Here is a 60,948-nt window from a genome sequence, read left to right on the forward strand (position 1 = left end):
CATACTACCCACTGTCATAACTCTTCTCTCCTCTCCCACATATACTGCCCACTGTCATACCCTATGCCCTCCTCGGCCCATACATACTGCTCACTGTTATTACTTCTGCTCTCCTCTCCCACACATACTGCCCACTGTCATATCCTTTTCTCTCCTCTCCCACACACACTGCCCACTGTCATACCCTTTTCTCTCCTCTCCTACATGTACCGCCCACTGTCATACCTTCTTCTCCTCTGTCCAATGCATATTGCCCACTGTCTTGCCCTCTGTCCTCCTCTCCCATACATACTGTCTACTGTCATACCCTCTTCTCTCCTCTCCCATGCATACTGCCCCACTGTCATACCCTCTTCTCTCCTCTCCCACATATACTGCCCACTGTCATACCCAACTCTCTTCTCTCCCACATATACTGCCCACTGTAAACCCTTTTCTCTCCTCTCCCCACATATACAGCCCGCTGCTATACTCTCTTCTCTCCTCCCCCACATATACTGCCCACCGTCATACCCTCTGCCCTCCTCTCCCATACATACTGCTCACTGCTATTCCTTCTGCTCTCCTCTCCTAAACATACTGCCCACTGTAATATACTTTGCTCTCCTCTCTCACATATACTGTACACATCACATCTAAGAATCGGTAAGCTGCAGTATAATGCATGTTTGCATTTGGCTTTAAAGGCTAAGTTCACCTTTTTTTCTAAATTTCGGCTTCCCTGTGAACAAATATACCATTAAAGTACATCTGTTTCAGAAAAGAAAAATCTTTCTCTATATTCTAGGACAGCCCTTACCTCAGCCTCTAGTGTCTGCATCATTACTATCTTGTATCCAACCTGGTATTTTGGACGGGGAAAGTGTTAAAAGGAAGTACTTCAGCAGCTGACCTCAATAACACACCCTGCACCTTCCCTCCTTCTCCTTCTCCAGGAGATTGCTTCCACCCACCTTTGTACTCACATGCAATGCACCATTCTCACTGAATGCACAACCATGGTCTTCCTCTTCTGATTGATCATTTTGTATCTTATCTTCTTGCATAGATCTTTTATTTGGCAGGGTGTGCAGGAGCAGAGCGATCTCATAGCAGCTTATAAGGAGCAGAGCTGTAGTACTGAATACAGGAAAATTACAATCTTATTTAGAACTACCTTTAACTATGTAGTGCAAGGGCCTGCCTGATTGGATACAGAGTGATTGGATACATAGGTGTGTCCTCCTATTATATAAATTTGGTAAATCTAAAGGAGATTGTACAGAAATTGTACAATCAGATTAGATAGTGTATGGCCACTTTTAGACACCTAAAATAAACTAGTTTTGCTTTCAGTGCCATTAATTGTTAACGGCACCCCAAATGCTAGCAAATGCACATTTTGCTAAGTGCAAAAGTGTGCGACAAATGCGTGGCAAAAATGTACACACCGCAACGTGCCAAAATGCCCCATGAGCTATTTTGCTGTGTTTGTCACTCATAGGGCAGTCCATTGTATGCAATAAGCTGCCTTATGCTTGTGCGGGAAAACTGCAACAAAAAGTACGTGCTTACGCTACGCTGTGTGACAGCGGCCGTTTACCACATGAACGCTCCGTTAAATGACAGAGAGATCACTTGTAAACAAGCTGGCATCATGTCCGATTCATCTCTTCCCCTCTCCGTACTGATCGGTACAGTGTGAGCAGAGAGGGTAGAGATCAGGTGCAGCAGCGCTGTAGGCTGGATCTGTAGTGCCCACTGCTCTGATTTGTGACAATTCCAGCCTCATCCATCTATCCATGCTCAGCCATCCTCATTCATACTCAGCCATACTCAGCCATGCTATCCATGCTCAGCCATGCCATCCATACTCAGCCATACTCAGCCATGCCATCCATACTCAGTCATGCTATTCATACTCAGCCATGCCATCCATACTCATCCATACTCAGCCATACTCAGCCATGCTATCCACGGCTCATCCATCCCCATCCACGGCTCATTTATCCCCATCCACGGCTCATCCATCCACATTCATGGCTCAGCTCATCCATTCCTCATCCATGCCACATCAATTCTTATCAGTGCCACATCCATGTCACTACAGTGCCCATCAGTGCCACTACAGTGCCTCACAAAAGTGTAATAGGTAGTCAAATTAGATTTTACATTTATGCCCCTAGAAGACCTGAGGGTGCTCCCTGCATGTTGGGCCTCTGTATGTGGCCAGGCTGTGAAAAGGTCTCACACATGTATCGTTATACTCGGGAGGAGTAGTAGAATGTATTTCAGGGTGTAATTTTTGCTATGTACATGCTATGTGTTAGAAATATTGTATAAATGGACAACTTTGCATAAAAAAATGCATTTTCATTTTCTTTCCTCATTTTCCAAAAATGACATGTTCAAAAGACTCATTATGCCTCATAGAATATACGTTGGGGTGTTTGCTTTCCAAAATAGGGTAATTTTTTGAACATTTCCATTGTCCTGGTGCTCCAGGGCCTTCAAAAGTGCAAGAGGTAGTCAAGAAATTTATATGTGTAATTGATGCTTCTAGAATGCCTGAAGGTGCTACTAGCTTGTTGGGCATCTGTATGTGGCCAGGCTGTGTAAAAGTCTCACACATGTGGTATCGCCATACTCAGGAGGAGTAGAAGAATGTGTTTTGGAGTGTAATTTGTGTTATGCATGTAATAAATTCAAGATTAATCACTGCGCTAACATTAATAAAGCAGCTGGCATAAATTGTATGGTAACAATAAAAAGCATAAAGGATAAATGTATGCAGCGCTAAAAACATAAAATTATAAAGTAAGTGTCATGAACCAAGTGTGACCAGACTGTGTGGACTGCAAAGAGAGAACCAAAACGCATGTAAAGTGTAAATAAATGTTTATTAAGATGAGTGATATATAAGTACACAACACTTCCAATACCAAACAGTGACAATAAACCCACAGTGACATACAAATAATATATACAGTAGCTGGGGAATACCGTAATCAAGAACGTAAGCCAGGCCAAGGTCATACACAGAAGATCAGCAGATAAACAAGGGCAGTTCCAGAATCACAAACTTAAGCAAAGCCAGGGTCATACACAGGGAATCAGCAGATGGGGAAAGGTGAATGGGAATCAGGACCCAAGGCAAGGATGAAAGGGAACTGGAACACAGGAGGGACAGGATCAGGACAGGCTCAGGATAGGGATCAGATACAGGCTCAGGATCGGGTACGGGTACAGGTTCAGGTTCAGGTCACAGGCTAGCAGGTCAGGGAGCAAGGACGAAACCAAGGCAAAAATGTGAGTGCTTGCCGGGTATTTATATGTATGCCTGTGATTAGCTTCAAGTGACACCTGAACGCAGGAGGTGCTGTCTGCTCCACACTGCCGGGAAACCCCCACTGGCGGATATCGGTACTACAGCCCAAGGATCCAACAGTACCACCAACAGGTGAATCCCTCCACTACAGATCCTGAGTGTTGGAAGACACCCGCTGGTGGACACTGGTACTGCGATCCAAGAGACCGACAGCGCCACCAACTGGAGAACCCTTTCCTGACAGTAAGAGTCCATAGTGTTAAAACAAAGTCCTTGTTCAGGGGAACAGCTGGAACCACCCACGGTGTAGCTAGAGACAAAATAAGATGAGCATGAAATTATCCTCCACCGAACATCAACACACCTTACCTCTTACCAAAGAAAATGGACCACTGAGTTACAGGTGGTCAAAAAAGCGTGATATATCCACAGCATCACAGAACCACTTCAATTGGATCATAGATGGCTGGATCTTGTAGTCTCACCAAATGGAAATTCATAGGTACATGTATGAAATACAAAAAGGCAACTCCGCATGGTGTAGTATTTAAAACCAGGGTGACTGTATTTCATAAAAAACAATTACATCACATTAAGTTAGAAAAAAAAGCAGGCATGTCAGAAGCTACAATCTGTCATGGATATCAATTGTTTCCAACCACAAATATGGCCGCGTTCGGCATGCTACAGCATCGTGACGTCAGAGCTCTACCCTACACGGCGTTTCGTCCAATAGGAACGTCATCAGGGGCGTGGTCAGAGCTCGACATATCCTCTTTATAGGAGGGAGGGTGAGATAGAAACGCCCCTTCTCCCTGCACTCCAAGCCTCTCCCTATTTAGCCATTCCTATCCGTGTCTTTAAAATATGTAGATGTAATGAGCTTACCGTTTTGTACTTTAATTTCCAGGTCTAAAAAATGTATAGCAGAAGTGCTGGCCTCAGAAACTCTGTCTCCCTCAGATAATCTTCCTGCAAAGAACAATTCCTCCTCAATCTGAGGAATTGACTCATTGTCTTGACTTGCAGGAGGACTGAGGGAGGCGGAGTTTCTGAAAACTTGCTTCCTCCAGAAGGGATATGCAGTTAATGCTCTTGATCGGATCATAACTGATGTTGCCTCAAGAGATTTAGATGATTTACTAAAGCCTAAAATAAGAGATGAAGTTGAAGAATTTTCTTCTTGCTTTTTGTTTTATACTACCTACTCGAATCAACATTTTTCGATTAAAAAGATTTTTAACAACAACTGGGATGTTCTTAAAAATGATAGCATACTAGGTCATTTGCTCCCGGAACAACCCAGGGTCACCTCTAGAGGTGCACCTCCTCTGAGACTCCAGATAGCCCCAAATGTAATTAGACCTCCAGTAAGACCAAGTTCCTTTGGAGACTTTAAGGGCTACTATCGGTGTAGAAAGTGCGAGGTTTGCCAAAATAATTGCCTTAGGGAGCGAAAGTATCTCTCTTTCAGTTCTACTGTTACTGGTCGAACATATGTTGTGGGATCTTTCATTACCTGTTCGACCAAGAATGTGGTTTATTTGATTACGTGCCCTTGCGACCTACATTATCTGGGTGGCATTATTTGCAAGCTAGGAACCAGCAAGGAGCATTTGGCAAATATTCATTAAGGTTTTTTGAACCATAGTCTATCAAAACATTACACTTTGTGCCATAATAAGAGTTTAAAGGGTACATCCTTAATGGCTATAGATAGGTTTGATCCTCATTAGAGAGGCAGCCACATTAGGAGAGAGATCTCAAAGATGGAGACTTGGTGGATTTTTTGTTTAAAATCTTATAGACCATTTGGCTTAAATATAGAAAGGGATGTTAATGTGTTTATCAACAATAGCGGGATCACTAGATTAACATTCCTCCTTTTCTATATATTTTTAGCAAATTTTTTCATGTTCTTATGTATTTGTATTTTTGATATATTACCTGTTTCCAACCACTAGATGCCAGCATTGCTTCTATTCCACAATCGATCTTTGATTAAGCCGTTTGTGGAATTTTATAAATTTTTTTCTATTTTCTATTTTTTAATTCTACATTTTTGGTTATTTTGATTACTTCCATTGTTTATATTTATCATCTCTGTTTCCAAATTGGCCGGTTCTTTCTCCTTATCCTCTCTCAGAAACCAGATTGGTATATTATTTAATGTTCCTTGTCTGGTCCCCCTAAACATGGCCGTCGTGGGTATGTCTAGTCATGTATGTCTTAGCTGTGGTGTAAACATCCGGTTATGATGTGGTTCCGCTTCCGGCGGATGAAAGAGAGGCTTGGAGTGCAGGGGGAAGGGGCGTTTCTATCTCGCCCTCCCTCCTATATAAAGAGGATATGATGAGCTCTGACCACGGCCCTGGCGACGTTCCTATTGGACGAAACGCCGCGTAGGGTGGAGCTCTGACGTCACGACTCTGTAACGTGCCGACCGTGGCCATCTTTATGGTTGGAAATTTTACTAATATAGATGGGAAGATTGTTAGGCTTAGAGAGAAATTAGTCCTGTTTAAAGATCTGGAGGACTATAAAAAAAAGATCTGATAATCTTAGAAAGCACTTAGAAAAGGAAGAGAGTGAACAGAAAATTAAAAAGAAAAATAAATATGTCCGTGATATGGAAGATTATAAGAACAATAAAGTTTTTAGATGGCATTGTATTGAAAAAGCCAATACCAATGGTAATGTGGGGGCAGCTGTTGTGACCAATGGAGCACCGTGCCTACCACAGAGAACTCTAGGCCTTTCACAGCCCACCACATACTATGGTAGAAATATGGATTCTCCTAGACCCCTGTATGGGCAACCATCCCAAAAAAAACTTTTGAGGTAAGGGAGGCCCCAAAAAAGGTAATAGAGGAGGTGGACATCCTGTATACCATGAACCTGTCAATACTTATAATAGATTTGCGCCTCTCTTCAGAGAAGATGAACATTATGGAGGTAATGACAGGTATATTGTACAACATCACCAACAAGGACCCCCATGTGGCCGGAATAATAATTCCTGGAGCCACCGTGGAAATTTTTTACCAGTGGGCCCCTATACTTATGAGAGGGACAATGGTGGGGGTTAATAAAGGGCAGATCACAATCATATACCTATGCAGTCTACCAACCATTGATCAAATGATAATTTTTTTCCCATGGAGGGAGCAAACCTAAAAAGAAACAGAGCCAAACGAGGGACCAGAGGGGGAGAGGGACAAGGTCTAAAAAGAAGGCGGGTTTAACAGACACTGGGCTATTCAATTTAAGCACAGCCTCCCTTTCTCATGAGGAGAAGGTGGTATTAAACCATGGCCTTAAATTTGTTCCTCCCTGCCCCTTAAACAAGTTTGAAACCTATATGGATATTTATAAGTATAATCACAAACTTAATGTGCAGAGATATATTATCTCTAATCCTATTCATATTAGGCCTTTGGTTCCATCTAAGTTTCAATATACCACCTTGTCAAATGCTTCATTGTTTAACCCTCCGAGCCATTCAGCCCCTTCAGTTGGGGTTTTTAGGGACCTAGTATTAAAGATCTCGATAAACTGACCGTTAAGAAAAAGAGGATCGACACAGTCTTTAAAAGAGGTTTGGATTCTCTCAAACAGAGGAATGACATTACCGTCGGCCCGGCTGATAATATTGTCATTCTTGATAGTGCTGCGTATGTAGAGGAGATGAATAGAATTTTATCTGATAAGGACACATATTTTCCCCCTTGGAAGTAATCCGACTCAGAAATACAAAAAAGAACTTCAGGTGGTAGTGGATGAGGGTTTTAATAAGGGCATTTTGAACAAAAAGGAGAAGTCTTATTTGATCCCGGTTGCACCTCGCATTTCGGTGATCAGGGCCGCCATCAGGGGGGTACAGGCATTACTCCTGTAAGGGGCCCGGGGCCCGGTCCTCCTTCAGCAACACATGAAATTAAACTGTCATGCTCCAGCCAGGCCCGTGCGGCACCCGCTATAGAGAAGGCGAGTGAAGCCTTGCTATAGGGAAGGAGAAGGGAGCTTAGTAGTCTGAGCCACCGCTGCCTTTCATGAGCAGCTACCCCCCCCTTTCACCAGTAAAACCAGGGCCGTCTTTAGCGCAGGGCAAACGGGGCACTTGCCCTGGGCCCAATCTTTGTTGGGGGGCCCGCGCTAGCCGTGAATTGGGGCCCCGATCACAGCTTTGCAGAGCGCACAGAGGACACGGGAGGATGTATTCCTCGCTATCCAGCTGAGAGGGGGCGGGGCCAGGAGCTCCACTGACGCTCTGACCCCGCCCACGTGCAGCCTGTGTACTCGGAAAAGAGCTTCTGTAGTGAGAACCAGTGATCGGAGTGCGAGTGTCAGTGGAGCTTCCGGCCCCGCCCCCTCTATACTGGCTGGTGAATACAGAGGGGCCGGGAGCTCCAATGACACTCCCACTCCGATCACTGGCTCTCAATACAGGCGCTCTATCCCCAGTACACAGGCTGCACGTGGGCGGGGTCAGAGCGTCAGTGGAGCTCCCGGCCCCGCCCCTCTCAGCTGGCTAGCGCGGAATACATCCTCCCGTGTCCTCTGTGCGCTCTGCAAAGCTGTGATCGGGGAGACCATTCACGGGTGATGTGGGCCCCCCAACAAAGCATCATTGGAGCTCCCAGCAGCTTTAGTGAGAGCAGAGAGTGGAAGCCCCGCCCACAGTCCTGAATGTATGTAGTGAGTTTGACTGGCCAGGTATGTCCTTACAACCATAAAATGCCTGAATGTTTAAACCCTGAGCTGTGTTATTTAACTGTAAAGCTGTGCATTGCTGAAAGTTCTCTGACCATCCCCTGTATAATGTCCGCAGCCTCTGATTGTCTCCTGCAGTATGTCCGCAGTCTCTGATTGTCTCCTGCAGTATTTACACAGTCTCTGAGTGTCTCCTGCAGTATGTCCGCAGTCTCTGATTGTCTCCTGCAGTATGTCCGCAGTCTCTGATTGTCTCCTGCAGTATGTCCGCAGTCTCTGATTGTCTCCTGCAGTATGTCCGCAGTCTCTGATTGTCTCCTGCAGTATGTCCGCTGTCTCTGATTGTCTCCTGCAGTATGTCCGCAGTCTCTGATTGTCTCCTGCAGTATGTCCGCAGTCTCTGATTGTCTCCTGCAGTATGTCCGCAGTCTCTGATTGTCTCCTGCAGTATGTCCGCAGTCTCTGATTGTCTCCTGCAGTATGTCCGCAGTCTCTGATTGTCTCCTGCAGTATGTCCGCAGTCTCTGATTGTCTCCTGCAGTATGTCCGCAGTCTCTGATTGTCTCCTGCAGTATTTACACAATCTCTGATTGTCTCCTGCAGTATGTCCGCAGTCTCTGATTGTCTCCTGCAGTATGTCCGCAGTCTCTGATTGTCTCCTGCAGTATGTCCGCAGTCTCTGATTGTCTCCTGCAGTATGTCCGCAGTCTCTGATTGTCTCCTGCAGTATGTCCGCAGTCTCTGATTGTCAGTAAAAAGTATCCCAAACAGGTGGGGAAAAAAGAAAAGCAGGGCTAAATGGAGAAGCAGTGACCAGGTTTGAGTAGAAAAATTAAACAATTTATTGACATGAACACATATTGACAGGTAGCAGGGTAATGACCCAATGCAGTACTGTTATGATAAAAATGACGCCGACCACCTGTGAAGTTGGATCTGCCGCGTCCACAGACAGGGGGAACAAACTGACAAAATACAGAAGTCTCTGATTGTCTCCTGCAGTATGTCCGCAGTCTCTGATTGTCTCCTGCAGTATGTCCGCAGTCTCTGATTGTCTCCTGCAGTATGTCCGCAGTCTCTGATTGTCTCCTGCAATATGTCCTCAGTCTCTGATTGTCTCTGAGTGTCTCCTGCAGCATGTCCGCAGCCTCTGAGTGTCTCCTGCAGTATGTCCGCAGTCTCTGATTGTCTCCTGCAGTATTTACACAGTCTCTGAGTGTCTCCTGCAGTATGTCCGCAGTCTCTGGTAATCTCCTGCAGTATGTCCGCAGTCTCTGATTGTCTCCTGCAGTATGTCCGCAGCCTCTGATTGTCTCCTGCAGTATGTCCACAGTCTCTGGTAATCTCCTGCAGTATGTCCGCAGTCTCTGATTGTCTCCTGCAGTATGTCCGCAGCCTCTGATTGTCTCCCGCAGTATGTCCGCAGTCTCTGAACCTCTCCTGTAGTATGTGTATTAATGTGCTCCTTTACTTGCTCAATTATTTGGGATTGCTCCACTGCTCAGTGAGAGGTAATGATGTGCATGAACCTCTAGCAACCAATCAGCAAACAGTAGTGATCTGCTTTATATCTCTAGCAACCAATCAGTAAGTGCTAATGATGTGCTGTAACCCCTAGCAACCAATTAGTGAGCGCTAATAATGTACATTAACCTCTAGCAACCAATCGGCAAGCAGAAATTATGTGTTGTAACCTCTAGAAACCAGACAGTGAGCGGTAAGGATAGGCTGTAACCTCTGGCAAACAATTGCAATTGCTGCGTGATCTGCTGCAGTAAACTGATTTTGAGTCTACCTGCTATTTTTTGTATGTCTCAGAATGGAGGGGGGGCCCCAAGAAAATGTTTGCCCAGGGCCCAATCAAAATTAAAGACGGCCCTGAGTAAAACAGGCTCTTTTCATCAGCTCAATCCACCCCATGAACACAAACAGCGCTGTGACAAGGGAGAGAGTTGAGCCCCAGAAGATTGACTGCCCCATTGTTGTGCACAGGCAGCAGACTTCAGCCCCCAGCATACACTCTGCTGGGGGGGAGAGAGAGTCAGAAACCCAGGAAGAAGCTGAGGGAGTGATTGCTAAAGGACACAGGAAAAAGAGAGGACTGTGCTGGGGGAAGCCAGAGAGGGAGTCATGCTGTACCATTGTCATCAGAGAGGGAACCACGCTGCTCAGCACCACCAGAGAGGGAGAAAGACTGAGCCACTGCCATGGTACAGACATGCTACACTACTGACCAGAGTCAGCCTGGGCAACCAAGAGTGAGCAAACGTCCAGGCAGAGGGAGCTATGCTGTACCACTGCCATCAGAGAGGGAGCTACGCTGTACCATTGCCATCAGAGAGGGAGCCACGCTGTACTATTGCCATCAGAGAGGGAGCCACGCTGTACCATTGCAATCAAAGAGGGAGCCACGCTGCCCAGCACCACCAGAGAGGGAGAAAGACTGAGCCACTGCAATGGTATAGACATGCTACACTACTGTCCAGAGTCGGCCTGGGCAACCCAGAGTGAGCAAACGTCCAGCCAGATGGATCACTGCTGCAGTTTCGCTGGGTCTGATAAGGGGGCCTGTTGGCCATTATCCAATACTGCTCCTGGGAACTAAGCCATTAGGAATTGCCTAACCTGCTATCCTCTAGGCCTTATTGACTGATGTAACGCACGCCAACGAGCTCCAATGCAGGACTGCCAGGCCGAAAATATGGGGGGGCACACCATGTTTTGCAGCACCAGGTGAAATCAACCCTAGTGACGCCACTGCCCCCTGTGCTTTATATTTGGACTTTATTTAACCACTTGCCGACTGGCTCACACCGATATACGTTGGAAGAATGGCACGGCTGCGCAAAACAACTTATGGGTACAGTGTTCCCTTTAGGAGCCGCTGGAGGCCCGTGCGTGCCCGCGGGACACCGGGGGACCCCATGCGCGTGGCCACCAGGCGCGATCGCCGCCGGTAATGCGCGATCGCGGGCACGAGAGCCAGCACTGGGAACAGTAATCTGTGCATTTTTATAGCACTGTTTGTTGTATAAATGTCAATGGTCCCAAAAAATGTGTCAAAAGTGTCCGATCTGTCAGCCGCAATGTCGCAGGACCGCTAAAAATCGTAGATCGGCGCCATTACTAATAAAAATAATAAAAATGCCATAAATCTTTCCCATAGTTTGCAGACACCATAACTTTTATGCAAACCATTCAATATACGCTTATTGCGATTTTTTTACCAAAAATATGTAGAAGAATATATATTGGCCTAAACTGATGAAAAAATTTGTTTTTTAAAAACATTTTTGAAGATATTTATTAGCGCAAAAAGTAAAAAATATATATATATCTTTTTTAAATTGTTGCTTTTTTTTGTTTATAGCGCAAAAAATAAAAAACGCAGAGGTGATCAAATACCACCAAAAGAAAGCTCTAATTGTGGGAAAAAAAAGGACGCAAATTTTGTTTGGGTAAAGCATCGCCCGGCCGCCCAATTGTCAGTTAAAATGACGCAAATTGTGCTCTCGTCAGGAAGGGGTTAAAATCTTCCGGGGCTGAAGCAGTTAATATCTTTCTCTTTGGATGGGACACCTGAGGCTGCCAAGCTGGCATAATGGAGTTGCATTGTGAAAATGGATGAGGGTGACTGTAGGTGGAGATGAGAGTTACATTGTGGAGAGCCTCTTCACTATGTAACTCTCATCCCCACCCTGAGTCATCCTCATCCATTGTCACAATGCCACTCCATCATCTTCATCCCCACCCATCACTCATCCCTCTCTCCACAATGTTTCCCCATGCACGCCCAGCATCACCCATCCTTCTCCAGGATACTGGCCGTGGATGGGAATAAAGGTATTGTGCTTTAGTCAGTCAAGAGTTGTTATATTGATTGATTCGTGTATCACACCACACCGAAGGACTCAGGGGGATGGCTAGTGCGTGGATACAGTGGGATGGCCAGTGGGCGGGGCCTGGGGCATTGGTGGTCATGCCCCGCGGGACCCAGGCCTAAAGCTGTGTAAGGGTCCCAAAAATTTCTGATGGCTGCCCTGCCGGTGATCTACTATCTCCCAAAATGTCATAAAAACCCTCTAAGCCCACCTGGCTGCCCTATAATTAGCAGAATTGATTCCGTTACTTCTAGGATTGGGAGGTACATAGATAATTTTCTGCAGCCTCTTGTCTCAAAAACTCCATCATATCTCAAAGATAGCACACAGGTCATCAATATTTTGAGGCAAATTACTTGGAAAGAAGGGTATATTATTGCTGCTGCTGACGTGACTCTTTATACACCATTATTTCCCATCGCCAAGGTAGAGAAGCTGTGAAGTGCTTTTTGGAGAGAGATCCGGGCATGCGGATGTTGCAACAACGGTTTCTTCTCCAGCTCCTCGACTTTGCTATGAGCCACAACTACTTTTGGTTCAATGGCTCCTACTATCTGCAAGGTCAGGGAGTGGCGATGGGTGCCAAGTTTGCGCCTAGTATGGCTAACCTTTTTATGGCGAAGTGGGGGGAGGGCTTCATCTATGGTCAACAGAGGACTGAGTTGGTCTTCTGGGGACGATACATTGATGACGTCCTCCTCCTATGAGAGGGAGATCGTGCCTCTTTGGACCTTTTTATTGGTGAGCTTAACACCAACGATCGAGGCATTATTCTCCAACGTGAGGCCAGCATTTCTGCTATACATTTTTTAGACCTGAAAATTAGAGTACAAAACGATAGGCTCATTACATCTACATATTTTAAAGATATGGATAGGAATGGCTACATAGGGACAAACAGTTGCCATCATGAGTCTTGGCTCAGGTCTGCCGTGGGCAATGACTTATATTGACATGGGGTGGGGCCACCTGCTGATGTCATCCAGAGGCCCCACCCCCTGTGACGTCACCACCCGGGCCATACTCAGCATTACATTGGGAGATCACATTAGGAGAAGAACTGAGGGAGAAGAAAGCGACGAAGACCCAGCAAAAGAGGGAGAAGACAGCAGAGATAGAAGATCCGGCAGAAGAGGGAGAAGACAGAGCAGAGAGGAGACGAACCGGATAGGGAGAAGGACCGGCAGAGGGGAAAGACATCAACGAAGGAGGGAGAAGAGCCGGAGAGGGGAAAAGAAATCGGAAGAGACGCCGAAGCTGCCTTAATAAGTACACAAGTTTTTAGTATTTTATTAAGGCAGCTCCGGTGTCTCTTTTCCCTCTTCCAGGGATGTCTTCTTCCCCCTGTTGGTTCTTCTCCCCTCCCCTGCCGGTTCTCCTCCGCTTTCCGGTTCTTCTTCCCTCTCCTGCCGGTTCTCCTCCACTCTCTGGTTCTTCTCCCCTCTTCTGCCGGTTCTCCGCCGCTCTCCGCTGATGTGTTCTAGCCCTCTTTGGTTCTTCTCCATGCGCCCGACCCCTAATTTACATGCAGAGCGCCGGATGCATGGATTCCAATGGGAGACTTTTTTTTAGAAGCACATGATTAGAGCCTGAGCTCTAATTGGTTTAAAAAAAAAAGGGTGGGCAAGGGGGGCCCACACTTGTGGACAATAGCGGGTCCTGGGCCAAGAGGAGAAGTAATCCTATTGGCCGCCGAGGAGGGGGGGAGACGCAGGAGAAGCCGTGCCTCTGTGAAGCCAAGGAAGGAGGAGACACAGAGGCCCGCCACCTGCCACCTGGAGGAAGCCCGCGACCTAGATTGGGCAAGTGGGGGGACCGATCGACCAACCGGGGGGGTTGGCGGCAGACAAATTGCCGCCCTCCCTAAAAAAATATACCACCAACCCCTTTCAGTTTAATGGGACGGAGGGAATCATTTTTGCCACACCATGATGCAAAGCTTTGTGGCTTCCGCATGTATACAACCACAGTTTAACCACTTGACCTCCAGAAGATTTACCCCCTTCATGACCAGGCAATTTTTTGCAACATATTACTTATGTTACTTTATCTGATAATTGTGCAGTCATGCAACGCTGTACTCAAATAAAAAGTATGCACTTTCCCCACAAATAGAGCTTTCTTTTGGTGATATTTGATCACCTCTGCGTTTTTTTTTTTTGCGCTATAAATAAAAAAAGACCGACAATTTTGAAAGAAAAAACAATATTTTTTACTTTCTGCTATAAAACCTATACATTGAAAAAAATCTAATTTTTTCATAAATTTAGAGCAATATGTATTCTGCTACATATTTTTGGTAAAAAATTCCCAATAAGTGTATATTGATCAACGACTTATAGCAGGACTGCGATATTGCGGCAGATATTCTTACACTAACTGACACTTTTTGGGGACCAGTGACACTAATACAGTGATTAGTGCTAACAAATATGCACTATCATGGTACTAATAACACTGGATGAGAAGGGGTTAAACATCTAGGGTGATCAAAGGGTTAACTGTGTGCCTAGCCAGTGTTTATGTGTACAGAGTGTGCTGTTTTTACTAGGGTAAGCCACAGTTTCTAGTCCCTGCTCCGCAGGGACACAAATTCTATTACTTTCCTCCTGTCAGAATTGCGATCTGCCTTGTTTAGATCGCCGTTCTGCCTCTCTGCCAAACGATCAATGGGTGCTGATGGCCATTGGGTACCATGCACCTGCTGATTGGCTTCTGCTATGTGTAATCACAGCGGAAGTGAGCAATCAGCAGGGCGCATGCGTGCCCCATACCCGGAAGTGTCAGATCATGTATATATACGTGACCTGGCGCAAAGGCGCCGCCCTGTAGCAGTAAAACTGCTATAGGGTGGGCCTTAAAGCGGAACTTCAGTCATTTTTTTCATTTTTCCATCTATTAAATCTTCTGCTCTTGTTGTTTTAACTTTGGATAGTAAAACATTTTTTTTTTCTGCCAGTAAATACCTTATACAGCCCATTTGCTGTTTCTTGTCTGGAAAAAAGCCTAGGCTTATGACATCATGCACAGCTCTCTCTCTCACTCTCGTGGGAGTTTGCCAGGAAGGGAGGGGGGATGAGTCATAATGAGAGCTGCAGAGCTGGAGGTGTGCCTCTGTGTAAATCTAGGAAGTGAACGGGCAGCATCTTTAGCTGCCCACAGTTAACATCGTTGCAAGCCAGACTTAGTGGAGGGAGATTCTGCAGCATATTTGGCAAGTACAGAATCATTGTATATATAAAATATAATGCAAAGTGGTTGCAGGGAAGCTTCAGAATGGCAAAGATGTTTTTATTACAAATTATGTGAGCAGACTGCAGTTCCTCTTTAAGTGGTTAAGGGGAAGTGGTTGGGGCAGTAAAAAATGTGGCTCAACCCTCGTGTTTTATCATTCCATAACTGCAAGATTAAACCCAGCATACAAAAATATGACTAGAACCTTTGAAGATGTTGTTTCCCTCAAATTAAGTTCTGCAACTCTATTTCTTATGTAAATTACAACCAACACCCGGTAGCTTATTTTGCTTGCGCCCTAATATACCCCCCTGCGTCATACCTCCCAACATTTTGAGATGGGAATGAGGGACACCTACTAACAAACGTATGTAGGCATAGGACACGCCCCCTGCCACACCCTCTTAAAGGAGAATTAATCCCAAAACAACAAAAGGTTAATCAAATCCACAAGTGCTTTTTTTTACCACTACTATTCCTTTATATTGGCTTTTAAAATGTACAAATGCAGCAATTTAGAAATCGATGAAAGGTTTAGCACTGGGAAACACTTTTTGAAAGATAAAAAGTCCTTTTATATATACGACTATGTAGATCAGACCAAATTGAGGGACAAATGAGGAGGAAAGAGGGACATTGCTCCAAATCAGGGACAGTCCCTCCAAATCAGGGACAGTTGGGAGCTATGCCTGCGTGTTATGTGTGTGTGTATGACTGCGGTATGGACATTAGAGTGTAAGCTCCTTTGAAGATAGGTAACTGATGTGACGAGTCTTTTGAAAATCTCTGGAATTGCTCTTCTCTGTAGAAATAAAAGAAGTCAGCCTCCTTCAGCTGCCTGTCTGGCTTTGGCTGTGTTGTTCTTTGCCTTCCCCACATCCGCAGTCTAGCTTGCAGTGTAAGCAGACCGTCATACAAATAAAACACAGCCCACATCATGTCTGTACACACATCTCACAGATGGCTTTGTTTGGAAAGTTAAAGTGGAATCTCTATGACAGTGTAGCTATCCAGCTTTTCCTTATCTTCCCTTTCCTGGTTTCCCATTGGCTGGCAGTGGTTCTGCCTTGAGCATGTTATTATGTGATCCCTGGAATGTGTCAGTATAACTGAGGTGGAGGGAGATAAGCAGCACTGCTCACATCTCTGCTGTCTACTGCTGGGGCTGCACCCTTAGCCCAGGATGGGGGCCACATCCACCTTGTCTTGGCTGCTGCCCTGTGTCCTGGCTGTCCTGGCGCAGAAAGAAAACGACCAGAAGTCGGTAAGTAAGCAATCTATTTAATAACACGACTGTTTATTATTGATGTTTGCTTTGCTATGTTTTTATGATATCGCTGCACTATATTTTCATTCATATTTTTTTTCTGCTGTTTTTGTCATTTTGTGCTATTTAATTCATTGCTGTTTATTATTAAACAGAACATTGGACTTGCATAGTAAAAGCAGCGTCTAATGTTTAGTAAACCTGATCACTAAAACATACGCAGTCCTAAAACATGCTAATGTCATTTTCAATACAGTAAACCCTTGATTTGAGAGTAACTTGGTTTGAAAGCGTTTTGCAAGACAAGCAACATTTTTAATAAATTTTGACTTGATATACAAGCGATGTCTTGATATACAAGTAGTGTCATGTCCAACTGGGGTATAAAAGAGAAGAGAGGCGCCTCTTAGTGTAGCAATATGGTTACAATTAATGAAGATACAACATTTAGAAACTCACATGGCTGATGATTAAAACAGGCACATCTAAGTATGCAGGCATCTGGGGTAAAGCTGTCCACATAGACCAGGGATATGCAATTAGCAGACTTCCAGCTGTTGCAAAACTACAAGTCCCATCATGCCCCTGCCTCTGGGTATCATGCTTGTGGCTGTCAGTCTTGCTATGCCTCATGGGACTTGTAGTTCTGCAACAGCTGGAAGTCCGCCATTTGCATATCCCTGACATAGACAATCCTCTGCACTGCCATTGACGTTGTCCCTTCCACGCTGCGCTCCACGAGTGATTCAAGCCTCGCTTTCAGATTGCTCTACTGCAGGGTAGTCTTCCCGGTCACGTTTGCAGACAGCTTTACCTGGATGCGCCTCTTTAATCATCAACCATGTGAGTTGCTAAATGTTGTACCTTCATTAACTAGTTACAGACCGAGCCTATTTTTCAGACTTGGTGTGTACAAGTTAAAATAATTTTTTTTTTTGCTAGAAAATTTACTTAGAACCCCCAAAACATTATATATTTATTTATTTTCAGACCCCCCAGAGAATAAAATAGCAGCTGTTGCAATACTTTATGTCACACCGTATTTGCGCAGCGGTCTTACAAGCGCAATTATTTGGGAAAAAAAAACTTTTTGGAATTAAAAAATAAGACAACAGTAAAGTTAGCCCAATTTTTTTTTTTTATATTGTGAAAGATAATGTTACGCCGAGTAAATTGATACCCAACGTGTCACTCTTCAAAATTACACCTGCTTGTGGAATGGCGACAAACTTTGACCCTTAAAATTCTCCATAGGGGATGTTTAAAAAAGTCTACAGCTTACCAGTTTTGAGTTTTGAGGAGGTCTAGTGCTAGAATTATTGCTCTCGCGCTAACGTTCATGGCGATACCTCACATGTGTGGTTTGAACACCATTTTCATATGCAAGCGCCACTTATGTATGCGTTCGCTTTGCGCGCGAGCTCGGCGGTACAGGGAGCTTTAATTTTTTTTTCTTATTTATTCTACTTTTTACTTTTCATTTTTTATTTTTACACTGTCCTGTTAAAAAAAAAATGTGGGTCACTTTTATTCCTATTACAAGGAATGTAAACATTCCTTGTAATAGAAAAAAAGCATGACAGGACCTCTTAAATATGAGATCTGGGGTCAAAAAGACCTCACATCTCACATTTACACTTAAATGCAAAAAAAAAAAAAAAAAAAAAAAGTTAATTTTTTTGCAAAAAATAAAAATTCCCTTTTAAGACAATTGGGCGGAAGTGACGTTTGATGTTGCTTCCGTCATCCAATGGTATGGAGCTGAGCGGGGACCATCTTTCCCTTACTTGGCATCTGGCCTCACATGGGAGAGAGAGAACACCCATGCGATCTGATTTCAGTGCGGGGAAAAAAGTCCCTGCACTTTTTTTTCTGTGAAACTAATGCAAGTTCAGCCATACAACTGTATGACTGAACTCGCATCGCACAGACATCGCATGTGATCAGCACCTGTGGTGCGGGTGCCAATCACATGCGATGTCTGAGATCGCACAAGTGTGAACCTAAGCTAAAGCTGCAAAGAAAAGCAGTGAAAAGCCTGCTCTAAAAAAAATTGCTTCATAAGAGGAAAAACATGCTATACCAGCATTCCTATTATCTGGGTGAAAAGCAACTTTTTTTGTAACCTTTTAACCAGTTCAGCCCCGGAAGGATTTACCCCCTTAATGACCAGGCCATTTTTTACGATATGGCACTGCGTTACTTTAACTGACAATTGCACGGGCATGCGCCGCTGTACCCAAATAAAATTGTTGTCTTCTTTTTCCCACAAATTGAGATTTCTTTTGGTGGTTTTTGATCACCTCTGCGGGTTTTAATTTTTTGCGCTATAAACAAAAGAAGACCGACAATTTTGAATAAAAAACCCAATATTTTTTACTTTTTGCTCTAATAAATATCCCCCCCCCCCCCCCCCCCAAAAAAAAAATGTGAAAAAACTAATTTCTTCATTAATTTAGGCCAATATGTATTCTGCTACATATTTTTGGTAAAAAAATCCCAATAAGCCATATTATTATATTGATTGGTTTGCGCAAAAGTTATAGCGTCTACAAACTATGGGATAGATTTATTGACTTTTAATTTTTTTTTTTGTTTTTAATGGTAATGGCAGCGATCAGCGATTTTTATCGGGACTGCGACATTGTGGCGGACAAATCTGACCCTAAGGGACACTTTTTGGGGACCAGTGACACCAATACAGTGATCAGTGCTAAAAAAAATGCACTGATCACTGTATAAATGAAACTGGCAGGGAAGGGGTTAACATCAGGGGCGATCTCCATGTTCTTCCCTGTCAGAATGGGGATCCACCTTGTTTACATAGGCAGATCCCCATTCTGCCTCTCTGTGAATTGATTGCGGGTGGCCGGCGGACATCTGGTCCGCCAGACACACGCATCGGCATCGGCCCCTCCTCCGCACGCGCCCATGCTATCTATTGCATGAAACAAAGTACAGGTATCTTGTTTCGCGCAATAGAGCCACCCTGCCGCAGTATATATGCGGTGGGCAGTCCTTAAGTGGTTAAAGCCTGTCTCACATAAAATAAGCTATTACAAGCTGGTCTGTTATGTAATTTGAAGAAAAAATCGACACCTGAATTATTATTAATTTATTATTTATTAATACATGCCCAAGAGAAAGATTGTAGCACCAATCTATTCAAGAAAGTTAATAATAAATGTTCAGAAAAAGCCGCCTGAACCTCATTAAGCAATTGTAAGAAAGAAAGCTGCTGTAACCACGCCGCTGAGTAAGCAGCCAGAGTGGAGGGGGCAATGAATTTCCTAAAGAGGAACTGCAGTCTGCTCACGTAATTTATAATAAAAACATCTTTGCCATCCTGAAGCTTCCCTCCAACCACTTTGCATATTATTTACTGTGATTCTGTACTTGCCAAATATGCTTCAGAGATCTCCCTCCACTGAGTCTGGTCAGCATCCATTTTAACTGTGGGCAGCTGAAGCTGCTGCCTTTTCATTTCCTGGGTTTACACAGACACACAGAGGCACACCTCCAGCTCTGCAGCTTTCATTGGCCCTCTTATGACTCATCCCCCCTCCCTTCCTGGCAAACTTTCACGAGAGTGAGAGAGAGAGCTGTGCATGATGTCATAAGCCTAGGCTTAAGAAAGTGGGCTGTAAAGGGTATTTACTGGTAGAAAAAAAAATGTTTTACTATCCAAAGTTAAAACAACACGGGCAGAAGATTTAATAGATGGAAAGATAAAAAAAAATTACTGAAGTTCCACAAATAATATCTAAATTAGTCCCCCGAGATGTGGAGGACATTTGATTCCTTTCTCGTCTGTATCTGGAAATAGCAACCTAAATCCTGATCATCTGCAAGGGAATCTGCAATCACATTCCATTTACCAGATAAATAACGGCTTTAATGCCGCATACACAAGGTTGGACTTGCCAACGTGACAAGCTCCGTCGGCATTTCTGACGGAAACATTTAGAGCATGTTCTCTAAATCCGTCGGAAATGCCGACAGAAAAAGTCTGATGGGGCATACACACGGTCAGATTATCCGACTAAAAACTCCCATCGGACTTTTTCTGTTGGAAATTCCGATTAAAGCTATCACTGCTGACAATGGCAAATAATACCCCTTTATTATCTGTGCTAAAAAGAATTCTTTTGTTTTGAAAATGTTTACCCCAGATTTCTATAGTAACTAAAATAGGAAATAGCTCAAAAAGAACCACATATTTTAAATAACCCTTATAACGCCAGGAAGGATGCCATAGTTTAGCGCACCAATGGGTCTTCTAAATTGCTGAAAAAACCTATTGATCCAGCCGCATCCGTAAACATAAAAATTTGCCATCAGATATGAATTCCTCTTGAAAAAATGATCTACCATAAAATGTATCTAAAAATTGAGACCATACTTTTAAAGCTTAACGTAAATCAGTAGTAATTCTGATATGGGTTGGGGGAGATTTTAACCTGGAATTGGCAAGGTTTCTACAGAAACAGAGAATATGCCACCAACCCGAATTCTAGAAGAAAACGCCAAAAGACCTAAAAGACCTTGCATTTCTTTCAAAGTAACTTTTTTTCTTAAAATAAACATAGATATAATGGTTTTTAAATTATCAATCTTATCATTCAGCAATTTAAACTCCATAGCAGCATTGTCAGTAGTAATGCCAGATACAATTGATGATAGCAGAAATAAAGATCATATACAAGTAAATAGTATCAGTCTGGAGTTCCAATATTATTTAAAATATTGTGACTTAACCTATTTAAGTAAAAATCTAACATCTCACCAAAAATATGTTTTTTGTTGAAAATGAAAAGGTTAAAACTCGGATAGAGTACGTAGTTATAATATTATCTCAAGTAATGGAGAGAAAAAGAAGGGATCTGAACATTAACTCACATAAATCATTTGAATATAATGTAGAAGATATTAAAGATTGGATTTGTTTAGAATCAATAGGTTTGCGCTGTATAATGGAACATTATAACATTTGTATAATGCTATTCAAGGAAATAAAGAAATAAGAAATCCGCTACCAACTTTGTGTATAAAGTAAATTGAAGAAGGAAGAAAAGGATAAGGAGGAAAGATTGAAAAGGTAAAATGAGAGAAGAAAAAAGAAATCAAAATAGTGGGGATCCCCGGGATATCACATGGTGGTAGCTTTACACTATGAACGTATAGAATAGAGGTATGAAGTAGAATTACCAAGGCCTTAGAAGGGAGGTGTCAAAGTTGGGAGGAAAAAAAATGAGTCATCCAAGGACTCATATTTTTTCAAAGTTGTGTACTCTATCATGGAATATGGCTTCTATTTTGGAATGAATCAATGCTAGGTTTATTCTATTTTTAGTTTCAGAAACCATTAAGGATGAGGATTTCCAGGCTTTGGCAATTGTTTGTTTCACGGCTGTGGTTATTTGTAGTAGGAGTTTGAATTGGGTATAAGAAATGATGGTTGGTTTTATGTTTAGAAGTGCAATTGTAGGATCAGGTTTGATAGAGATCTCAAATACTGTTGAGATCATAAGAAAAACATCTTTCCAAAAGTTTATTGAAACCAGGCAGTCCCACCATATGTGAATATGTGATTCTAGTTCACCACAGCCACCAAAACAAAATGGAGAATATTGAGGAGCAAATTTCACGATTCTAACAGGGATCAAATACCAGCGTGTGAGTACTTTATAGTTTGTGGGTACCTGTTTTTTTAACAGGTGCCCGCTCCCCCATTTCTAGTTAGTATGCCGGCACCACAGACCGAAGCCCGGTAAATAAACCCGCCGGGTGAATACATGGCTGGATCCTGGGGCAGGTGAGTGTCCCATTATTAAAAATCAGCAGCTACAGTTTTTGTAGCTGCTAACTTTTAATTTTTGAACTTAAAACAATGTACACACAATCAGAAAATCGGACGAAAAATACCACTTTTAAAGCTATCGTACAATAATCTGATCATTAGTACACAACTTTTGAGGGTCGATCATGACAGTTCATGCAAAATTATCCAGAGGGACAAACACAAATTTTTTTCTCGTACGATACCAGAACAAATGATTTTTGTTTAATCAGTACAGTAGATTAAACAAAGACCAAGACCACACATGTTCGGAAAGGAAAGAATACATTACAATACAATACAACACATTACATTACTTCCGAACTTGTATTATGTCATACGAGAATTTTCGTAACTTTAGTAACCTCTTCATTTTCTATATGAGACTAGAATGCAAAAAAAAAAAGGTACAATATTCTCATTGTATGTACGAGGATTGGACTGCTGCTTTAAAATCATACATAAATCTAGGAATGAATCTAACAAATTTCTACAATTATTAGTGAAAGCTGGGCCTAGAAAAAAGTCATCTAAATAGTGTAAGATAAAAGAAGAACCTGAATGTACAATAACTACCCATTCGATACACATGGAAAATGCCTCGAAATAGGAACACAAAAAAGAGCAACCCATTGGGAGGCATCTATCAAAGAAAAAATAAAAACCCAAGGAGTTAAAAGAGTGGGTTGATAGGCAGAAGCCAAAATGTAGATTGGATATCTGCTTTGGCTAAAAGGACTCTGAAAATTCAAATCTGAATTTTTGTAAGGAGTTGTTAAAGTCACATTATGGCCAATAGTTAAGCACTGCCTCTGGGGAAAGAAAATGATGAATCATTCTAAAGGAATGCTGTTCTTTGGAATGATACCTAACAGGGAAATCTTAAAATATTTGAAAGGTGGTTGAATAAATGGACCAACAACTTTGCCTTCTTGAATTTCTTTAAATATTTTTTCCCTAACTACTTCAAATAGTTAAAACACAGATTTCAAATTATTTATGATTACACAATCAGAACTATTAAAGGGGGGGTTAAAAACCTTCCTTAACCGCTTCCAATCTGGCCAATGCCTATAAACGACTGGGTGGGACAAGTGGCAATCTGGGGGGACATACTTGTATGTCCTCCCAGATCTGCACCTCCTGCGCAACCCCCCAGGGCTCGCATTGGCACGATTGTGTGACCACCAACATATATATAATATTTTTTTTTACACTGTGGTGACATTGTTCCGCTGTAACAATGTACAATGGCTTGCTGCTCTTATATCACTGTATGTCAGTGCTACCAGCCATTATCTCTGATCACTGCCACAGCAGTACAATGTCACTAGACCATTGATGCCAGTCAGTGTCCCTAATCACTGCCGCACCAGTCATTGTCCCCAATCACTGCCACCCATTCACAGTGCCCCTAATCACCACCACCCCACCAAGTGTCCCCAGTCACCTCCACACCAGTCATATTATCTCTGGTCACCACCACACCACTCATATTGTCTCTGATCACTGCCACACCAGTTACAATTTCCCTGATCACTGCCACACCAGTCATATTGTCACTAATCACTGCCAGACCGTTCATATTTTCCCTAATCACTGCCACAAAAGTTTCAGTGTCACCTGATCACCTGTCACCTCACTAGTCTCAGTGTCTCTGATCACCACCACACCAGTTACAGTGTCCCTGATTACCGGCTCACAATTCCCAGCGTCCCTGATCACCACCACAGCAGTCATATTGTCCCTGACCACCGCCACACCTTTTACAATTTTCCTGATCACCTCCACACCAGTCATATTGTCCCTAATCACCACCAAACCAGTTACAGTGTCCCTGATCACTGCCACACCAGTCACATTGTCCTTGATCACTGCCACACCAGTCACATTGTCCTTGATCACTGCCACACCAGTTACCGTGTCCCTGATCACTGCCACACCAGTCCTGGTGAAACAAAACAAATACGAAAGTGCTTAAACCAAAGAGTATATATATATATATATATATATATATATATATATATATATATATAAGAAAAGCTCCTGAGGACGTTGCATTTGTATGATGAAATGCGTTGGTACACTTTGTATAAATGCCTAACATGTTTTGAACTATTGTAAGTGTAATTTCACCTAATTTTAAGCTCCTAATAAACAGTATTTCTCTATGGGAGGCTTCCCTTCTCCTCTTTGATGTTCTATTTTGCCAATACTGGGTGGTTCTTGGAGGACTTTGGAGACAAGTAGAGTTGACGGCCATTAATTACCTGAGGCTACTTACCTGAATAAGTACATGGTTCCTGCAGAACAGGGTTATTGATCGCTAATCACCATCACACCATTCATATTCTCCCTAATCATCACACCAGTTACAGTATCCCTGATCTATGTCATACCAGTCATATTGTCCCTGATCACCACCACAGCAGTTATAGTGTCCCATGATTACCACTAGATATGAGTCTGAATGTAAGTTTGACTCGAACATTGGGAGTTCGCGGAATAGCGAACAATTTGGGGTGTTCGCGGCAAATTCGAAAGCCACGGACCACCCTTTAAAAGTCTGTGGGAGAAATCAAAAGTGCTAATTTTAAAGGCTTATATGCATGGTATTGTCATAAAAAGTGTTTTGGGACCTGGGTCCTGCCCCAGGGGACATGTATCAATGCAAAAAAAAGTTTTAAAAACGTCCGTTTTTCGGGAGCAGTGATTTTAATAATGCTTAAAGTGAAACAATAAAAGTGAAATATTCCTTTAAATTTCATACCTGGGGGGGTGTCTATAGTATGCCTGTAAAGTGGCGCATGTTTCCCATGTTTAGAACAGTCCCTGCACAAAATGACATTGCTAAAGGAAAAAGAGCCACCCGGTTACGTAAGCTGGTGGCCCCGCCCCCCTCTGACGCCCCAGGAAAGCCATAGGAATGTCCCCATGCGTCAGAGGGTCACTCGAGAACGTCACAGTGTGGCCTCGCCCTCAGTTATAAAAGAACTATCAAAGCGAAGTTGCGTCATACGGCGGGAGCGGGTCAGTTGCTTTTTTTTTTCTTTTTCGGTCCGTCGGCGGAGCAAGAGATGAAGATGACTTTGTGGGACATTTTTATTTTTTTATTTTTTAATAAAGGACTTGTCCCAAGCTGTGTTTTTTACCATTTTGACACTTTTTTGTGAAATGGTATGGGTACATTTGTACCCCGTTACCATTTCACACAGGGGGGAGGCCGGGATCTAGGGGTCCCCTTGTTAAAGGGGGCTTCCAAATTCCGATAAGCTCCCCCGCTTGTGGGGATGAGGCCCTTGTCCGCATCAACAGGTTGACAAGGTACTTTGGGGGGCTACCCCAAAGCACCTTCCCCATGTTGAGGGCATGTGGCCTGGTACGGTTCAGGAGGGGAGCACTCTCTCGTCCCCTCTTTTCCTGCGGCCTGCTAGGTTGCGTGCTCGGATAAGGGTCTGGTATGGCTTTTTGGGGGGACCGCCACGCCATTTTTTTTTTATTTTGGCGCGGGGTTCCCCTTAAAATCCATACCAGACTTCAGGTCTGGTATGGATTTTGAGGGGGACCCCCACACCATTTTTTTTTAAACTTTGGCGGGGGGTTCTCCTTAATATCCATACCAGACCTGAAGGGACTGGTAATGGACTGGGGGGATCCCATGCCATTTTTTTCAATTACTTCTTTTATTGCCGGGACCGACAATTCATTATAGCCGCGAGTAGTTTTAACTGCTTACCGACTGCCTCACGCAGATATACTGCGGCAGAAGGGCTCGTACAGGCAAAACCACGTACCTGTACATTGCCCTGCAAGAGGCGGCCAGCGGGTGCGCGCACCCGCGGCAAGCTCCGTGAGGCGGGTCGCGGGTCCCGCGGACTCGATCGCCGTGGGGATACCCGCGATCGCCTCACGGGGAGGAAGAATGGGGAGATGCTGATGTAAACAGCATCTCCCCGTTCTGCCTAGTGACAGTGTCACTCGATCTCTGCTCCCTGTCATCGGAGCAGAGATCAGTGACGTCACACACACAGCCCATCCCCCTGACAGTTAGAAACACGCCCCTAGGACACACTTAACCCCTACACTGCCACCTAGTGGTTAACCCCTTCACTGCCAGTGTCATTTACACAGGAATCAGTGCATTTTTATAGCACTGATTACTGTATAAATGACAGTGATCCCAAAAATGTAGCAAAAATGTCCGATGTGTCCGCCATAATGTCGCAGTCACGATAAAAATCGCTGATCGCCGCCATTTAAAAAAAAAAAAAAATTATTAATAAAAATGCCATAAAACTATCCCCTATTTTGTAAACGCTATAACTTTTGCGCAAACCGATCAATAATCGCTTATTGCGATTTTTTTTACCAAAAATATGTAGAAGAATACGTATCAGCCTAAACTGAGGAAAAAAATTGTTTTTTTTATATATTTTTGGGGGATATTTATTATAGCAAAAAGTAAAAAATAATGCGTTTTTTTTTAAATTGTCGCTCTATTTTTGTTTATAGTGCAAAAAATAAAAACCGCAGAGGCGATCAAATACCACCAAAAGAAAGCTCTATTTGTGGAAAAAAAAGGACATCAATTTTGTTTGGGAGCCACGTCGCACGACCAGGCAATTGTCATTTAAAGCGACGCAGTGCTGAATCGCAAAAAGTGCTCTGGTCAGGAAGGGGTTAAATTCTTCCGGGGCTGAAGTGGTTAAATTACTCTTTTTCCTTTAGAAATGTAATTTTGTGAAGGGACTGTTCTAAACACGGGAAACATGCGCCACTTTACAGGCATACTATAGACATCCCCCAGGTATGAAATTTTAAGGAATATTATCCTTTTAATTGTTTCACTTTAAGCATTATTAAAATCACTGCTCTTGAAAAAACGTCAGTTTTTAAAACTTTTTTTTGCATTGATACATGTCCCCTGGGGCATGACCCGGGTCCCCAAACACTTTTTGACAATAACTTGCATATAAGCCTTTAAAATTAGCACTTTTGATTATTCGTGTTCGTGTCCCATAGACTTTAACGGAGTTCGCGTGTTCGAACAAATTTCTTGCCTGTTCGCATGTTCTGCTGCAAACCGAACCGGCGGGGTGTTCGGCTCATCCCTAATTACCACCAAACCAGTCATATTCTCTCTAATCGCCGACACACCAGTTACAGCGTCCCTGGTCACCACCACAACAGTTGCAGGGTCACTACACCAGTGTTAGTCAGCAACGGTGTCCCTAATGGTCGCCCCACCAGTCCCAGTGTCATCTGACCAGTATAGGTCAGCAGCAGTGTTGCTGATTGCTGCTACACTAGTCCCCAGTGTTACCGGACCAATGCAGCCAGCAACAATGTTCCTGATCACCGCTACACCAGTGCAGTGTTGTCTCTGCCTGCTGCCTTTAATGATCCTGGGCTGTTTTATGACCTCATTTCTGCCTGTTGTCTGCACCGATCCTTTGCCTGTTTGCTGACCATGTCTCTGCCTGAACTGACCCATCTGCACATCCGACTGACTATGTTCCGGTGAGACACCAGTCCTAGCCATCCCCTGCCAGCAAGTACACTACTGGAATTACAGGAACTCTTTTGGTTTTCCTTTCTTCGGCCTCCTGTACTTCCTAGTCAGTGAACATGATATTCCTGGGGGTAGTCATGTGCCAGTAGGCTAGGCTTGCTTGGCTTATAGGAACTGAGATGGCTATAGGTGATGCTACGCTAAGCTATTTTCCTTGACCACTCATTTAGAGGTGACCATTTTAGTACATTACATTTGATACAATTTGTTGATTTGTGTGATTCACAAGATACAATGTCCAGTATATAATCAGCCCAGACAGTGAAAAAGTCTCACACATGTGGTACCTCCATACTCATTTCTGCATTTTCCCACAAATTGTGGCAAAAAAATGAAGTCTTCAAAAGACCCACCATGCCTCTTAAAACCTTGGGATGTTTGCTTTCCAAAAATATGGTCATTTTGTGGGTGTTTTTACTGTCCTGGTGCTCCAGGGCCTCCAAAATGTAATAGGTAGTCAGTAAATTATATGCATAATTTATCCCCCTGGAACATCTGAAGGTGCTCCTTGGATTTTGGGCCTCCTATGCATCTAAGCTGTGAAAAAGTCTCACACATGTGGTATCCCCATACTCAGGAGACATAGCACAACATGTTTTGGGGTGTAATTAGAAGTATGCCTATGCTGTGTGTGAGAAATAACTTGTTAAATTGACAACCTTTTTTTTTTATTTCATTTTCCAAAAAATTGTGAAAAAAAAGGAAAACCTCATCCCCCTCTGACACACCTGGTTGAATATAAATCACTTCAAGCATGTATAAAGACACAGATATAAAATACCCTTTGCCTGGCTGTGGGTTAATACCAGAAAAATAAACACCCGCCGTTTAGTAATAACTGTTAGGGACAGTCCTGACTCTTCAGCCGGCTAAACATTGGGGCCCAGTAACATGCTTTGAGACAGTCAGCAAGGCCTGCAGGCAGTTCTATAGCTATAAGGTAGCTGGTTAGGTAGTTCCTGATGGCTCAGTCTCTAGCGGGGGTACCAAGTAATGGCCACAAGGCCCTCTCATCAGACCTAGAGATACCGCCGCAATGATTTCTCTAGCTGGACATCTGCTCACTTCGGGTTGCCTGGGCGACTTCGGTCTGTAGAGCAGTAAATCTGTATTCTGGAAATGGCTTAGTCTTTCTTTGCACACAGGTCGCAGCTCTTTACTCTGGTTCTTAGCTCAGTAGTAGATGCTTCAGTAGCTCAGTCTCTCTCTGACAACCTGCAACAGATCCTCCTGCTCTCCTGGTCTGTCTCTCTAGAAGGATTTTTCCCGGGAACATCCTGCTCTCTTCTCCTCTCTTTTTCAGGGCTAACAGAGGGCTTTAGTCCATGCTCCATTATTTTCAAAGGACATTGCCTTCAAGGGGACTACATGTCTCATCACCCTCCTCTCCACCTCTCTGATTTGTCCCTTGCCACTGCCAGGAGGAAAGAAACAGATCAGGTGGTGATCCGCTATAGTGGCGTGAGATGGGGAAGAAGAGAGCACACAGACAGTCCAGTTCACTCCCCAGCTGCACCGTTTTCAGTGTTCTGTCTGTGGTGGTGGTGGTGGTGGGGGGGGGGGATTGGGAGGGACACAAGCATGGAGAGTGGGGACAGAGCACTCAGCTACAATTTCTAACTATCAGAAGCCCGCCTTGAACAGTGACATGCTGAAGCAAGTACATATAGACAGAAAGTGGCTTCAAAGAGGCAGCAAGAGATCTGCAGCACTGAGATGCAAAAAAAGGATGGGGGGGGGGGTTAAAAACAGTGTTTTCTAAAATTTAAAATCATATTATCTCCTCAGAGGGGGTTACAAACTGATTTACCTGCTGCAGTTATATTTACTGTAGCTGCAATTTCATTAGAAACCAATACATAATTTTTAGAGGACACTGCAGTACAGGAAAAATAATGTTTCCCCCTGGTGATAATTAAACTGAGAATCACAGTGCTGCAAGACATCAGTGCTGCCTGTTGAAACACGATGCTGCCATTAGTGAAGTCTGAAAGATGATATGGGAAAAGCTGTGAGACAGATTAAACATCATATGTGCTACCCATGCGAAAAATTGACTTGCTTGCAAATGGCTGGAGACTTTGTTGTACAAAGTGAATGCATTTTAGCTGCTTTATAGACTAGATGTACTCCCAGCCAGACAGGAAGAGACACACAGTACAATGACATTTCTGGTTATTGTGGGGCTTTGTGACTCATGGACCAGATCACATTCACTTCCACATACCTCCCAACTTTTTGAGATGGGAACAAGGGACATCTATCAGCAAAATTATGTAGGCTAGGACACACCCCCTGCCACACCCTATTAAAAGAGAATTGTACAAAAAAACAAAATTGGTGAAACCCACAAGTGCTTTTTTAAAACTATTATTCCTTTATATTGGCTTTTAGAATTTACAAATGCAGCCATTTTGAAAGCAGATTAAAAATTTAGTACTGGGAAACACTTTTTGAAAGATAAAAAGTGCATTTTATATACAACTATATAGATCACACCAAAATCAGGGACAAACGAGGAGGAAAGAGGGACAGAGGGACATTGCTCCAAATCAGGGACAGTCCCTCGAAATCAGGGACAGTTGGGAGCTATGCTTCCATATGTTGAAAAGCCAATCTCTGTCAAAGGAGAATAGCAATTCTTGCTGACCATTTATTAGAAAATCAAGAATGACCCAAGTAGTAAAAGCCCTAAATGAGTAACCAAAAAAGCATGAGAGTTGCATTGCTGATTTGTTTTTGAAGGTTCAATCCCCTGGGATGTCATCTTCAACTGTGCTTCACTACTTCACTACTACCACACTACTAGAGTGAAAAACCTAGAGCAAGAATGTAGATGTTCTGACTTCACAGGATGGATTTCCATCATAAAAGGTTGTTTGAAAAGTGAACCTGTCGCTTTGCATGTTTATGCTCTTGATAGACCAAATCCCCCTCCATTGCTCCTTCTGCTTCCTGAACACAGTCTATGCCATAGCTTACACTGGGGTAATAACAACACCCCCCCCCCCATCTCCATATGATAGAGTTCAGAGGTGGACACTGCATTGTTGAAATAAGGGGAGAAGGTCACATGTTTCTCCCATAACTGGGACTGCTATTTTCAAGTGGAGTGGCAGGCAACATGCCAAAGTATTATGTAACACTGTGCATTGTTACTGAGAATGCAGAATTCTTTTTATCCACAACATGGCAGCATTTAGTACTTATATTTGCCATAGTCCCAATACCGTTGTTTATAGCCTTTGTAGGCTGGAAGCAAGACTTTGCCCGTAGTAAAGCTGAAGCCAAACTACAGAGCCCATAACGCAATCACCAAGGGGCAGGAGGATATAAAAGAAAAAGCCCATATAGACACAGGGGGAGTTGGAGAGAGACGTTGCTGGAAGGTGTGTATGTTAGTCTGTGCTGAGCTGTGCCCTTCTAGGTCTGATCGGGTTGAGCCGAAGTGTACAGTATAGCTGGGTAAGCTGAGATGGAGATTGTCAAGTTGAGCGCTGCGAGATAAGGACTCCTCTTCGGAGACCCTTCAGCTGCAGGAGCATGTGTGTCCTGACCACCACAGTCACATCCTAAGTTAAAGGGGGCCCCCACGGCAAGATGACTGATGCTTTTCTGTGTTGCTGAAAAAAGACTGAGTGAGGGGGTCCCTTACCCACACGTCATTGCTACTAGTTACATTTAGTCCATATTGTCAGCCAAGCCTGTCAAGATTATAAAAACTATTTAACGTTGACCCCTATCAGAGCTAAATAAACCTGTGCTTTTCATTGTTGCAAGTTGCCATTCTTTATCTGCTATCAAAACCACTGCCCACAAGTTAACCCTTGCTAGGCAGAATTCTCCCGTATAGCTGCATGTACTTCAACCTGGGTAAAGAGGGTGCTTTTGCAGCCTAAGTTCAAACTCCATATCTTACATATAACTGAGCTAACAACTCTACGTCTTAAAGTGAACTGGGCTAACAACTCCATATCTTCAAGTGAACTGTACCAGCAACTTCCTGTCCTAAAGTAAACCAGGCCAACAATTTTGTTCCCTTAAAGTGACCTGTGTCCAAAACTTTGCCTCTTTAAGGGAACTATCTTATTGGTTCCACATCATAAAGGGACAACACCTTGCATTGCACACCAACGTAAGGGCCTCATCTAGCTGGCAAAAACCAATTCTCAGACTGTTCAAACCCTGGGTCTATTCTTCTGGCAGTACTGTGTGCAAGAGGTTTCACAGCTTTTCTTTCTCTCTTTTAGGCTTAAACCTAGACTATCCTGACTGAGGGCGTACAAGTGAGCTAGACTGTGCGTTTCTTTGTTATCCATTGTAACCTGGGGGACAGGTAGGCGGTAAAAAGCTCAAGCAGTCTTTCAGGCACAGATACCAAATCCAGTGAGGTAGTGACAAACAGTGCGGTGTTTATTGGTGATATATACGTCTATATACAGGTCCTGTACAGTGTTTCATAAAAACAAACAGAACAAAAATAGCCAAACAAAAACCTAGCCATGTCTCGGCACTAAATACACACCTTCACTTTAAGAGGGAAGTTTCAGGTAAAAAAATAAATCTTAAATAAAAAATTGTGAAGCAAAATAGGGGTCAGTGCCCATCTGCAGCCTCACCATTGCCATGGAATGCAGCCTCACCATTGTCATTAATGCAGCCCCCTCATTGCCATGAATGCAGCCCCTCCCATTGCCATGAATGCAACCCCCCCATTACCATGAATGCAGCCTCACCATTGCCATGAATGCAGCCCCCCCATTGCCATGAATGCAGCCCCCCCATTGCCATGAATGCAGCCCCCCTATTGCCATGAATGCAGACTCACCATTGCCATGAATGCAGCCCCCCCATTGCCATGAATGCAGCCCCCCCATTGCCATGAATGCAGCCCCCCTATTGCCATGAATGCAGACTCACCATTGCCATGAATGCAGCCCCTCCATTGCCATGAATTCAGCCCCCCCCCATTGCCATTAATGCAGACTCACCATTGCCATGAATGCAGCCCCCCATTGCTATTAATGCACACTCACCATTGCAATGAATGCAACCCCCCCATTGCCATGAATACAGCCCCCCCCCATTGCCATCAGTGCAGCCTGATCGATGCCCATCTGCAGCCTCTAAGGGGACAGGGAGGGGGCAGGATGAGCGCCAACAGATTACATACAGGAGAATCTCCTGTTTACTCTGGGGCCTCTTTAATACAAAGTCCCGCCTCCTATGATAGACAGAACAGTCGTCCAATGGCAGCCCAGGAGACGGGACTTCCTATTAGAGGGCGACGAGTAAACTTGAGATTCTCACTGTATGTAATCTGAAGGCACTCGTCTCACCCCCTTCCTGTCCCCTCCGAGGCACCGATAAATCTGGGTATATATCTTTTGTGGCCCCCGCGGCGCTTGGGGATTCGTTGGAGGCCACAAAAGATATATATGTCCAAATCACCAGTGGGGCTGCTTGAAACCAGAACGCGGGCCACAATTGGCCCCCCGGGCCAGACTTTGGACATGCCTGATTTATGACCTTGGTCCTGCAGGACATAGGTAGCCACAGTTAAAGGGGTATTTGACCATATTGTATGATCACTGAGTTGAATCATTGTGTTTATTGGTTAATCTCCAAACGGTTGCTTTGCCATTATCATTTTATTTCTACCACTACAATCTGAATCTTTTATCACAGCTAGTGTGTATCTTTTTTGTGTAACTACCGGGAGACCCCTGGGCAAGGTATTTTTGTGGTGTCAGTGAGAATGGGGCTCCTTCTGGGGCCAAGGAAAGAGCAAGGGACCCAAATCTCCTTTAAGGGTAGCGCTACAATTAGAAGGAGGAAAGGGCTGTCAAAGGAATCTGTGACGTTGCCCTAAATGCAGAAAAGTGACAAGTTTACTTAAAGAAATAAATGATAAGTGCAGAGATGTTACAAACGTTATCAGAAATGGTGTCCAAGGTTTATCAGCATGCTGTTTTTGGCTGCATTGTGGAACAATTTCAGGTCCATGGGGGGGCTCCAAGCATTGCCAGCTACATGCTATCTGAAGAACCAGCCATTCATGTGCATTAAGCAGGCCACACACAAAGTGAATTTCAGCTGGTTCCTGATAAACCAGCCAAAATTCGAGCCATGGGTGGCCCTGTCAGCACTGTGAGCTGAACAGTCTCTGCAATCAATCAGATGCAGCCAGTGTTCAGGCAAACTGACAACTGTGGGTGCCAGCTGTCAGAATACTATAGCAGGCAGGAGATATTTCTACATTCACACTTTAGCATGGATGGGGGAATTAATAGTTTGCAAGGCTGAGTGAAAGGAATCTTAAGGTGTGTAGATTAAGGTGACCAGATTTTTAAAATGAAATCTGGGGACATATTTGTTTTTTACTAGTAATGGTGGCAATCAGCGACTTATATTGGGACTGCGCTATTGCGGAGGACAAATTGGATACCAAGTGACACTTTTGACACTTTGTGGGAACCAGTGATCGGTGCTAAAAATATGCACTGTCACTGTACTAATGACACTGGCTGGGAAGGGGTTAACATGTAGAGCAACCAAAGGTTAAATATGTGCCTAACAAGTTTTTTCTCAGTGTAGGGGAGATGCTTTTACAGGGGAAGGCATAGATCCCTGTCTCTGCTTTGCAGGGACACAGGATCAATGTCTTCCATACTGGCAGAATGGCAATCTGCCTTGTTTACATAGGCAGACCGCCCTTCTGCCCATGTACAGAATGACCGGAGGGCACCGGCGGATGTCAAGTCCGACGGATCTGCTGATCGGCTCTGATACCCAGAAATGTAAGATCACGTATATACAGTATATGTATGATCCTGTGCAGCGCGACCACCCCGTAGAAGTAAATCTGCTATGAGGTGGTTTGCAACTAGTTAAGATCATCAGCATTATGATAACTCACAGGCAGCAGGCACTCTATCATGGCTCTGGCTGGCTCTGTGTCAGTGTGTCACATGACATGGCTGTTGGGTGCTGATACATATGACCAAAGGTAACAAAATCAGCACCCAGCAACCATGTTATGTGACACTGTGACAGAGCCAGCCAGAGCCATGATAGAGCGCCTGCTGTCTGTGAGTTATGATACCATCCATGATGCCAGAGAGACAGACACAGTGCAATGTAGTCTATTCACAGACACCCCCAAAGCACACCTGTGTTGAAGCCTTGAAAGCACTGGCAACCCAACGATTGCATCCACTTCCCCTCTTCCTGCTGCTGGACACTGTCAGCTGAGCTCAGCTGCCTCTCTCTGCCTGGCGCCGTCGCCCACCCGCCTCACAGCCTCTCAAGTCTCACTTTCTGGGCACCGGCTACTACTGGGTGGGGAGCGTAGCTGAGCAGAGGAAAATCACTCCACTGGGGAAGGCAAGGAGATAGGCAGGCAGGCGGCTAGCAGGGACTTGAGCCAAGGCAGAAGAACATGCGAGCGGGAGCAGAATGGTCACGTGCCCAAAACTGAAAAAATAGTCCCTCTGCTCTGACCAGCACAGGTTGATCAGAAAGGGGCACAGATAATGTAAAAAAATACACCCCCCTAAGCTAGTAGGAGCGGTGGAGCGGGGGGCAATTTGTTTTTCAATTATGCACTGACTGTTTTTGAAATTGCTCAGGCCCCTGTTCAAATCCAATCTGGGGACAAAACCGGGGACAGACTTGGTCTGGGGACAGTGTCCTCATTCCGGGGACTGTCCCCAGAAACTGGGGACCTCTGGTCACCCTAGTGTAGATAGCAACCACCCCCCTATCCCTGACCCAGGCCCTATTATTAACTTACAAGGTAAGTGTTGCTCACATCTGCCAGTGCCACTTATCCACACTCTTTTAACTGTCCTGTTTTACATGCACAAGAACAGATGGCCAAGCATGGACAATTAGCAAAGTTTGCGAAGTTCAGCCATACTGTGTCTGCATGGCTGACCCCTATTATGTCTAAGGGCACGCTATTCTATTGCGAAACTACAAGCTCCTGCATTACCAGACTAAGGTTATATAATAGCTGTACGCCAGGTGTTTGCTGGACAGTGTCCAGTGACTGGTGGAAGTAGTTTGTAGTTATCAGCTGACAATGATATATTTGCACATCTATGTGAAGATTCCGTTCAGTTGAAGATAATTGTAATCTGCCACAGATGGAGAGCATAGTTGCATGCAAGATTGTGTAGATATGTGGCTATCTTAGCAGTTTGCAGAATCACAACATAACAAGCTGTATAAGGAATACTAAAACATTTGTCATGTTACAGCTATACCTCATATATGCTATTTGTGAGAAATGTAACAAAGCCCAACTCCAGGAAATAGCAACATCTACCGTCTAGGGGAGCAGGAATACTTACCTTATTCCTCAATCAAGCAGGATCCCTCAGTCACTGCAATTGGTCCCACAAAAGCCTCCTCTCTAGGGTGCTCCTGACCGTAGTCGCACTCCTGCCTATTCTATATACAATGCAGGTTTTATAGTCCCGCATTGTATGTGATGATGCTGAGAAGTGAAGGAGTGGGAGTGCTGGGAGTGAAGGCGTGTGCTAGAGTCATCTGGAGTGGGATAATGTAAGTGTTATGCCGCATACACACGATCAGACATTCCGACAACAAAATCCATGGATTTTTTCTGATGGATGTTGGCTCAAACTTGTCTTGCATACACACGGTCACACAAATCTTGTCGGAAATTCCGAACGTCAAGAACGCGGTGACATACAACACGTACGACGAGCCAAGAAAAATTAAGTTCAATAGCCAGTCCGGCTATTCTGCCTAATTCCGAGCATGCGTGGAACTTTGTGCGTCGGAATTGTGTACACACGATGAAAATTTACGACAACGGATTTTGTTATCAGAAAATTTGAGATCCAGATCTCAAATTTTGTGTGACGGAAATTCCGATGGAAAATGTCCGATGGAGCCTACACGGTCGGAATTTCCGACAACAAGCTCCCATCGAACATTTTCCGTCGGAAAATCCGACCGTGTGTACGGGGCATTACAGCCATTTCATATCCTGCTAGACCAAAATAGCATTTAATTCCTGCTGGGATTTGGGTGGGGGGCACTGTAATGGTAGGTTTTGTAGAATTCCTGGAGTTGGGCTTTAAATTTGAAGTCTTTTTTTTTTTTTTTATCTCTCTTTAAAGTATGTTATCATTTTTTGCTAGGATTATATTAACACTACAAAAGGTGGGTTATGACGCCATGGGGTTGATTTACTAAAACTGGAGAATGCAAAAACTGGTGCAGCTCTGCATGGAAACCAATGAGCTTCAAGGTTTTATTGTCAAAGCTTAATTGAACAAGCTGAAGTTAGAAGGTGATTGGCTACCATGTACAGCTGTACCAGATTTTGCACTCTCCAGTTTTATTAAATCAACCCTCATGTTCTCTATTCTTATGTAAAGAGAACCTGTGAGGAAGGAAACATGGGTGCTACCATGACTGACTTGTTTTTAAAGGGTGCTGTCATCGTGACTCAGGCTTTACCACCTAGCGAGCCACTGACCCAGAACAAGCGGGGAGTTAAGACTTTTGCAATTTAACCAGCTGTATGCTGATTCCAGATCAGCGAATTACTAGGCAGTGAGCCATTTTCAAAGGCAAATTAGAATGGCAACTTCTACATTTCTATCCATACAGGCTCACTTTAAAGGGGACTAGTCACAATAATGTTATGGGAGTTGCCATTGCTAACTTTTAACAAACAGTTGTCATCCTTAAAAAAAAAAAAGTGTGCATGTCCCACTGTTTCATTAATTTAATATTTCATGTCCAGACATTTGTGAGTGCTGCAGTCCCATACACTAAGCACCAGTGTTTTGTTTTTTTTCATATAGTTGACATCTTTACATTTGCTTGACTGCTTAGTGGGTGACGGGTGGGGACCTCTGATATTCACATTTGTGTTCTAGGACAGTGACTTGCCAAAAATTACAGAGGATGAGAATGATGGCATCAGACATTGCACCTATACAACCCACAATGGCTTTTCTTAAAGTGGAACTTTAGTCAAAAAAATAGGTCCTGCTAGATCACTTCATGCTGGCCCTTTTTTGCTGGTATAGCTACTGTATGTGAAATATTAAAAAAAAGTGCCTATACTGTTTAAAATCCAGTAATACACTGTATCACCCTGCTCTGCACATGCTCAGTTACTCTCCATTTTTGGCATTGTGCCAAAAATCAGAGCCATTAGAGCCTGATCTGCTGGCAGACTAAAGATTTACTGTTGCTCAGGGGCTCTGGGCTTCAGCAGAATGGCAGCCTCTGGCAGGAAAAGTCAAGAACAATTGTTAATGTTGAATGTATGTTCTTTGCTAAAGAACATTATTTTTTATCAAATTGTTATGGGTAAAGTTCTGCTTACATTACCTGTAAAATTTAGATAATTTTAAGTTTATATAGTGGACAATAATTTTACGTCTATGGCTGAGATCCCCAATATACAGATTTTGGGGAACATTTTGCTGCCATTTCCTTTAAAATAAGCAGTCACCATCTGGCAGAGGCTCACTTTCTCCCATGCCATAAAGATGTTCACTTTGTCAGTCCATGTGTGCATGTTTATGAACGTGGTCAATTGAAATGTTCCTGCACATCCAACCGAACTCACGTGTCTATAGTCGGCTTTAGGCTCGATTCACACAGGGGCAACACGACTTCAACGCGACTTTGCAACGCGACTTCAACGCGACTTGTGGATCCAACTTTGCCCTGCGACATGTGTCCGACTTTCAATGAACGGGGATCCGACTTGGATCCCCGCCACTGTGTTTGGTATGAATCTTTAGGGGGAACTCTGCGACAAATTTTAAATAAAAAACCGGCATGGGTTCCCCCTCCAGGAGCATACCAGGCCCTTGGGTCTGGTATGGACCTTGAGGGGAACCCCCTACGCCGAAAAAACGGCGTGGGGGGTCCCCCCCAATCCATACCAGACCCTTATCCGAGCACGCAGCCCGGCCGGACAGGAATGGGAGTGGGGACGAGCGAGCGCCCCCCCCCCCTCCTGAACCGTACCAGGCCGCATGCCCTCAACATGGGGGGTTGGTGCCTTGGGGGAGGGGGCACGTTGCGGCCCCCCCCCCCAAAGCACCTTGTCCCCATGTTGATGAGGACAAGGGCCTCTTCCCGACAACCCTGGCCGTTGGTTGTCGGGGTCTGCGGGCGGAGGGCTTATCAGAATCCGGGAGCCCCCTTTAATAAGGGGGCCCCCAGATCCCGGCCCCCCACCCTATGTGAATGAGTATGGGGTACATCGTACCCCTACCCAGTCACCTAGGGAAAAAGTGCCAATTTAAAAAAAAACGCTACATAGATTTTTAAAGTATTTTATTAGACAGCTCCGGGGGTCTTCTTCCGACTTCGGGGGTCTCTCCGGTTCTTCTCCACGCTCTCCGGATCTTCCTCCGGGCTCCTCCGCTCTCTTCTGCCGCTCTTTTGCTAAAGCGGAGGAGCCCGGTCTTCCGTCTTCTGCCCTCTCCTCTTCTTCTGATGTTGACACGACGCTCTCTCCGGCTAGAATGCTCTCTGTGCGCTCTGCTCTGACTTATATAGGCGGTGACCCCGCCCCTTTATGCCGTCACAGTCCCTGGGCATGCTGGGACTATGACTGCATAAGGGGGTGTGGTCATTGGGTGATGACCACGCCCCCTAAAACGTCACAGTCCCAGCATGCCCAGGGACTGTGACGGCATAAGGGGGCGTGGTCACCACCTATATAAGTCAGAGCGGAGCGCTCAGAGTGCATTCCAGCCCCAGAGAGCGTCGTGTCAACATCAGGAGAAGAGGGCAGAAGGCAGAAGATTGAAGACCGGGCTCCTCCGCTATAGCAAAAGAGCGGCAAAAGAGCAGAAAATAGCGGAGGAGCCCGGCAGAAGACCCGGAGAGCGCGGAGAAGAACCGGAGAGACCCCGAAGTCGGAAGAAGACCCCCGGAGCTGTCTAATAAATTACTTTAAAAATCTGTGTAGTGTTTTTTTTTAAATTGACACTTTCCCTAGGTGAATGGGTAGGGGTTCGATGTACCCCATACTCATTCACATAGGGTGGGGGGCCGGGATCTGGGTGCCCTCTTATTAAAGGGGGCTCCCGGATTCCGATAAGCCCACAGACCCCGACAACCAACGGCCAGGGTTGTCGGGAAGAGGCCCTTGTCCTCATCAACATGGGGACAAGGTGCTTTGGGGTTGGGGGGCCGCAGCGCGCCCCCCTTCCCCAAGGCACCAACCCCCCCATGTTGAGGGCATGCGGCCTGGTACGGTTCAGGATGGGGGGGGCGCTGGCTCGTCCCCCACCCCCATTCCTGTCCGGCCGGGCTGCGTGCTCGGATAAGGGTCTGGTATGGATTGGGGGACCCCCCACGCCGCTTTTTCGGCGTAGGGGGTTCCCCTCAAGGTCCATACCAGACCCAAGGGCCTGGTATGCTCCTGGAGGGGGAACCCATGCCGGATTTTTATTTAAAATTTGGCGCGGAGTTCCCCCTCAAGATCATCTGAGCACAAGTCGCATGCCGAAGTCGGATCATGCGAGACGGCGATCCGACTTCAATGATAGTCAATAGGCTGAAGTCGGATCAAAGTCGGATCAAAGTAGTACAGGGAGTACGCTCTGAAGTCGGAGCGACTTCAGTAGTGTCTATTAAGACGCTCCCATTCACTTAAATGTGAATCTCTTTCTGGGGCGACTTGAGGGCGTACAAGTCGGATCCCAAGTCGTCCCAGTGTGAACCGACCCTTAGCTTCTGTGTTTTTATAAATAGGACAGCAAGATATAACAAAACACAGGCATCTGTTCATCATCTGTTTACAAGAAGGTTCTACAACTCTCCCGTCCAGCTACTAGCTCTCTGCCAGTTGGTTGAAGTGTCTTTCTCCTTGGCCATTTTAAAAAGGGGAAAACAACATCTGCTGCTAGTTAAAAATACCAGGAAAACAAAACCTCAACCACAAGCAACTGGATTCAATACAATCCTCTATTTTTTCCATTGAGATCAGCGAGCGGCGGTTGACTTAACATTATGTGTCCCTGCCGCAGGGAGCCGTGGGAGGCGTTCTACTCTGCATTAATGCTTTATTAAAAAATTGTTTTGATGCAGCATACAGTATTTAGACTTATTTTAAGCTACTTTAATAGGACTGCTACATTATGAAAAAAATGCCATTGAATATAAATTATATGTTGCTATGTAAAATAGTTTTAAAAATAATAATTCCTAAAGGAATGTTTCAGGGTTTACTAGGACTGAATATATTTAAAGGCAGCCTTTCAGGACTTTTTAAAGGGCTGTAGTCCCAGGAATAATGCTGCAGAAGAACGCTGAGCTATAACTAACCCAAAGAGTTGAACAGTGGTAGCCTCAATATTTAATGGGACATGATTGCCATAGGTAACAGCTTTGTGAAAAAAAAAAAAAAATCCTTTGAGAGTTTTCTAAACACATCTGCTATCCTAGCCAGTAAAGCCATAAAAGAAAATTGCCACCTGTTAATTTTTGGTCACCTTTGGGGCTCGTATTGACTCGTATAAACTAAAAACCCATAGTATGTAAATGGGCACTTTGTTTATGGAGACAGTCGGTGTTCAGGGCCGCAACGCTGTGTCCCTGCACTTGCAGTGTCCCAATTGACATCAATGGGACTACATGCACAGGGATGCACAGAACACCTGCGTATCCCTGTGTGGGTAAACACAGCCCTTGAACAGGTGTTTGCTCTAGTACGGCCTGTCAACAAGGCCTTAGTTCACATACGTTTCAATACATATTCAAGCTAGCCAGCTTCATCAAAGTGATCCCCCTCTGGCCAGTCCCTAGTCTACTTTGTAGATTGCCACCCTCGGCATACTGTTAAGAGTACGGACTTATTGTGTCTATTTGGGGCAAACAGACACCAGTGGAGAGCTACATACCCATATCCAGCAATGTACGCCCACAATGGAAAAAAAACAAAGTTCAAGAGGGTGGACAGCACCAACAGGTAAAGATAGTTATATATCCAGGTGTGCCCCAAAACACACACAAATGTAACAAAATACAAGGGGGTTACAACACAGAGCAGCAGTTATTAATTCATTAAAAAGTAATCCAGCAACTTTAGTCATCCTTGCTCTTTTTATCACTGACCTGCACAATGAAGTAGAAATTGAGATGTTTATGAGTTCTGGTCCTAAATGGCTTCCATAGACTGTATACAATATATGAGATACTAACCACATGTTAACCTTTACATATTCATAGCAAACACTTATTTAAAAATGTTATTTAAATGGATGTTTGAAAAAGTCACAGGAAAAAGTGAAAGGTGGACTTGGGAGCTTCAACAGGGAGGCCATGTTCCTAGGATTATGAAGTAAGTAGTTAATAAGGCTGACGTTCATCTATCCAAAATCAGGATTTCCATTTCTAAAGTGACTTAAGGTACATGCAGACACTTGAGAATGTTCACCTGACCCAGTTGTTTTCATTCATATAGAGGAACATTTATGTCTGAAGGCTCTAGTGGCCAAACATACTTGAAAGAGGAATGTATCACTGGTGTAAATGCCCTGGCCTTGCTAAAGACACAAATATGCAAGCCCAATGTGAAGTGGTTTATTTTTTTTTTACGAAGATAGTTCATAGGAATAATCATCTGGCAACCATATTGTACATCTACAACTGGATAACCCTCTCTATAGGTTTATGAACAGAACTGAAAGATGGCTGGTTAAGCTAAGTGTCTGTATCATGCAGAAAACACTAAAAGCCATCTACTGATCTGTGATCATCTACACTCCTGACCTTTCAATATCTATTCAAAGACTATCTAAAGCCAAAACATATTTTTACATTTTGATAGAGTAAGAAAGGTTAAAACTGTGGTCATTTTTTTGTCTGTGACCCAGTGGGGGGGGGGATGATATGTCTAATATATAATTTATTATTTATTTATTTCAGGTACTTATATAGCGCCGTCAATTTACGCAGTGCTTTACATATATAAATATATATATTATACATTCACATCAGTCCCTATACCCTCAAGGAGCTTACAATCTAAGGTCCCTAACTCACATTCATACCTATACTAGGGCCGATTTAGACAGGATCCAATTAACCTACCAGCATGTCTTTGGAGTGTGGGAGGAAACCGGAGTACCCGGAGGAAACCCATGCAGACACAGGGAGAACATGCAAACTCCAGGCAGGTAGTGTCGTGGTCGGGATTCTTACTGCTAGGCGAGAGTGCTACCCACTGCACCACTGTGCCGCCCAATATAATGCACATTTGTCTGCTGGATTAGCTTGCGAATTCAATGCATTTGCCCATATCGTGTCACATTAGTGGCTGTTTATTCAGCATCTAACTTTCCCATTCTTCAAAGAAAAATGAAGGCTTGAAGTCTCAGTAATATTTGCTCAGATAAACCATTGGTTCTTTTGCTAGCACCATTTTTTAAATGGTTTTGAACCATATAAATGGTGAATCACTGAATTAAAGTGGTTGTAAAGGCAGAATTCTATGTATTAGGAGAAAAAGCCTTCTGTGTGCAGGAGCTGCTCCAGCACACTCTAATACTTACCTGAGCGCCATCTCTATCCAGCAATGTTCACGAGTGCCTCAGCCATCCAGAACTCTCCCTCCTGATTGGCTGAGACACAGCAGCGGCGCCACTGGGTCCCGCTGCTGTCAATCAAAGTCAGTTCTCCAATCAGGAGAGAGAGGAGGTGGGGCTGAACCAGGGCTCTGTGTTTGAATGGACAAAGGGAGTTGTGGCTCGGCTTGGGTGCCCCATAGCAAGCTGCTTGCTGTGGGGGCACTCGACAGGAGGGAGGGGCCAGGAGAGCTGAAGAGGGACCCGAGAAGAGGAGGATCTAGGCTGCTCTTTGCAAAACCAACCGCACAGAGGAGGTAAGTATTTTTATAGAAAAAAATTTGACTTTACATTTACTGATGATTCTCGCCATTCACAGTTCTGCTACCTAGAATGCTTATCACATTGTTAGTCACCAACAGAACCCAAATGAATATTCTCCTAGTGCCATAGAGAATGGGCACATTTGCAAGCTTATGTCAGCATTTTTGCCTTGTGCACACCACTAGAAATTGTTACAAATCCTGCAAAGAAAAGGGGTGAGTGCCAGCAGGTTGCCAGTCAACAAGGCTGAATCTAGATATCCGAATGTGCCTAGATTCATCCATGTCTTATAAATATGCCCATGTGTGTTCTACAGGTTACAATATAAATATAGAAGATGCCAAGTATTTATGTGAAGGATCAGTTCTACATTAGTTTTACTATCTACCTTTTTCATCTGTAACTAAAATCCCTGTTATGTTCATCCAGAAGTTAATTGTTTGTGATTGTCTTGTCTCAGACTGACTGCTACAACTCTGTGAGTGGAACCATCTATGACTATGGTGGCCTCACACTAGATGGAAGCCAGTTCATCCCCTTCAAGCAATATCAGGGGAAGACAGTACTGTTTGTGAATGTGGCCACCTACTGAGGGCTCACCATGCAGTACATAGGTAAGTTACGTTCGGTTGTTTCCAAACCAATGCAATATTTAATGCATTCTAATATTGTTCAACACAAACTTGTATTTGCCTAGACAAGGAAAAGGTTTTACTTAACCATAGGCACCACTGGGAATTATTTGCCTTCACCACCCAGATCTGCTGCTGCAACCGCTAAACATTCCTGTACTTCATGTGACAATGCTCAGGCCTGGTGGCTGGCCACTTAGGCAGCAACTACTACACACCAGGAAATGAGGATCATGTCATATGTTCCCCCATACTTGTAAATACAGTGTTTTGGTGGCAGATTAACACCTTGTAACGCCACTACCTTTTATTAGTTTATTTGCCTAGTTCAAAGTACAGGTTCACATTAAGTTTACCATACACCGGCTGATTTTGTAATAAATGCAATAAATTTTACCCATTCTCATGGTAGTCAGAGACCAGTAAGTTTAAATCCCACATTTACTGTATATGAGACTTAAAGGAGTTCACTTTAATAAATAAATAAATAAATGCACTATAATTTTGCCGGTAAAAAAATGTGCATTTATTATTTTTTGTTGCAGGAGCCTGTAAAGCATTGCACCAGCGATCAGCAGATATAACATGTTACATGTTACGGTGCATTCATAACATGTTACATGTTACACCCTAAACATGGGTGAAAAAATGTAACATGTTATGAAAGGTGAACTTATCCTTTAAATTCAGGATCTAAATGTGGATCTGTCTAGCTGCTTAAGATCTATAAAAGCTAAAATTAGCAGCTGATTACTCATCTATGACCCAAACTGATCTCTCTCTATGTCTGAAAAATTTCCTGATACTTAGCCCTGGTTGACATTGATGTGTTCTAGAATGTATGGAATCACATGATAATTGAAAATGTATGACTTTATATGGTGGGTGTTCACATATATGCAGTGCAATGCTAGTGCGTTTTTGAAAAGGGTTCTGTGGAAGTTTAGAGCGGGGGTGCGATTTTTACCTCCATAGACTTAAATGATAACAGCATGCAAAACGCTTATCTGTTCTAAGATAACACAATTCCAGTATGTTTTCTTCGAGTCTCAGTTTTTCCCTTCCCTTTAAAGAGGAAATAAAACCCTGGTGGGTTTTACTTCCTCTTTTGTTCCCTGCAAAGTAAAAGCATAATGGGCTAATATGCATCACATACTAGCCCATTATGTACCACTTACCTGCAAACGAAGCCTGCGATGTCCCCAATGTCCCCACTGGTGGCCGCATTCATATCCACCCCTCTTCCTTCAGGGGTCGTAGACTGTGGCTCTGTGACTGGCCGTAGTCACGTGACGTAATTCCTGTGTATGCGCGCAGGAGCCGCCGGTCACAGCACGGGCTCTTTAGAGACGGCACGATTGTTCAGTGCGCATGCGCCGATGACGTTGGTGCAAGCGTATATGGTAAATATCTCCTAAACCGTGCAGGTTTAGGAGATATTTCCAGTACCTACAAGTAAGCCTTATTATAGGCTAACCTGTAGGTAAAAGTGGTGTAACTAGGTTTACAACCACTTTCAGAGCGAGACACAGAGACTTTTTCTCCAGGTACTCTGGTTAACTCCCCTCCAGTGATGCTACATCCTCAGGCTTTCTAGTCGGCCCAACATTTTCCCATTGGGTTCAGGATCTTCAGCCATCTGAATTGGTGTGGCCAGGATAACAATAAATGCTACACCTGAGCATGGGAGTTATTTTATCCCAGGGATGCTCAACCTTTTGAAGAACGAGGGCCACAATGAAATGAAACGGTTCAGAATTTTTTTTTATTATTATTTTGAATAACAGAATGAACATTTTTCTTCTGCAGCTGCTGAATGCCGGTGTGAGGGATAGCCTATTGGAGATCTTTCCTGACTTCTGTCCATGACATATATTTCTAGAATTTTATAAAGCTTAGAAAATGTTTGTTTCTTTTTGTTTACTGGAAATATAATTTATATTTGTGTTGGATTTTGTGGTACATCCTGTGATGAACTCATTTTACTTTCATTGGAATTGTATTCAGACAAATATTTAATAAGGTTATACAGATACACAGTGAACTTTCTTTTGTCAGCAAGATCCTGGGAACAGGCTGGTAGTGGCAAAAAAACCCATATAAATTTATATTACGTGACTAAGCCCTGATAGCAATAACAAAGCAAACAGGATGTGGGAATGTGTATTCCAGCACAAGTTGAGAACGTGGTGAGAAAATCCTCATGACTTTTTAATTGCTTGTTCTTGTGCTCTGCTTGCTTTATGTAGTTCTCTCAGATGGGCAGTAAAGTCTGCAACAAAGAAAAATGGTCCCACCGGAGGGGATCATAACACTAGAAACAGCTGATTAAAAAAAAACAATTCAAATGAATCTAAAATTCAAACGCTGGGGCTTTGGGCAGGTACTAGGTTACAGCTTTATTTATAAATCAAAAACAAAAGTGGGCACTATGTAAAATCAAACAAAACAAATGTCAATACCAGAAATCCCTACTAATATCAGAATATCAATACCAAATGTGAACAAACCAATCTGGTATCTGCCATTCTTCCCAGATTGTATATACAAAACTGTGGATAAGAGAATAATCAACTAGAACCATATAAATAAATGAATTAAAAATTTAAAATAAATAAAATATTAAAAAAGTAAATCCGTAAATCGAATACAATAGTGACACTCTTTCATGAAAAGTGAAAAAATGTGAAAATAGTGAACTTCAGTCCATATGAATAATATGTATTGTGAGAGTTTTTCAACTTATTCTGTCTTCTTATTGTTCAGTGGGTCCTCCGCCACATTAAACATGCAGACATCACCGGGTGAAATGAGATACTTAAATCACTCACCAGATCACTTAGACCTCTTTACGAAGAAAGAAGGTCAATATGCCCTTGATTCATAATGCAGGGTGGATGAGGAATCGATATCCTTCTATCATTCACTCCATTCAGCCAATTCACAGAAACCCAAGGGATAAAAACAGTGTAGTGTAGAAGTTTTATTTAATAAATGCAATAAAACCATATACATAAGATGCTCACATTTAAAAGTGCCAGCAATCGGCACTCGAGTGTAAACAGCCTGCATATTACAAAAGCCCCGCCACTCTGCTCATGCCTAGAGCCAATGTGCACTCCAATTAATAGAAGTGATTCAACCGGATGTGACAACCAGAAGTTCCGCCTCAAACGTGTTTTCGTCAAAATGAAGTCATCAGAAAGCAGCTTTGTTTATACACCATTTTGTAGGACATCCCATTAGACTTAGGTGTATATGTGTGTTCAAAGTCTATGTATAGCCAAAACTTCATTTTTTTAAATGTTTTGTATAAAGTAGGATTGGGTTAAAACACATGTAAGGTTTTTTTTCTGCTTATATACTGCTGAGGAAATTACCCTTCACATCCTGTTCCAGAGATGCAACAGGAAGTTAAATGAAATCGCCCAAAATGAGAAGAAATCCCCTCTTAGACAGTGTCAACAGCACAATTGTCCCAATCGGAAGATTTTCCCTCACTTTAAAGTCTAAAATTTTGCATCTCTCCTAATTTTCTGTCTCGTTGACAGTGGTCACAGGACAACTTGAGATGTGAATTGCAGCAATGAAAAACCTTTAAAGAGGGTCTAACTTTTCCACACTACATCCAAAACTAAAAAAAAAAAAAAAAAAAAAAAAAGTTATGCTCAGATACACACTTTTGGGGAAAATGTTTAATCTACCGTTGCAGTGAGGCTTCCCCCTCTACGCAAGAGTTAAATACTTATTTTTGTACAACGTATTGTTAAGGTAATTTTTCTTGCCTTATCCCTCTGACACTCCTGGTTGTGGGCAGACCCTTGGCATCCTCACTGATAGTCATGTATTGCACATGATGCATTGTACATAATGATCAAAAAGCCTGCAACTAGAGCGCTATAGAGAGACAGCTTCAAGGGACAGGTTGCATGGAGCTGAGGACATCTGCGGGTGCAAGGGATAAGGTAAGCAAAACTGCTTTTTATTGTTACCCTAGAGCAGGGATATGCAATTAGCAGACCTCCAGCTGTTGCAGAACTACAAGTCCCATGAGGCATAGCAAGACTCTGACAGCCACAAGTATGACACCCAGAGGCATGATGGAACTTGTAGTTTTGCAACAGCTGGAGGTCCGCTAATTGCATATCCCTGCCCTAGACAAAGCAGAGCATTTGACCCTTGCAGTGCGGGGGAAGCCCCACTGCAAGGGTAGTTTCGAATTTTTCTAGCGGTTCAGAGTTGATGAATTTTATTGGCCTGTACGGGAGGGTTAGGCTGACTTCTGTTTAGCTTTGTTTGAGTCATTAAAAAAAACTCAGTAAAACTGCAGCATGATTGAAATGTAGGTACTGCCAAGTTCCTGCACATATACAGTATCTTATTATCATCATGAACACATTAGGAGCCCATAAGAAACCTCCAATAGACAACTGTGGACTCTTTCAAAGAATCAGGGCTTTAGGCACACTATTGAACACGACTGAAGGCATGTGCAGGTGTAAGAGGGTATCTGCATTTCATTCAACTTGCAACATTTACTTTATTTTTTTTTAACAGAAAGGTTTACTGGTCATGTCTGCACCTGGCTGTCATACTGACCTGAAGTATGCACATTAGATCCTTTGATTGTCCCAATCAACATACTTTTTTCTGAATCAATGACTCAAGGTTGATTTCTAGGTCAATGACTCAAGGTTGTAAATCTAGTGTGCCAGGAGTGGCATTCCCCAAATGGTTTTATTGTTTATCTTAATAGTGAAATAGCTGAACCTACAAGTAACTAACATTTTCTACATTTGTGTGACTTTCTTTCAGAACTGAATGCACTACAAGAAGAACTGAGAGGTACTGGGTTTGTCATCTTGGGATTTCCCTGCAATCAATTTGGTCTACAGGAACCTGGAAGCAATGATGAAATTCTGAATGGATTAAAGTAAGTGGGCAATAGTTGTCACTATGCAAACATTTTCCACCTGATGCACAGAGCAAGTGTTTGTGGGAAACCATGGAAGCCAATCACTGACTAACATTCATTACTAAAGGGTAGACATGTGCACTGCTGAAAAATTTGTTTGTTTTCATTCAATTTTTTTTTTTTTCGTTTCTCAGCTCATTCGTTATGATCGCAATTCGTAAATTCAAAAATCCGTATCTTAGGAAATTCAAACATCCGAAAATAAAAAATAAAATCCAAAAATTTGAAAGAATAACTAACACTAATCATAACTAACTATAGGTATTGGAATTTCCTTTAAAATTTGTTAGTGAACGCAACGAATACAAATTTATCCAAAATTACGAATTATCCAAAATAACGAACGCTGCATCTAAACACAAGGCAGCACAGCGGTGTAGTGGGTAGCACTCTCGCCTAGTAGTAAAAAGGGTTGCTGGTTCGAATCCCAACCACGACACTACCTGCCTGGAGTTTGCATGTTCTCCGTGTGCCTGCATGGGTTTCCTCCGGGTACTCCGGTTTCCTCCCACACTCCAACGACATGCTGGTAGGTTAATTAGCTTCTGTCCAAAATTGGCCCTAGTATATGAATGTGAGTTGGGGACCTTAGATTGTGAGCTCCTTGAGGGTAGAGACTGATGTAAGTGTGCGATGTATGTGTGGAATGCTGTGTAAATTGACGGTGCTATATGGGTACCTTAAATAAATAATAATATAAAAGATGAGCATCTTAATGAGACACAATGTACAGGGATAGGGACAATTGTAGACCCACACTGACTCTGGATGGACTGGTGTCTTTATTCAACCTTACTAACTATGTAACAAATGGAGCAGAACAAATAATAATAAAAAGTTTTTATTATTGTTATTTATTATTATTAATTCGTTACGTTCCATTCGTTTAGATACGGCATTTGTTATTTCAGGTAATTCGTAACTTCGGATAAATTAGTATTCATTACGTTCACTAATAGCCAAATTTGAAAGGAAATTCCAATACTTATAATTTAATAGTTAGTATTAGTAAGGTTATTATTAGTTATTATTTCAGATTTTCGAGTTTTCAAGTTTTCGTATTTTCAAATTTACGAATTTTAGAATTTTAGAATTTACGTATATTTGGAAAAATACGTTAAACAGGTTTTTGTTAATTCGGATATTTTCGAATGAATGAATGAATTTGTCGAAATTCGTGCAAAAAACGAATTCAGAACAAAACAAATTGCACATGTCTACTAAAGGGCAAAATGCAAAAAACATCAGATACATCTATACCATATATGCAAATTGCCATGCATTGTCCCTTTACACTACAAGTACAGAAAAATAACTGATCTACAAGAAAAGCACTTAGCTACTAATATTCTTTTGTGGGCTGATAATATAGCATTTTGGGGACTGAAATCACAAGAAATTATGTCAGCCCTGTCCAGTTGTCTTTTGCTAAACCACTGAATCACTCCCCTCTCTCTTCATCTCAACAACACAGAGAGCAGTTGTTCTGTAGTCCAATATAAAAACTGGGGTGGGGTGGGCAGGGGGCTGATTAGGCTTTGTGAGACAGAGTGAGCAAGATGCCGGACATGTCTAAAATTTTGATCAGATCAACAAGTAATTGTTACTCTTATTGAAAAATACAAAAAAAAGCACTTTTATTGGTATATTTGATAGGACCAAAATGGAGAAGTTAAGATAAATTAATTGTTGGGGATGATATACACTCAAGTACAAAGATGCTAAATTAGTAGCCATAAGCGTTTAGCCAAGTTATTGTAGGGTAGCCCCATTCTGACCTGAGTTCTGTTTTAATTGGCATGTAAGACTTCCCTAGGATGCAGTGAAAAATACTTCCAGTCCACAGAATAGATTTCCATTGTCTCTAAAAAATTATTTAGCTTGTTAAATAAAACAAACTAAAGAAAAATTAAGTAAAGGTGGTGACCTTGGCTTTTCCCACACTTCAAAACATTACGTAGCTCAAATAGGATAGATCGCATGCCATGCAAGAAACCCAACTGTAGGTCTCTATTGAAGCTTTACTTCTGCAATCTTATAACAATTAACAATCTTGTGTAGCTGGTGTGAATAAGCCATCACTGCCAATTCCCTGAGAGTGTTGGATGATATTAAATACTCCAGCTGCCTCCTCTCCCCACTGACTTTGATAGGGAACCCTATGTTTGAATCGGAATATACAAACACTGTTGCATTTTGTTAAAGGATGAAATGTAACCCAATACATATATCCAAACTATGAATGAATGAAATCATTTCCATCCTTACCCCACCCCCAGGGTGATTTTTTTTCGTTAACTCCAGTTTAAGCACTACTGGTATAACCTGAGATGTCACGATGAAGATCTAACTTGAGAAAACTTTAAAAGCCTCTGTGCTACTAACCCCCATACCCCAGCTATGATTTCCTTCCTTTACTCCCAATTTATGTAATCCATACATACTTTTTCCCCACCTACACTTCCAAATAGGACAAAGACTTGGGTGGTATGGTAACCAAAGGCAACTGGGACCAGATCTGGATCTGTACCTCTAGGAGCTCTAATACTGTCACAGCCTTAAATGCCCTACTGAATAATAATAAAAAATCTACGCACAGGAGTGCATCATGTCTGCATATAGATTGGGATTTACCAGGGCTTTTTTTCTCAGAGAATAGGTGAAGGAACTCCCCCTTTCCGAGTCAGTCCTTTTCTCCGCCCCTACCCACCTCCGATCACCATTCCTTGCTTCCACCCCATACCCACCTCCCAGAATACAGAACCAGGTATAATTTTGTGGTGCTAAGTAACCTCTATGGAATTTGGTAACGATAACAAGAAAAGCAGTAAAATAGTGCCCCCCCGCCCCACCAACAATAGATCCCCCTATCAACAATGGACCACTCGCAACAAATTTTTCCCCTAGCAATAGACTCTGGGCAGCAATAACAGATCTCCCCACAGCCAGCATCAATAGAACCACCCCCAGCGACAGGTCCCCCACCAGCAACAATAGACCTCCTCAGTAACAATTGACGCCGTGCAAAAATAGATCACCTCCAGCTAGAATAGATTCCCCAGCAGCTAGCATTAATAGACCCAGCAACCCTTGCCATTACATACAGTCAGTCCTGGAGGTGCCGGAACTGCATTTCCACACGTTCCAGCAGAAAATAAGCCTTGGAAATGACATACATCACACCCCAACTGGTGTGTGTGTGTGTGTGTATGCCTTTTTATTTGCCCTTAACAAAAGTGACAGTATTAATGTGACATACAGTGCCTTGCAAAAGTATTCACCCCTTGAATTTTTACTTATCTTGTTACATTACAGCCTTTATTTCAATGTTTTTTTAATCTGAATTATATGTGATGGATCAGAACACAATAGTCTAAGTTGGTGAAGTAAATTAGAAAAATATATACATAAAACTATTTTTCAGGAATAAAAAACTGATAATTGGCATGTGCGTATGTATTCACCCCCTTTGTTATGAAGCCCATAAAAAGCTCTGGTGCAACCAATTACCTTCAGAAGTCACATAATTTGTGAAATGATGTCCACCTGTGTGCAATCTAGGTGTCACATGATCTGTCATTACATATACACACCTTTTTGAAAGGCCCCAGAGGCTGCAACACCTAAGCAAGAGGCACCACTAACCAAACACTGCCATGAAGACCAAGAAACTCTCCAAACACGTAAGGGACAATGTTGTTGAGAAGTACAAGTCAGGGTTAGATTATAAAAAATATCCAAATCTTTGATGATGCCTAGGAGCACCATCAAATCCATCATAACCAAATGGAAAGAACATGGCACAACAGCAAACCTGCCAAGAGATGGTCGCACACCAAAACTCACGGACCGGGCAAGGAGGGCATTAATCAGAGAATCAGCACAGAGACCTAATGTAACCCTGGAGGAGCTGCAGAGTTCCACAGCAGAGACTGGGGTATCTGTACATAGGACAACAATAAGCCGTATGCTCCATAAAGTTAGGCTTTATGGCAAAGTGGCCAGAAGAAAGACATTACTTTCAGCAAAAAACAAAATGGCACGTTTTGAGTTTGCGAAAAGGCATCAAGGAAAACGCTATGTCTGGCACAAACCCGATACATCACATCACCCAAAGAACACCATCCAGTGAAACATGGTGGTGGCAGCATCATAATGGTCAGAGTTGAGGGAAAGATGGATGGTGCTAAATACAGGGATATTTTTGAGCAAAACCTGTACCACTCTGTGTGTGATTTGAGGCTAGGATGGAGGTTCACTTTCCAGCAGGACAATGACCCCAAACACACTGCTAAAGCAACACTTGAGTGGTTTAAGGGGAAACATTTAAATGTGTTGGAATGGCCTAGTCAAAGCCCAGACCTCAATACAATAGAAAATCTGTGGTCAGACTTAAAGATTGCTGTTCACAAGCGCAAACCATCCAACTTGAAGAAGCTGGAGCAGTTTTGCAAGGAGGAATGGGCAAAAATCCCAGTGGTAAGATGTGGCAAGCTCATAGAGACTTATCCAAAGCGACTTGGAGCTGTGATAGCCGAAAAAGGTGGCTCTACAAAGTATTGACTTTAAGGGGGTGAATAAGTTATGCACATTGACTTTTTCTGTCATTTTGTCCTATTTGTTGTTTGCTTCACAATAAAAAAATCTTCAAAGTTGTGGGCATGTTCTGTATATTAAATGATGCAAATCCTCAAACAATCCATGTTAATTCCAGGTTGTGAGGCAACAAAACATCAAAAATGCCAAGGGGGGTGAGTACTTTTGCAAGGCACTGTAATACAAACAATACAATACTCTGATGTAACTTGTTCCTTTTCTGCAGATATGTGCGTCCCGGAGGTGGCTTCGTTCCAAACTTCCAGCTATTTGAGAAAGGAGATGTTAACGGGAAGAAAGAGCAGAAAGTATACACCTTTTTGAAGGTACCTAAAAACAGGTTATAAAACACCAAACCTACTCGGAATATTCAACATAATTTATTGCATTTTGAAGTCCTTTCTTACAGTGCACAATTATTAGTCAGTCAGGTCAGTCTTCAGAAGTTAATTTCTTAGAGAAACCTTTATATTTTCGAACCTGTTTTCGACATGCCTAGGGCTACACAAGTGATTAAAGCTTATGTATAGCCAAAACGTTACATTTTGGATAGAAAGTGGGGGGTGGGGTTAAAACCCATTAATATGTTTTTTTTTTTGTTATTGTCTGGGTCCTGGTTCCTGTGGGACAGCCCAGGACATGGGCACTGTTATGAAAGTGTCCAAAATTTCTGAACTCTATATTAACAGAGAAAAAAAACACAGGGTGCACTCTCCTCCCTCCTTCTTTGTCCCTCTATCTACCTCTTTAGCAGTGTAGAAGTTACCAGACAGTTTGAAAGAGTGCCTCTGAATACTTTATGGGGGGAAGCAGGCGACTGGAAGATTGTTGCTTACAGATCTTTTACCGGCACTACAGGACACACTGTGATATAGCAGCCAGCAGGTGAAACCACCGAGCACAGCTCTGTAATCTAACACTCGTGCAAAAGATTTTTCATAGCTCTTGAAAAGAGCCAAATTAAAAGCCTCATGCACACAGGATGTTTTGCAAACTTTCCTAGAAGTCTTTGCTCCTGGCAGCAGCTTTTAGGCAGAAAAAAAACGCATGACGCTTCTAAAAGTGTCTAAAACTTTTACAAGCGTTTGCACATTTACACTAGTCCAGTGCTCGGGTGTTAATTTGTTTCATTGACCAGAATAATACTTTATTCTGTCCATTGAAATGAATTAACGCTCATGTGCTAAACGCGTTTACAAGCCTCAAGTGTTATTTCTGCCAAAAGTCTGTTGCTCCTGGATGCATCGGCAGTGAGGTTTTTTTTTTTCCTGTCTTTAAAAGCCCCTGCCACTAAAAACTTTTAAAAGCCTATGTGTACATGGACACATAGGCTAACATACAGGGGAGTTTAGAGGCAGAGAAAAAAAATGCTGACGCCCCTAGAAGCAGCTGCAAAAACATCCAGTGTGCATGAGGCCTAAAAATCTCTGCCCACCTGAAAAGGGCACATGGTTTTCATTAAAATGTATGCATAGCATTTTTTTTAAGTTTTGAAAAGAGTAGGTAAGGATTAAAACCCCTATCGGGTGATTTTTTTTGTTGTCTGTGTCCCGCTGAAGAGATTTCCCTTTCACAACTTGTTGCATCCCCAAGACTAGAGATGAGCATCGACTCGAACATTGGCTGTTCGCCGAACAGTGAACAATTTGGGGTGTTCGCGGCAAATTCGAATGCCGCGGAACACCCTTTAAAAGTCTATGGGAGAAATCAAAAGTGCTAATTTTAAAGGCTTATATGCATGGTATTGTCATAAAAAGTGTTTGGGGGCCTGGGTCCTGCCCCAGGGGACATGGATCAATGCAAAAAAAAAGTTTTAAAAACGGCCGTTTTTTCAGGAGCAGTGATTTTAATAATGCTTAAAGTCAAACAATAAAAGTGTAATATCCCTTTAAATTTCGTAGCTGGGGGGTGTCTATAGTATGCATGTAAAGGGGCGCATGTTTCCCGTGTTTAGAACAGTCGGACAGCAAAATGACATTTCAAAGGAAAAAAGCCATTTAAAACTACTCACGGCTATTGCATTGCCGGTCCGACAATACATATAGAAGTTCATTGATAAAAAAGGCATGGGAATTCCCCACAGGGGAACCCCGAACCAAAATTAAAAAAAAAAAATGACGTGGAGGTCCCCCTAAATTCCATACCAGACCCTTCAGGTCTGGTATGGATTTTAAGGGGAACCCCGCGCCAAAAAAACCATACCAGACCCTTATCCGAGCACGCAACCTGGCAGGCCGCAGGGAAAGAGGGGGGGACGAGAGAGCGCCCCCCCTCCTGAACCGTACCAGGCCACATTCCCTCAACATTGGGAGGGTGCTTTGGGGTAGCCCCCCAAAACACCTTGTCCCCATGTTGATGAGGACAAGGGCCTCATCCCCACAACCCTGGCCGGTGGTTGTGGGGGTCTGCGGGCAGGGGGCTTATCGGAATCTGGAAGCCCCCTTTAACAAGGGGACCCCCAGATCCCGCCCCCCCCGTGTGAAATGGTAAGGGGGTACAAAAGTACCCCTACCATTTCACTAAAAAACTGTCAAAAATGTTAAAAATGACAAGAGACAGTTTTTGACAATTCCTTTATTTAAATGTTTCTTCTATCTTCCTTCATCTTCTTCTTCTGGTTCTTCCTCCGGCGTTCTCGTCCAGCATCTCCTCCGCGGCGTCTTCTATCTTCTTCTCCTCGGGCTGCTCCGCACCCATGGCATGGGGGGAGGCTCCCGCTCTTCTCTTCTTCTTCATCTTCTTCACTGGGCCGCTCCGCATCCATGTTGGCATGGAGGGAGGCTCCTGCTGTGTGACGGCTTCTCCTCTTCTGACGGTTCTTAAATAACGGGGGGCGGGGCCACCCGGTCACCCCGCCCCCCTCTGACGCACGGGACATGACGGGAATTCCCTGTGGCATTCCCCGTGACATCACAGGGAAGTCCCGTCAAGTCACCGTGCGTCAGAGGGGGGCGGGGTCACCAGGTGCCCCCCCCGTTATTTAAGAACCGTCAGACGAGGAGACACCGTCACACAGCGGGAGCCTACCTCCATGCCAGCATGGATGCGGAGCGGCCAGAGAAGAAAATGAAGAAGAGAAGAAGATGAAGCAGAGAAGAAGATGAAGAAGAAGATGAAGCAGAGAAGAAGATGAAGAGAAGAGCGGGAGCCTCCCCCCATGCCATGGGTGCGGAGCGGCCCAAGGAGAAGAAGATAGAAGACGCAGCGGAGGAGATGCTGGCCGAGAACGCCGGAGGAAGAACCAGAAGAGCCAGAAGAACCAGAAGAAGAAGATGAAGGAAGATAGAAGAAAGAAGAAAGAAGAAGCATTTAAATAAAGGAATTGTCAAAAACTGTCTCTTGTCACTTTTAACATTTTTGACAGATTTTTAGTGAAATGGTAGGGGTACAAGTACCCCCTTACCATTTCACACGGGGGGGCGGGATCTGGGGGTCCCCTTGTTAAAGGGGGCTTCCAGATTCCGATAAGCCCCCCGCCCACAGACCCCCACAACCACCGGCCAGGGTTGTGGGGATGAGGCCCTTGTCCTCATCAACATGGGGACAAGGTGTTTTAGGGGGCTACCCCAAAGCACCCTCCCAATGTTGAGGGCATGTGGCCTGGTACGGTTCAGGAGGGGGGGTGCTCTCTCGTCCCCCCCTCTTTTCCTGCGGCCTGCCAGGTTGCGTGCTCGGATAAGGGTCTGGTATGGATTTTTGGGGGGACCCCACGCCGTTTTTTTTTTTTTTTTTTTTGGCGCGGGGTTCCCCTTAATATCCATACCAGACCTGAAGGGCCTGGTATGGAATTTAGGGAGGCCCCCACGTCATTTGTTTTGTTTTAACTTTGGTTCGGGGTTCCCCTGTGGGGAATTCCCATGCCGTTTTTATCAATGAACTTCTATGTGTATTGTCGGACCGGCAATGCAATAGCCGCGAGTAGTTTTAAATGGTTTTCCTTTGAAATGGTTTTCCTTTGAAATGTCATTTTGCTGTCAGACTGTTCTAAACACGGGAAACATGCGCCTTTACAGGCATACTATAGACACCCCCCAGCTACAAAATTTAAAGGGATATTACACTTTTGTTTGACTTTAAGCATTATTAAAATCACTGCTCCTGAAAAAACGGCAGTTTTTAAAAGTTTTTTGCATTGATCCATGTCCCCTGGGGCAGGACCCAGGTCCCCAAACACTTTTTATGACAATACCATGCATATAAGCCTTTAAAATTAGCACTTTTGATTATTCGTGTTCGTGTCCCATAGACTTTAACGGTGTTCGCGTGTTCGAACAAACTTTTCTCCTGTTCGCATGTTCTAGTGCGAACCGAACAGGGGGGTGTTCGGCTCATCCCTACCCAAGACAGAAAGTAGAGGAAATATCCTCAAACCCAAGGAAATTCCTATTGTAAACAGTTGTCATCAGAACATCTGCCCCATTGGAAAAAAAAAGTGCCTCTCATGACAACTCTAAAATTTAGAATTTTCCAATACTTTCTGACTTGGTGACAATGGCAAAATGGACAACTAGAGAAGTGAATCTACCAAGCGGCAATAAAGACAGCTAGAAGACAGAGGGTCCTACTCTTCCCCCACCCTATTTAAGACTAACATACACAGTAAGTTTGCAGCTTTACATGGAAATGTTTAAAAAACTTTTTGGCTAAGTCTACTTTTCACAGGTGCATTTGTTAAAGGTAGTATGAATAACAATTTCACTTTGGGATTAATAAAATATTCTGAAGTATTAATTTTTTTTTTTTATACTATACATACCATATATGGGGTATGCAGTAATACGGTATGTAAATAATATAATAATAAATATATATATACAGGCAGCCCTATTTGCACATTACATGCATAAGATCTGCTTCCTACTTTGCAGTGCTGTATAACAGTTACTTTCCTGCTCCTTTTTCTGGGCCAGCTGACTGATTTAAATTTGCTATATAGCTGGTATCTCAGCAGTAAAATGGGGATTGAGTAATTGCAAGATGGGTGATGGGTGCAAGATGGGTGATTGCTCTTTCTAGTCTAGTGGCTAATATATAAATCTCTCTATATTTAGTACAATGAAATCAACAAAAATATGGAAAAGATGCACCAAACTAAATTTGAGAGTCACTTGAATAATTACTTTAGGTAAATATTAGTGGTGCACCGAAAATGAAAATTCTGGACTGAAACTGATAATTCAGGATGCACTTGGCCAAAAACCGAAACTGAAATGGACAGTTTAAAAAAAAGGGTTAATAAAAATAATAAATATAAAATAAATTAGTATGACTGGCATTTTTGCATTGAAGTCAATGGGATTGCGATTTTGTATTGAAGTCAATAGGATGCGATTTTTGCATTGAAGTCAAAAGGGGACCTTTTTGCATTGAAATCAAAGGGGGCGTTTTTGCATTGAAGTCAATAGAGGGTGTTTTGCATTGAAGTCAACAGGATGCAGCATGCCATTATCAGCACATTTTTTAACACTATCGTCAAAATGCCAAAAACCCTATTTTCGGACGATAATTTTCGACGGCGGATATATCAGTTCATCCCTAGTAAATATTGCAGTAACATCTCAAAATATGTGTTGACTGAAAGACTAGATGTCCAAAAAGACACCTGTACCTTTGGTCAAGCTGTCCCTTAAGGCATGCTTTTCCCTCTTGAGTGCAGCTCACTCAGATTAGGTGGGCTGGGGGTATGCCTTAAAGGACAGTATTCCATTAAGTAGTTTTTGTATTTTAAGTGATAATTTATACACTCAATTCTTGAAAACCCGAAATGTGTCACCTGTGAAGGGGTCAACAAAGTTTGCAAATGTTATGCTAGAAAATGGACTGCGATGTAGCTCACATCACTAAATAAACAATTCTTCTGTCTTCAGAACTCCTGCCCTCCTGTGGGTGATACTTTTGGAAATCCTCAGAATCGTCTTTTCTGGGAACCCCTCAAGGTCAGTGATATCAAGTGGAACTTTGAGAAGTTCCTAGTTGGACCTGATGGCCGCCCGGTGAAGCGATGGTTTCCACGCACACCAATCTCTCAAGTAAGGCGGGATGTGCTTGCTTACCAGAAAACACAGTCCGGACTTCAGAGAGTCATGATGCTGGGAAGGGATCATAACTAATCATTTGTCAACACCATTGCTTAATGTTGCCCTGCTTGTTTATATAGATTTATATATTTTTTGTGCCCTTATTGCTAAATGTTTGGGTAGTTGGCAGGATACCTAAGGTAGGCTGAGATACCATCTGCATGAAAGTTGGGTCTGAAAGTACACCAGTACGGGACCTACCTGGAAACCAGGATTTTGGTAGGTTGCTGTTAAGTGCATTCCAGTATCTCTACCATCCTGGGATGGGTCTACAGCACTATCAGAGGCTTACTGCTTTCTGCCTGAACTCTGGGGTGATGCTGTAACTGTGCTGGTACTCAATAAACATTACCTGTTCATAAAGAAACTCTAGAGTCTTGCATGCATTTGTTAAGAATATAAACATTAAAGTATATCTGTAGACATGGCTTTTTTTTTTTGTTTTGTTACAATGCATTACTTTTTATTTTTCTTTCTGTGTCCCATTGGGGAGATTTCCCTCCACTCTCTGTCCTGAAGCCACAAAGGAATTACACAGAAATGTTTCCAATGTGGGGGGTTTTATTCAGTTGTCAGCAGAACAGGTGTCCCCACTGGAAAACTGTCATTTAGATTAGCTATCACTATCAGTTCCAGTCCAAGTGTCAATGGTCATCCGAAAAGGGTGTAGCTCCTGAATAGAACACAGACAGCAATAAAACTCTGACAGGGGTTCTAACTTTACTAACAGTAAAGAAAACGAAAAAAAAAAAAATTTGGCTAGTAACATACTTTAAATTCTCCCGCTGCTTTAATAGGTTAACAGTCCTCCAAAATGTAACTTCACTTCCATGAGCCTGGTTTCACACCTGTGCAGTGCAGGACACAGCATGTGATTCGGATAGAAATAGCACTGCATTACACAGAAATGTTTCCAATGTGGGGGGTTTTATTCAGTTGTCAGCAGA

General features: G+C 43.3%; 1 protein-coding gene across 1 annotated transcript; it reads left to right on the plus strand.

Annotated features, from left to right (window-relative positions):
• The first annotated feature begins 16,085 nt into the window (after positions 1 to 16,085).
• Positions 16,086 to 60,424, plus strand: GPX3 (glutathione peroxidase 3). The gene is made up of 5 exons (XM_073621104.1): positions 16,086 to 16,399; positions 44,182 to 44,335; positions 49,169 to 49,286; positions 54,151 to 54,250; positions 59,792 to 60,424. The coding sequence occupies exons 1-5, from the start codon at positions 16,319 to 16,321 to the stop codon at positions 60,032 to 60,034; spliced, it is 696 nt and encodes a 231-aa protein (XP_073477205.1). The 5' UTR covers positions 16,086 to 16,318; the 3' UTR covers positions 60,035 to 60,424.
• The last annotated feature ends 524 nt before the right edge of the window (positions 60,425 to 60,948 follow it).

The sequence above is a fragment of the Aquarana catesbeiana genome, linkage group LG03 (assembly GCF_042186555.1).
Source record: "Aquarana catesbeiana isolate 2022-GZ linkage group LG03, ASM4218655v1, whole genome shotgun sequence".
Taxonomy (NCBI): Eukaryota; Metazoa; Chordata; class Amphibia; order Anura; family Ranidae; genus Aquarana; species Aquarana catesbeiana.